The 72,089-nt window shown below is 42.4% G+C and overlaps 1 protein-coding gene across 1 annotated transcript; it reads right to left on the bottom strand.

The window, feature by feature from the left end:
• Positions 1-41,738: 41,738 nt before the first annotated feature.
• LOC126235172 (putative ankyrin repeat protein RF_0381) lies at positions 41,739-63,116 on the bottom strand. Its single transcript, XM_049943904.1, has 3 exons — positions 63,009-63,116; positions 51,863-52,065; positions 41,739-43,125 (listed from the first exon to the last, which is right to left on the bottom strand). The coding sequence occupies exons 1-3, from the start codon at positions 63,114-63,116 to the stop codon at positions 41,895-41,897; spliced, it is 1,542 nt and encodes a 513-aa protein (XP_049799861.1). The 3' UTR covers positions 41,739-41,894.
• Positions 63,117-72,089: the final 8,973 nt, after the last annotated feature.

The raw sequence follows: 72,089 nt of genomic DNA, 5'->3' as shown, positions 1-72,089 counted from the left end.
TTTTGTAAGTGTACCATGGAAAGTGGTGTGAAAACCGCTTACCACTTGGTGTTTTTATTTTGGATCACTTTACAGATATTTGTGAGAAATTTTGAACTTTCAATGCATTTTCGCAGTACTTAAAGCTGGCACTGAAAAATGATCACAACTCTGTTAAGTAGAAGCTTCACTGTCTCTATGGAAATAATAATTTCTAGGGATATAATACCAATTGCAGTGTTCCAGTTTTGGGTTAATAGAGCACTTCGCCACACAGCGTTCTCACTTAACAGAAATCAGTAATATCAATAGACTGAGGAATATCAAAGCATGCGGGAGGACGTTCTATAAATAACACAGTAGTTGATGGATGACACCAATGGCACGCTCAGACGCGATTACATTCTAGCATGTCTTGTTAAAATCACAAAGAGGCATAACAGTTGAAAATGGACTGGAGAGTACAAGACAGATACTCTGCATGTGGTACAACTGCTAGTAATGGTTGACTGAATGTATTTTCAAACATGTAGATGAATTTTTTATGCACTGTGCAGTCACATTGATGTAACCACCTGTTAGAAGCCTGAATAACCACCTTTGGCACGGCGGACACCAGCGAGACGTGCAGGAAGGGAGCCAATGAAGACTGAAAGGTACAGACATTGCCAAGGCCACCTGTGCTTGCTTTCTCGGGTGGGGTGGTCCGACAGATTCTCGACTGGGTTTTGAATCCGAGGTGTTTTGTGGTCAGAGGAGTGCAGAAAACTCATCCTGGTGCCCTTCGAACCACTCACGTACACTGCGAGCTGAGTGACACTTTTCATTATGCTGCTGGTAGATGCCATCGTGCCGAGGAGAAACTAACAGCATGTAGAGGCTAATGTGTTCCCCAAGGATAGATGCGTACTTGCGTTGATCTGTTGTGCTTTCCAGAATGACGAGATCACCTAGGGATTGCTACGAAAACATTCCCCAGACCGTAACGCTCCTTCATGGTTGCAGGGTGTTAGCTCTCAGATGTTTCACGCCGTACACACCAAGGGCCTTCGGTGGGTTGGAGCATAATACGTGATTCATTTGAAAACGCCATCTGTCAGCACACAGTGTATGTCCAGTTGCAGTAATGACGTTCAAATTCTAGCCTACGTCGCCGATAAACAGCAGTCAGCGTTAGTGCATAAATAGGGCGCCTGCTGCATTAGCCCAAACGCAACAACTTTCGCTGAACGGTCGCAGGTTCGAATCCTGCCTCGGGCATGGGTGTGTGTGCTGTCCTTAGGTTAGTTAGGTTTAAGTTGTTCTAAGTTCTAGGGGACAGATGACCACAGTTGTTACGTCCCACAGTGCTTAGAGCCATTTGAACCATTTTTTTTAGACATGGGAGTTCTGGAAATGCCCTCGGCCCGGAAGCCAATGATCATGCCCTCTCTTTTTAAGTTTCCTTTAATTTACGTCTATGGTCACAAACTTTTTGTTAGCAGATTACCGGTTTCGGTCTGTAATGACCGTCATCAGGTCTGTTTTACAAAAACAAAGTCCTAATGTACTGCAGGACTGCAGGACTTTGTTTTTGTAAAAGAGGTCTGATGATGGTCATTATAGACCGAAACCGGTAATCTGTTAACAAAAAGTTTGCGACCATAGGTGTAAATTAAAGTTATTGTATATAAGAGTCACTGTTTTATTCGCGACAATGCTTGTGCCCTCTCTTTTTGATGTCATATAAATCGCTCCATTCCCGCATTACGATTAGGACTGCACTGTCTTCTGTGTCCCCCTGACACACTTTATATACCTTCCAATGCTCGAGCTGCCACCTGCCGTCAGTGAGTGGTAATCGCACGTAGACGTCAAACATAGGCGTTGGTCGCACTGGCTTGACTGGATCATGTATAAGATTATAAGGAGACAGAATGCACGGCTACCACTCGTTTTCAGGAGACGAAGCTGTCAATACCGTCAACAGACACAACAGTCCAAAAAAGCATCCTAGCATGTGGAAACCTCACTCACATAGTAATCGAAGAAGATAATAAATCTACCTTCCAGTGAAATACTGTACCCTCCCCAAATTCTATAAGTCCCTCCAGATCCTTGAGCGTGATCCACTGCGCCTCGCCTTCCATATACGCCTCCCGTCCGCCGCGCGTATCCTCTATAACCTCATTCCTTTCCCCCCATCTGTTCCTGTTCCTCGAACATATCCACATACTCTACATCTCCCGCCGCCTTGATCCCCCTCAACCCCTGGTTGCTCCTCTCCTCTCCCATAACCGCCCCCTGCCACGTCTTCACTGTTGTGTCTCCCCTACCCTCCATCTCTACACCCTTCATCTCCTTTCCCAAGGTGGCTGCCATCAACTCCCCCTCCCGAATGATTCCCTCTCTCCCTCCATTTATCCCTCCTATCAATTCTGATCCTCACCGCCCTCCTTTCCTCTGTCCTTTTCCTGGGCTCCCTCTCCCCCCCCCCTTCCATCCTTTTTTTCCCCACCTACCCTCTCTCTTTCCCCCCTTCTCTCCCCCGAGTCCTTTTGCATTTTCCTCCTCTGCCTTTTCCCATTCCCTCTCGTGTCTGCCCAGCCCTCCCCCCTTATGAGTCCTCTCCCTTCTTTGGTTCCCCCCTTTCGTTTTTCCTCTCCTCCCTCCTTGTTTTCCCCCCCATCTGCCCAGGTCCGCCCCCACCCCCCCATCTGCCCTCGGCTATAGTGTGTTATCTTTGTGCTGACACTTTAGTACAGTGTTTACTGTGAGTGTTCAGTGTTGTGTGTGTTGTCCAAAGTGTTGCGAACGGACATCATACTGTCGCTGGATGTGATTTTGCGAACAGAAACCAGACTGTCGCCATGTTTTTTAATTGTTTATCTACTATGTTCCCTGTCTGCTTCCTGTGTTTTTTTATTAGCTTTACCAACCCTTTGCTTTATGTTTTAACTTTCCACAATTTTCTGCCGTTTTACAATTTCAGTCACCGTTTTATCGCCTGCTTTTATTGTTTCTTATCTTCTTTCTTGCGTTTTAAAAAGTCTGTAGGCTGCAGAGCAGCGTAACAAACTGCAGGGGAATCGAAATACAATAAAGGAAAAAAAATAAAATAAAAGTACTGTACAGCTATACCGTTGTCTCTAGACATAATGTCACAGACATTGGAAAGTAATATTCTCAGTATCATAAACACTGTAACCGAGGAAAATAATAAAACCAAATTTTACTTACTGTTGCGCACAGACTTAAGAGGAGCAATACGTGATTTATTTTTTGAATAGTTCAGGGGAGTACAGGGAGCAAACATCAATGCACAGAGCTAACACTTACGGCAGCAACGACGGCTCAGACCCGGTAGGGAACTGAGTCGAACTGAGATTGAATGGCATATAAATGTACGTCATTCTATGGTGCTTCCATTCTTTGCCAGGTTACCTCAACCGTATTGACTGGCGGAAGGTGTGCCAGTCTCTCGACAACCAACAACCAGATGTTCTCAATAGGTGAGAGATCTGGGGCAAATGATGGCCAAGATAACAATCGAACACACTGTCAGCTCGGTATGGGTAACGTATAGTTTTGCGTTATCTTGTTGAAACATGGCAACACAAAGCACTCGAAGATAGCCGCTGGCCTTAACATTCAGCCATTTCTGCTCGTTATATGTTTTACATCTTCGCCTACTGGTGCAGTCCGTTTCTGTCTAGTCGCCGAGTGGCGCTTCGATCACCTGTTAGTTGAGTCTTTGTTTGTGATTTCTTGGATTGGCTTGTTGGCCACATGAGCAGGTAATCGGTCGCAGTCAGGGAGGCAGAAATAAGAGGTACATGTGACGTACAGTGAGCTGTTCACCTAGCCTACGGACGCACGATTGTCCAAGCGGCCGGTGGTTGGTAGAGCTGTGTTGGTCGGTAATACTTGAGCACAATGTCTACGCAGCAGGTCTACTCTGTATTAAGGAGGCATAGTCGCTGCTGTCTGTGCTGGAGTTTTGTTCATTTTCTGGTGCCGTGTGTTCTGCCCTTTAGGCGTAACGTACTCGTTACTTCACTGACACATGTGCTCCCGTGCTGAAGTTGCTCCCGCTATGCTGGATTGCTTGTGGTTCTCTGTCCAAAGTGATAAATTTACACTTTTGTGCCTCTCTTTGAAATTATCTGAGGGCCGTATTTATGTGTTTTAAAATTTGTTTTAACTACAACTTGTTCAATATCTGCTTATCTTGTCATTCGGTCCTGAAATTGTGTCATACGCTCTACGCTGCCACGTGTGTTCGTGACCTCTGAGGTCGAAATGGAGTCTCATGTGGATTGGAAGTTGTTGCTTCCGTGACTCATGTAGCGAGTATTAAATTGCCTACGGCCTTAGTAAGCAGGCGCTAGCGAAGCAATGGGTCAAATGGCTCTGAGCACTATGGGACTTAACATCTGTGGTCATCAGTCCCCTAGAACTTAGAACTACTTAAACCTAACTAACCTAAGGACAGCACACAACACCCAGCCATCACGAGGCAGAGAAAATCCCTGACCCCGCCGGGAATCGAACCCGGGAACCCGGGCGTGGGAAGCGAGAACGCTACCGCACGACCACGAGATGCGGGCAGCGAAGCAATGAATCTCGGCTCATTTGGGTAATTAAGTCCCATAACTCTGGTGAGACTTTGCCCCTTTAAAAAAAATTAATATTCAGTGTTTTAAGTTTAATTACTATTGTATTTGTTTGAGCGTTAGCTCTCAATATTTGCTGTATCTTGTAAGTCTCTTAGGCCGCGCAGGGTAGCCGCGCATTCTAAGGCGTCTTGTCGCGCTCCGCGAGGCTCCCCCCGTGGGAAGTTCGAGTTCTCCGTCGGGCATGGGTATGTGTGTCGTTCTTAGCGTAAGTTTAAGTTAGATTAGATAGTTTGTAGGCTTAGGAACCGATGACCTTAGCAGTTTGGTCCTAGAAGACCTTACCACATATTTCCAATATTTTTAAGTCACTTAAGTTAATGTGCTCGTGTACACTGTGATGTCTTCGTTATTATGTTAACTTGTTGCTATGTTTCATTGTAAGATTAACCGGTTAATCCTCTTTAGTAATTCTTATTGTAATATTCTTGTTGTAATACGTAAGGTTTGGTTGTACTTGGGGCTACGCTCACATTGAGTTTCTGGTCTTGGTCTGAGCATTTTCATACATTCTATGATTATTATGCATGACCCATATGTTTGGTTGTTTGATCTCGGCCTTCCGAGCTGTTCGTAGCGTTTGGAGGCACTGCCCCGGTGTGTTAACTGTTACCCACCGATTCATCGGGAGTAGCCTGTCCGCGTAGGCTGTGCAAAGGCGCGTGGGAGGCCGCCGCTTCCCGTCTCACCGTAGCCTCTGAGACGCTGCGGTCTCCTGGTTTGCTATGGCATCCCTCGTAGCAACCGGACGTTAATTTAACCAGTAATTCTCGTTATTCTAAACAATCTTATTCATACCTGGTTTGCCGTACCTGCCCCTTCCATGTTTTCCATGTTTGAAGTTTGGTTATAACGTAATAGTTTCAATATTTGTTGTGTAATGCTCAATTTGATAAATAGTGTTCTATTGATTCTTCACGTCAGTGTCTTGATTATGCCCAAGGGGCCTGTCTGATTGCCGGCCAGGGTGGCCGAGCGGTTCTAGGCGCTACAGTCTGGAACCGCGCTACCGCTACGGTCGCAGGTACGAATTCTGCCTCGGGCATGGATGTGTGTGATGTCCTTAGGTTAGTTAGGTTTAAGTAGGTCTAAGTTCTAGGGGACTGATGACCTCAGAAGTTAAGTCCCATAGTGCTCAGACCCATTTCAACCATCTGAACCTATCTGATTAATCAAATATTGGATACTAGTGTTGATAGCAGACTTGGGTAATTTTATGTTACTACACTTGTTGTAAGTTATATTCATTAATGTCTAGCACCGCCTTTGGACCATCAGATGTTGGAATTGCAATCTTTAGCATCATTGCTGTTATCGTTTGCCCAGCGCTAAGTGCGTGCCTGAGTCATATTTAATTGTCCTACTTGCTTGTCAGTTCTCCATAAATTGGTGCATTTTATTCGTTTAAATTAACTAATTAATAATCAATTGGTTCAATTACAGAAATTTTGCAATTTTGTATTTTGTTAGTGTTTTTGATCTCTCGCAATAATAGACTGTTGGACTTTTATGAAGTAACAAATTACTTCTAATACATGGTCGGCACCTTTCCCATGGCCTTTTTTTCCTGACACTGCGGCGTCCCTTGATATTTCAGTGGTAGCCCCAGAGCGTGGTCGTTGTTCTCTGACAAATTTAACTTAAATATTGTGCCTAATACATTGCATAGTAATTGTCCCAGATTTGAGTTGGCGTGTTGGAGCGCACGACTTATATTGCAACATCTTCGGCGCGAGCAACTTCAATACGAACTACGTCTAAGGAAACTGGATGATGGCGGCGGTAGGGGTGGGGATGGGGGAAGGGAGGACGGGGAAGCGTTGAGAAGGAAGGGGGGAGCGGTGTCCCAGAACTTGTGGCTCGTTTGCACGCAGGTTATCAAGATTTAAGTGAGTTAGAATGTGGTGTTATCGTCGGCGAACGAGCGATTGGACACAGCGTCTCCGAGCTAGCAATGAAGTGGGGGTTTTCCCGTACCATTTTATGAGTGTACCGTGATTATCAGGAATCCGGTAATACATCAAATCTCCGACATCGCTATGGCTGGAAAAATATCTTGCAAGAACGGGACCAACGATGACTGAAGAGAATCGTTCAACGTGGCAGAAATGCAACCATTCTGCAAATTACTGCAGATTTCCATTTTGGGCCATCAACAAGTGTCAGCGTGTGAACCATTAAACGAAACATCATCGACATGTAATTTCGGCGCCGAAGGCCCACAAAGGTTTATGCCTCGCTTCGCCTCGCCTCACCTCGCCTCACATCGCCTCGGCCTGTCAACACCGACACTGAACAGTTGATGACTGAAAACATGTTGCCTTTTCGGACGACTCTCGTTTTAAATTGTATCGAGTGCATGGACGTATACGGTTATGGAGACATCCTAATGAATCAATGGACCGTGCATGTCAGCGGCGGACTATTCAAGCTGGTGGAGCCTCTGTAATGGTGTGGGAATTGTGCAATTGGAGGGATATGGGACCCCTGATACGACTAGATACGACTCTGACTGGTGACACGTACTTAAGCATCCTGTCTGATGGTCGGCATTCATTCTCGTGCATTGTGCGTTCCGGCGGTCTTGGGCAATTCCAACAGGACAATGCGACACCCCATACGTCCAGAATGGACCGAATCGACCGAGTGGCTCTAGGAAACCTATTCTGAGCTTAAACGCTTGCACTGGCCACCAGACTCCGACACGCGAACATTATTGAGCTTATCTGGAATGCCTTGCAACGTGCTGTTCAGAAGAGATCTCCACCTTCTCGTACTCTTAGGTATTTATGGACAGTCCTGCAGGATTCATGGTGTCAATTCCCTCCAGCACTATTTCAGATATTAGTTGAGTCCGTGCCACGTCGTGTTGCGGCACTTCGACGTGTTAGTTGGGGCCATACTCGATATTAGGCAGGTGTACCAGTTTCTTTGGCTCTCCAGTGTACAAGGAAATGCCCTTGCCATTACCCGGCGTACTCCAACGGTAGTATTCTCCCTAGATCAGCAGATGACGGAACACTGTGCTCGAGACTGTGGAAGCGGCATGAGTGTTGCGTGCCGGGCGCCAGTCTTTCGGGAAATTTGGTGTCCTTCTGCCTAAAGGCTCTTTTTGATGGCTTACGTTTCTTACAAAAAGACCTGAAACCTGGAAATCCCTGATTTTGTCGTTAAAATTATATAGCTTAAACATCTGACGTCATTATTCTTAAAGTTTATGGGATGACAGAAAAGGTAGTGGGAAATCTATGAAGATTATAACATGTTCTGAATATGCACCGCACTCATGCCTAATTAACTGTTTAAGGTCATGCACTTAATCACACTGACGAAAGAAAATCACGACACCAAGAAGGAGGCGTGCGACATAGACGAATGTTGGTAGGCGCGTTTGTTCATCTGAAAGATGATGTCTATTCAGATGTCTCACCAGTAGCATAAGAGTGGCGCTAGTAGTGCCACTATGATGATACAAATCAGGTTTGCTTTAAATACCCGCTGTAACGATCGTGAGCGTTAATTATCTTTGAGACTAGAGGTGGTGAGTTGATGTTAGTCAAGAATGTCTTAAGGCTTCAAGAACAGCTCGGAGCCAGACGTCCTGCAGCTAGCATTCCATTAGCTCCAAACCACCGACATTTCAGGCTTCAGTAGTTTCAAGCAGGAGTTCATTAGAAGTCACATGGGAGTTCTGTTGTGTTTTCTTATGAAAGCCAGTTCTGACTCTGTGCCAGTGATGGCTGCGTGTTAATTAGGAAGACTGCCAGTTGAAGGCCTGCAACCAGCCTGTCTGCTTGCTAAACACACTTGACCTACACCTGGAGCTACGGTGTGGGGTGCGATTTAGTATGACAGCATGCACCCTGACTACAAAATTGTACGTCAGTCTGGTGATTCGAGTTGCTATGCTGGTGATTCATGAACAGCATTCCAGCAGGTGCTTCCCAACATGATAGCACTCGCCCCCATACAGCTGTTGTAACCCAGCATGCTCTACAGAGTGTCGACATGTTGCCTTGACCTACTCGATCATCAGACCTGTCTCCAGTCCAACACATAAAGGGAATTGCCGGATTACAGCTCCAGCGTCGGTCACAGTGAGAATTAACCATCCCCGTATTCACGGAGGAAGTGCAACTGGTAAGGAACTTCATTTCTTCAAATTGGCATCAGGCATCTGTACAACATGATGCATGCACATTTGCATGTTTGCGTTACACCATCTGTCGGTTACACCGGTTATTAACGTACCAGCATTTCGTATTTGCAATGGCTTATCTCGTGCTTACATTAACCTGTGATGTTGGAATGTTAATTACTTAAATAGGTTACCTAGACAAATATATTCCCGAAATTCCGTTTGAGCCTCATGTCTCGGTCTCCCTCTAAAATTGTAGCCACTCACATTTTCCCTATAATTCTAAAGTGATGATTCCTTGATGTCTCAGAATGTGTCCTATCCACTGATTCCTTCCTTTAGTCAAGTTAAGCCACAAATTTCTTTCGTTCCCAATGCCATTCTTTAGCCCCGCATTAGTTAAGCTTTCTACCCATCTAATTTTCAAACTTCTTCGGTAGCACTGCAGTTTATAATCTTATATTATCTTCTTGTCTGAACTGTTTATCGTCCACGTTTCACTTCCGCATAAGGTTACATTCCAGTCAAATGCCTTCAGGAAAGATTCCCTAATTCGCAGACTTACATTCGATGTTAACAAGCTTCTCTTCTACAGAAATACTTTTCTTGGCAGTGCCAGTCTACATTTTGTATCCTCTCTACTTCGGCCATTGTCAGTTATTTTACTACCCAAATAGCAAAACTCATCTAGCACCTTTGGTGTCTTATTTACCAATCCAAATCCCCCAGCATCGCCTGATTTAATTCGGTTACTCTCCATTACCTTTATTTTTCTTTTTGTAGCATCCATCTGTCTCTCTCCTCCTTTCAAAACACTGTCTGACTCTATCGCCGTCTATGACTGAATTACATAGTCATCGGAAAACCGCAAAGTTTTTATTTCTCCTTCGTGAACTTCGGTTCCTTCTCCAATTTTTTCTTTGGCATCGTTTACTGCTTGTTCAATGCACAGGTTCAGTAACATCGGGTATAAGCTACAATCCTGTCTCACTTCCTTCTCAACCACTGCTTCCCGCTCATGCCCTTCGATTCTTATAACTGCTGTCTGGTTTCTGTACAGGTTATATATGTGTAAAAGTTGCATAAGTTGTAAGTCGTATAAACTGAGTTTATTCACATTAAAGGATACAGCATTCAACATTCATTCATTCTTCCTCGTCGTCTTAGAGTCGTAGTTTGCATACTGTCGTGATAAAAATCGTTCAAATGGCTCTGAGCATTATGGGACTTAACTTCTGAGGTCATCAGTACCTTAGAACTTAGAACTACTTAAACCTAACTAACCTAAGGACATCACACACATCCATGCCCGAGGCAGGATTCGAACCTACGACCGTAGCGGTCGCGCGGTTCCATACTGTAGCGCATAGAACCTCTCCGCCACCACGACCGGCGACTCTTCCGAGCAGGCAACATGTTTCCAATCGTCAATAGTCCAATGTCGATATTGACGGGCCCAGGCTCCCGAAAGCCCCTATCGACGATGTTACGTTGATTCGTTCGCTCGCTGAAACTTGTTGACGGCCCAGCACTGAATCTGCAGCAATTGGCGAAGTGGTCACCCCGGCCGGCTAGTGTGGTGATAGCACATAAAAAGTAGGAGGGTATCTACAGTATCTCAACGCACATCTCGGACGTTCTTCGCAGACTTTACTTTATGAACTTCCTCCCTCTGGATTGGTAGTGAATGCATAAAGGTAATGCCCCACATTTTATCTGTTGTGTTTACGGTATGTAGCTAACCTGATGTTCACGAGGTTAATTCCTGTTTGTTTAAGTGCGTGCATACCTTGTCTTAGAGTTCCACTGCCTTTCTTAGATATATTAGTTCGTAATTTCAGATGCTGATTTGTGTGCTGAGGAATCACGGAAGAGTGTTCTGGCTGCCGAGAACTGCCTCGCCCTGCGTCCTGTACACGTTCTGCTTCCGACGCCAAACGTGACGACGACAACAGGCAGGATGAAGCGCACCCGTTATTGTTGCGGTTACAGCATCGGCAGTTCCTGCAGACGACGGGGCGTCAGCTGACTGACGTGTCCAGCGGGTTGTTATCCGTACAGTCCGGTGACATCTAGTTACAGTTCACTGCTAACGCAAAAGCACCGGAAACACTGCTGTACCTGGAGCTTATGGTAAATCTGATTGGCCACGTAAACTTTCGTACGCGCTTTGCTTTGTCTTCGTTAAAGATAAAATTTAACATACAACAGATAGAGTGAAATTGGATGTGTCTGACTGCTGTGTGGTCCTAAAACCGAAAGGCACAATAAGGTGTCATTGATAGGCACGTTTATAACAGAGAATACAGTTAAATGCTGCGATTCATGTTATGACTTACGAGAATGCGGTTGGTCGCCTTCGGATGTACATAGCAATTGTGCTTAATTCATTTTAGTTTCCACTCATTACAGACGAAACCAGCTGAGACGAATAAACGTCGTTGGAAGTGTACAGCATAGATGAGGTGTGGAAACTGAGGAGGGCAAAATTTCATTCTGCTTCACTATAGCTGGGAATAGTTACGATAGTACCAGGCAATACTGAGTCAACAGGATTGAGAATGAAGTGAAGAATGACTAATGTTTTACGAAGACAGTAGAAAGGTAAGGAAGAATTGTAGAATCAGTAGTGCAGTCGAATACTAGTTTCGCTTAAGCCTATGCTTAACGATTTCACTTAAAGCATATGCCAAGAAACATGTGGTTGTAATGTTCTTTTAAACCACCCCCATAAAAATCACTGTTACTCTTTCACTGTTTTACAGTGTACGATGATTTGCACAAAAAATATTAACGTCTATTTGCAAAGAAGTACGTCATGCACACTGTTCTGAACAACGAAGTAACGACGATGTGGTAGAAGTATGTCCTACAGTTCTCGCTTTCTGAATCTTCAGCTCTTCTTTGCGAGACGTCCTGGGAATAACATCCATAATTAGAAAGACAATTACTTTCGCTTGAACGCTTCAAGCATCGCGACCACTGACCGAACTTGTGCGGCTTGTAATGTTATGTGAGCCTCACCGCGCCCTTTTTTTAACTAATTTGTGTCTGATTTTGTTCTGAGAAGCTCAGTAATGTATGTAAATACCCTAAATGTAAATTTGATTCAAAAAGTACTTGAAGTGAAGAGCAGCTGGACAGCAACAAATTCTTTACCGCGCATTCCCCCCAACGATAGTAGTTGTGAATCTTTGAGTATGCACTCTGGAAAAAAAAGACAATTGATTTATTAAAAAAAGGGGAACTCTTAATCTGTATCTTGTGGAAAGAGGACGAGTTGCTAGGCCGTCGCTCAGAACGTATTGTTACATTTAATGAAAATTGATATTTTAGTGATAAAACCGAGTAAAGTATGTGTAAGATTTTCCAAACATTTATGTACACAAAATTTCTGGAAGTGAAGAATAGAAATATCTTGTTTTTGGAAAAGGAGTTGAACATCATTGTCGTCGCCGTCTATCAATCGACAGAATTTAATTGGATTATGTTCTTGAACAATAGTATGGTGCTGAACTCCACTGACCAATTTTGATGTAGCAGGACGTGTAGTTTGAAGGAAGTTTGTGTGCTAAGCAATCTCCTTTTCTAACGTAAAACAGATTGCTGTTTGATCTTATTTACTTACAACAGTGGTCCTTTAGGTATGAAAAGCTACGAAAACTTCGTCTCAAAATTATCCACAATACGGCCAAGTAACTAACAGAGTCGTATTTTAAACCTTAAAGAACAATAACTTCCTCCAAATTGTAATACGTCACCAACTGGCGCAGAAGCTGATCATTCAAGGGGGCTCTCGCACAGTCCACCGAAATGCGGCTGAATATTGCAGCAATCCCGTGAAGGTGTGCTAAGGCACAATATAGAATGGCGTGCGAAACTTAAGGACTAAAGTAATTTTTGCATGATGCGTGTCTGCCTAGTGATATAGCTCGATGAAACTTGGACCATACGTATGAAGAACTTCTACACGGTAGGACAGAAGTACGCAATGAGACGAACAAAATGTCACTTTTATGCAAGTATCCGCGCTTCGAAACGGTTCCCCGGATATTGCAAACGACGGGACATGGTGCTTAATAGTGTGTGCGATTACCAGGGACAGCAGTCTGCAACATGCTCCCATGCTGGTCACTAGGAAAAGCAGTTCTTGTCGTGTGGCGTCCCATTCCTTCACTGATGCCCTTGACAACTGCTGGGCGCTCGTTGGTGCATGTGGACGTGTTGTATTAGGTCTCCACAAGGCTTTGCACACGAACCCGATGGGATTTATGGCGGGGAAACGGGCAGGGCAGTCCTTTCGGCAAATACCCTCTCGTTCCAAGAGCTCCCCCGCCTGAGCTGTCCGATGCGGTCGCGCACTGTCAACCATAAAAATGAACTCTGGGCCAAATACACTCGTGAAAAGACGCACATAGAGAAGAAGTACAGTGTCACAATAACACTGATCGTCGAGCGCACCGTGTTCAAAGGCCTGAATGTCACTACGCCCACGAAGGATTACACTTCCCTACAGCATAACACATGGACCACCAAATCGATCATATTCTATAATGCTGGACGTACACTTTTTTGGTGAGGGATAGGAAGTCCACTCGGTAACACTGTCTGACACGATCATTTTGTGGTCCAGGTGTTGCGGTGTGGTGAGGAATAATGGTGTTGAAGTGCAAAACTTGGAACACGGTGCTCTCACCGGTCATCGTTATTGTGACGCAGTAATCCTTCCAAATATCAATCTTCTCAGCGACTTCATTTTTTATCGATGACAACGCGCGACAGCATCGACAGCTCAGGTGATGCAGCTCTTGGGACGAGAGCATGTTCAGCGAATAGACTCGCCTGCCTGTTCACCCAAGCGAAATCCTATAGAGAACGTGCATTCTGCGTTGGGGAGACACTTTTAATAAAAATTCAGAGGCAGTCTTCATCGCATATTGACATTTATTTAAAAACGGTGATCGCTTCCAATCTGTTTTACATTATTATCGACAAGAGTATAGTTAAAGACTTAGAGGGGTGTCTAGACAATAACTGTAACTTAAATCTAAAAGTAAAAACAGTAATTCATTACAAATGTACTTAAAAGTGGCAGGTGGAGGCGGTGATACAGGGCAGGAATCGTTTGTGCGAGAATGTCAATAGTTGGTTAGCATAAGGGAGCGATGGGCTGATTAGAGGAGGCTCTGCCTTCCCTCCCCTTCTACCGCCTGACTTCAATTACAGCCAGTGAAGTACAGTGTACAGAGAAGCATGACAAAATTACTGTACCTTCGTGGTTATAACACACAATATGAATACCAACAGTATGATTTTTATATAATGACAACAGAATTTACTTTTGTACAAAGCAGTTTACCAGAACTCTATAATTAATATCAACAGTGAACCAATGACAACAGGTTTTACGAACAATAGCTGCCCTCATTGGGGACTTGATGTTATTACGCGAATCGGACGACCAGAGAGGATAATGTAGTTGACGCCATTGGTATCAAAGGCGACGCCGACGTCTGTAAAATTTGGTTGCCATGAGCGGTGAATCGTGAGAAAATGTTGAAATGGCCTTACAAGCCGCGCCGTGACTGCATCGAAACGAAAGATCAGCCAAAGATCGTCGGACACCATGGAAGCACAAAGCTGGAAGCTTAAAACGTTGGAACAACCGAATGGGATAGGAATTAGCATAAAATGGTTGAACGTAATCAACTGTAGTCCATAAACATATAAAACGGTAATGAACAAGTAAAGCAATGGATAATACGCATTCAAAATTGGATAAAGGTGACCTACGCCAAAGCTGATTTAGCACATAATTGTGTGTGGTTGTGAAGTATATCGTGAAATTTAAAAATTATCCGACACCATAGCTTAGAGGAAAATACCTTCAAATTGTTACATTGACGGTCAGAAGATAACCAGCATTAAGAAGTAACATAAAACAATTACGTACAGTAAACTGTAATACTACAAAAAAAAGTCAGTGACAAAATCCAGATATAAGAATAGTGTAATACTGATTATCTGGCAGTTAACTTGCACCTTAGCATAAAGAAATCTATGAACGAACGTAGTAGTCGAAAGAATAAGAATGGCTGCTTACCAAGCATTTTGGTAGAATTTGTGAATAATGTACTTGTGAACTGAGTCACATAAGCGTTAAGAAGATAGCAAAGCAGCAGGTGAGTTCAGAATAATTCATCAAATAAGTAAAAAATCCAACTGTTTCTTCAGTAAAACCAAAGGCATGTTTTTACGTTGTACGAAAATTTCTGTGTCTTCTAAAGTATTCAACAGAAATCCTTTGGAGGTATTGTGAAAATGATTATCAATGATCTCAGGAGAATGATTACTTTGCATTATGTCCTGGCCAAATAATGATTTGCTACAGGTTTCCTTTTCAATTCTCATCCGACTCAAGAGGAAGTTTTCGATTTCTATGAATCACAGATTGGAAAACGCTTTTGTGCATCTGCAAGAATGACAAGAGTTGTCTCTAGCCTTTGGACTCCTATAAATTGCGAAGCGATGTTTCCAGTGACAGTTGGAATCCTAAGGTACAAAAAGTTGATGCTTCTATGATTTTCGTGTTCCACAGTGACTACAAGCTTGTGATGCACGTTATTTAAAGCTCTTGATAATGAGTCAATCGCATCTTTGGAACCATTATAAATCAGCACGATGTCGTTAACACACATTTTGTAATAAAAAGACTTATTTGGAATTTCCGGATTATGTTCAAAAAAATTTTTATTTCGACATTTATTATTGATTATTTTAAAAGGCAGCATTTTCCGTTGATCTGAGACGTAACATGTGGAACACATACTCTGGCTTTATGTTAAATCAACAATAACACAACTACTCAATTACAGAACGTAACGATTTAGAATAAAATACTGTACTCATACAATCGGGTTTGAAAGAAAAATGCAACATAATGTTTTCCACTTTAAGATGATTCTCTCACATATTAGACTAGTATGTTTCTCCTAAATTTTACGTTTGTATTTATCACTACACAGTGTAACCCCCCAAACAAACGTTGCAAAGAACATAAACTTGCAGTACATTTGCTATGTGAGGGGTGCTATTATGCAGTTCACCACACTCTCTAGGATTTTCAGTATTACACTTAACTTACAGCTTATAGCGAAAAATAAGCAAATAGATCACAACGATTGAGGCTAAAAACTCTCACGATCCATAGCACCACCTGAACAAACATGCCACAGCAGCCATTATTTTCAATTACTCTTCTGGATATTTTTGTAAACAAATGTAATTAGATTTCATAGCTATTCCTGCATTCTTTTACAATGTGTTCTGAACACACGACCCCAAAAAAAAAGTTGTTTCGCTAGTAAGTGAGGTAGCCAGAACAAGATTGACGCAGACCCATGAATTACATTAGTGACACAGCGCGCAAATAGTTTAATAATAAAAGAAAGCAACTTAATTTGAGGTACATGCAAGTGCTAGAAATCATATTAATTATTAATTTTATGTTTGGCTTTATCGTATGGTAAGACGAGAAGTCTGCCGGAGAGCGGAACGGTAGTAAAAAACATTCAGATACTTAGGAAATGTTGGCTGACCGCCAGAGAAGGTACAGTTGATCATCAGCTGCACAGACGACTAACGGTTCGCGTCGGCAATTCTGTAAAGATAATTATTTAAACTATATTGAACGATCATTTTGTAATTATTGTGAAAATACTGGAAAAAGAAAACAAGGAGTTGCGTTTACATCAAGTTTTTTTTTAAATTTTATTTTAGGCTTGTCATGTGCTAACCACAATGCAGAACACTTTGTTTATAGATTTAGAGTAAAATAAGACATTAGCAATTCATATGTAAATCTGAAGTATGAATACTTGACTTAAAGAACCTCTGAATTTTCGAGGGAAGTATGATTTTTGATGCCACCTAAATAAAGGTCGAATCAGAAAAGTGAACTACACTGACGGAAACAAAGTCGCAACACAAAAAATTATTTTAGATTAACGAAATTTCGGGAATACATTTTTCTAGGTAGCATAATTAAGTGATTAACATTGCGGCATAACAGATTAATGTAATCGCGAGATAATACATCGCAAATGTTAAATGCTGGTATATTAATAACTGTTGTAGCCGCCAGAATGTTGAATGCAAGCTTGCGACGTGCCTGCATTGTGTTGTACCGGTGGCGGATGTCATTTTGCGAAATTGTGTTTCATGCCTGTTGCACTTGGTCGGTCACTAGAGAGACGGTTGATGCTGTTGTGGATGACGCTAGAGTTGTCGACCAATGATGTCCCATATGTGCTCGATTGGAGACATATGTGGTGATCGAATAGGTCAAAGCAACTTATTGACACTCTGTAGAGCATGCTGGGTTACAGCAGCGGCATGTGGGTGTTAGTCTGTTGGAAAACACCCTCAGGAATTCTGTTCATGAATGACAACACACCAGGTAGGTTCACCAGATTGACATACAATTCTGCACTCAGGGAGCTTGGGAAATTTACGACACTGCACCTGCTGACATATGAAATCGCACGCCAGACCATAACTTCAGATGTAGGTCCAGTGTGTTTGGCAGCAGTCGGGTTGGTTGCAGGTCCTTAACTGCCCTCCTTCAGACCAACACATGGCCGTCGCTGGCACCGAGGCAGAACCACCTCTCATCAGAAAAACACAACAGACCTCTACACTGCCTTCCAATGCGCTCCCGCTTGACATAAAATGGGGGTCAGTGGAATGCACGCTACAGGGCGTCTGCTCAGAGTTTTCCTTCAATTAACCGGTTTGTAATAGTTCGTTGTGTCACTGAGGTGCCAACTGCTGCTCGAAGTGCTGCTGCAGATGCAGTGCAATGCGCCGGAGTACGCTGAACACGATGACCTTCCTCTCTGTAATGCCACGTGGCCGTCTGGAGCCCGGTCTTTTTGTGAACGTGCATTCTAGTGACCACCGCTGCCAGCAGTCACGTACAGTGCCTCCATTCCTGCCAAGTCTTTCTGTAATATTGCAGAAGGAATATCCAACTTCTCGTAGCCTCTTTAGAGAAGGTGAGGTATTGATAACCACAACACTCACGACAGTTACAGGGTTTACTTAGAGCTTACCTGTTTTGCATCCTCATAGTCACCCTACTAACGCCACTCTCATGCGAATGGCATGAAATCTGAACAGACATCACCTTTCACAAACACGGATACCAACTTTCGTTTATGTCGCGCAGCTCCATCTTGGTTCAAGATGGTTCAAATGGCTCTGAGCACTATGGGACTTAACATCTGACGTCATCAGTCCCCTAGAACTTAGAACTACTTAAAGCTAACTAACCTAAGGACATCACACACATCCATGCCCGAGGCAGGATTCGAACCTGCGACCGTAGGGGTCGCGTGGTTCCAGACTGAAGCGCCTAGAACCGCTCGGCCACACAGGCCGGCTCCATCTTGGTGTTGCGACTTTTTCCCGTCAGTGTATGATGGTTTTCAGTCCAAATTAAATTACGTGGTACATTGCATGGGAGTAGATATCAAGGGATACGTTTCTTTGTAGAGAATAATCAATGATCGATTCTATATCCTCCTCTGCCTAGATAAAACACCGAGTGACGTGAGACTGAGTGGACGTACAGACTCCTCCCGTGGTCAGTAATGGCAGGGTTCACGAAATAAACAGTTAGCCAGAAGAAAAGTCCACAGCTTAGGGAGAATTGTCGTAACTGTGCGCGAAACAGTTCAGGAAGCGACCTAGATCATAAAGTATAGACAATGTCAGCCAGTGTACTATTAAGTGGTGGAAGCCATATGCTTCAGACAATTGTGAGAACTGCTGTATGAGACCGAGGTCACGGTACTTTCACTTCAGTAGACGGGCTCGCGTGAGTTGCCCACAGCAGCGCCGTCCCTTATGGTAGTAAGTTGTGGCCGAACTATTGGCGGGGAGTTGAGTAAGGATGAACAGTATTGCTGGAATTCTCGCCAAAGGCCCGCACGGCATTTCCTCGTCGTGATCGTCCGGAGGTCTCTGTGGGATTTCCGTAGATCGACGGTTCCTGGGCCGGTCCAAAGTCCTGCCTGCAAGGGAGTGAGTGCTGGCTATGTTTCAGGTGGAGACAATGGTTCGCATCCATGAACTGCTCAGGCTGGAACTGCTCATTCTCCAGTGATTGTTTGGTGGGGGCTTATGGAACGGAAGCAGTTTCACCCACATTGGACATTGTCGGTCTCTTCCTGGAATCTGCAATGAGGGCGGCGTTTATAGCGGTGGCAGACAGGCAGTTAGGCAGGATTGTCCCCGGTGTGGTTGCTGGTCGCTCAGTCGGCTTCTGTGGACGATCAGTGGGGGGGATGGGGGGCGGAGCTGCACGTTGTTGCGGCTGGACCTGAGTGTCAGAGCACTCACCAACCATGGGACTCATTGAATACCACCACAATCAACCATATTATCAGGTCGAAAGCCCGGTACGCACATGTTGTAACTGCATCTGTTAAGATGTGTAACCACACTTACCTGGGTTGATGAAAGCCTGGAATTTTAACGGTAGGGTTGCCAATAAATTTCTGGTTCCCAGCTTCCATGACTTGCTACTCATTTTTCCATTCAGCTTCCCAGCTGAACCCAGTTGAGAGCATTTGGACTCCTGCTTCATACGCTGGTGTTCTGGGTTTGAGGCATATCCTAGCAAGCGAGAGTAATTCTTCACGAAGAGGGATTGATTCATTTTTAGAAACTCGCTAGTAAATTTTGTAGAGGGCCGCCATTCTAGTAAGATGACAGATGTTCGAAAGTAATGGTAGCCAGAATGCAGGTGTATAACTGTGCCATTAATTGCTGCCATATGTGCATTAAGCCGGCGTCGTAATAAAAGAAACGTGTGTGTCATGTCGAGTCTGCGCTATCAGCCATGTGCTCCGGTTAACATTAGAAAACACCCCGCGGGGTAGCTGATCACCTGTTTATGTTGCTCCTTCACACGCCTTATTTGAGAATTTGTCGAGGGTGTGTCGCTGATTAGCGTCTAAGGCGAAACGCAATGCTTCATACTTCTCAGACTTCTTATCTGGGCTGCACAGTAAGTAAGAATGTGCTTCCACATTTAAGTGCGGCATAGCGAGCCTATAATGGATCTCGTAGTTTCAGTCACAAAGGAACAGCGGCCACCACTGCAGCCCCTGCGCTGTCTTATCGGGAAGTTTAGAGTGGGGACAGAATAACAACATAAGGGGCTTATGATTGATGGTACTATAGAGATATCCATGAAACATCTTAACGCCATACATGATGACGAATGCCAGGGAGGCTCCATCAAGAACGAAACATGAGTTTTTACGCTTGCTTAAATTGGTTCGTACTCCGTCTTTTGTGATCTCTACGTCCTTCTCTACATCTAAATCTACATCTACATTTATACTCCGCAAGCCACCCAACGGTGTGTGGCGGAGGGCACTTTACGTGCCACTGTCATTACCTCCCTTTCCTGTTCCACTCGCGTATGGTTCGCGGGAAGAACGACTGTCTGAAAGCCTCCGTGCACGCTCTAATCTCTCTAATTTTACATTCGTGATCTCCTCGGGAGGTATAAGTAGGGGGAAACAATATATTCGATACCTCATCCAGACGCGCACCCTCTCGAAACCTGGCGAGCAAGCTACACCGCGATGCAGAGCGCCTCTCTTGCAGAGTCTGCCACTTGAGTTTATTAAACATCTCCGTAACGCTATCACGGTTACCAAATAACCCTGTGATGAAACGCGCCGCTCTTCTTTGGATCTTCTCTATCTCCTCCGTCAACCCGATCTGGTACGGATCCCACACTGATGAGCAACACTCAAGTATAGGTCGAACGAGTGTTTTGTAAGCCACCTCCTATGTTGATGGACTACATTTTCTAAGCACTCTCCCAATGAATCTCAACCTGGTACCCGCCTTACCAACAATTAATTTTATATGATCATTCCACTTCAAATCGTTCCGCACGCATACTCCCAGATATTTTACAGAAGTAACTGCTACCAGTGTTTGTTCCGCTATCATATAATCATACAATAAAGGATCCTTCTTTCTATGTATTCGCAATACATTACATTTGTCTATGTTAAGGGACAGTTGCCACTCCCTGCACCAAGTGCCCATCCGCTGCAGATCTTCCTGCATTTCGCTACAATTTTCTAATGCTGCAACTTCTCTGTATACTACAGCATCATCCGCGAAAAGCCGCATGGAACTTCCGACACTATCTACTAGGTCATTTATATATATATTGTGAAAAGCAATGGTCCCATAACACTCCCCTGTGGCACGCCAGATGTTACTTTAACGTCTGTAGACGTCTCTCCATTGATAACAACATGCTGTGTTCTGTTTGCTAAAAACTCTTCAATCCAGCCACACAGCTGGTCTGATATTCCGTAGGCTCTTGCTTTGTTTATCAGGCGACAGTGCGGAACTGTATCGAACGCCTTCCGGAAGTCAAGAAAAATAGCATCTACCTGGGCGCCTGTATCTAATATTTTCTGGGTCTCATGAACAAATAAAGCGAGTTGGGTCTCACACGATCGCTGTTTCCGGAATCCATGTTGATTCCTACATAGTAGATTCTGGGTTTCCAAAAACGACATGATACTCGAGCAAAAAACATGTTCTAAAATTCTACAACAGATCGATGTCAGAGATATAGGTCTGTAGTTTTGCGCATCTGCTCGACGACCCTTCTTGAAGACTGGGACTACCTGTGCTCTTTTCCAATCATTTGGAATCCTCCGTTCCTGTAGAGACTTGCGGTACACGGCTATTAGAAGGGGGGCAAGTTCTTTCGCGTACTCTGTGTAGAATCGAATTGGTATCCCGTCAGGTCCAGTGGACTTTCCTCTGTTGAGTGATTCCAGTTGCTTTTCTATTCCTTGGACACTTATTTCGATGTCAGCCATTTTTTCGTTTGTGCGAGGATTTAGACAAGGAACTGCAGTGCGGTCTTCCTCTGTGAAACAGCTTTGGAAAAAGGTGTTTAGTATTTCAGCTTTACGCGTGTCATCCTCTGTTTCAATGCCATCATCATCCCGGAGTGTCTGGATATGCTGTTTCGAGCCACTTACTGATTTAACGTAAGACCAGAACTTCCTAGGATTTTCTGTCAAGTCGGTACATAGAATTTTACTTTCCACAATGATAGGCACAAAAGGTATGTGTTACGAACGCTATGTAGCTAGCGATAAATACATAATGTTGAGGAAGATATCTTGAAACATACGAGCTACACACTCACCTGGTTTTATCTCTTTCCGTATTATAGGTATGCATTAGCAAAAGAAAGCTAGCGGCAACACAGGAATTAAATGGTATACTGAAACATATTTAACTAATGAAGGGTAACTGTAGAATTCCGTATAAGTTACAGGTTGTCGTTATGGATTTATCTACACAAACGGAAATGGGCATTGTTAGATCATGAAATATCGATCCTATATTTATCAACCTTTGAGGATATATTAATGTCGTAACAGATATTAAATGATTTTATGCCATATGGAAGAGATGTCTATCAGTACAAGGGGTAAATACACACGCCAACAAAATGATAAGTTCATGACGATTGCTGGCTGCAGGCCGGTATGAAAGTATCTGTCTACTCATCGCACCCCAAACTATTCTTGTCACCGCACAGGCCAGTCAGTTATTTGAAAGTACCTCAAGGCGTTTGGGATGTGCAGTGCTGAGCGGCGTATTACTTTAGTTTGCTGAAACATTAAATTTTGTACCGTCACAACAGTGTTTAGCATTCTTGTCACATACTGGCGAGCATTTAGCCTCTATTCAACAATTGCCACATCAGTCCTTTTGTCACATGAAACAGTTACCCACACCACGACTCAACGAATTGAACAGGAAAGTGTCTCGTGAGCAGGCCCTTCCTGTGGCCTCCATTAGGTTCGTTTCCATAGCGGAGATCGCTAAAGCATGCCTTTGCAGTGGCGTTCGACGCGAAGGTAAGCTGATTCGAATCATGATGCTGGATGAAGGTTTCACTGTCAATATTTGTCCGTCAAAGCGGTGGACAGGTGGTGACTTAAAGCTCCTGATCGTCAGCCCTTGCGCCATTGTCCTGTATTAAACTCCAAACCTCTCCGCAGCGACTGAAGACATGAAGGAAAGCGACACCGTTATGGTGATCCACTCGTCGGATGGGGACGTTAGGCTCAGAGATCCCGTTGGTGTTACTGTAAGTAGGCTGTTTAAGTTTTTAAGTTGGTAACGCCACGTAGCGCTCTATATGAAAATCACTGACTGTGCTGTGTGAAGGCTGTGGTTGGTTTGCATTGTTGGAGTATATGCTATTGTAGTGTTGGGCAGTTGGCTGTTAACAGCGCGTAGCGTTGCGCAGTTGGAGGTGAGCCGCCAGCAGTGGTGCATGTGGGGAGAGAAATGGCGGAGTTTTGAGAGCGTATGATCTGGACGTGTGTCCATCAGAGACAGTAAATTTGTAAGACTGGATGTCACGAACTGCTCTATATATTATGACTTTTGAACACTATTAAGGCAAATACACTGTTTGTTCTCTATCAAAATCTTTCATTTGCTAACTATGCCTATCAGTAGTTATTGCCTTCAGTAGTTTGAATCTTTTATTTAGCTGGCAGTAGTGGCGCTCGCTGCATTGCAGTAGTTCGAGTAACGATTTTTGTGAGGTAAGTGATTTGTGAAAGGTATAGGTTAATGTTAGTCAGGGCCATTCCTTTGTAGGGATTGTTGAAAGTCAGATTGCGTTGCACTAAAAATATTGTGTGTCAGTTTAGTGTTGATCAGAATAGGTAAAGAGCGAAATGTCTGAGTACGTTCAGTTCTGCTCAGCTGCTGGAAAATCAAATAATGTAAGAGGTTTATCAGCACAGTAATTCGTTAAATTTTCTAAGGGGACGTTTCATTACTAGTGAGAAATTGCCTTTGTGCTGGTCCAGGTTTTCATCCTATCCCTTCTCTCACAAGCATCACACAACGCAAACATATTGCTACGATATACAAGCATCCACTACACTCGCTCTCACTCCAAAAACACACAGATGACACAACTCTTACAAACCCGCAAGGAAAGGGGTCACTGTGTGCGGAGGCAGAACATTCTTTCCGACAGACAGCTGAAGCCTCCCCGTGGGGTTTCCCATCCAACATTTACATTTACATTTCTTACCAGGCCGTCTGCGCCCACAGTGGTGTCTACCTCATCCCACAAAACAGACCAAGACTCACCGGTTAATAACACAAAATTCGTCTCAGTGTCCCCGTTGATTCTGTTTTTACACTACGCAAGTCTCCGTTGTGGTAATTTGTCGCCGGTAAACGACGCATGGCAACTTGAGATCTCAACCCAGCTGCCGGTAATGTATTCCCGATAGTTCATTGTCATTCTGTTGGTAACCTGTGCCCGGATTTCAGCTGTTGCCAAACGAACACTACTAAGTCCTTGCAGTGATGTAATCCTTCTGGATGAACGCGGTCCTACTCGCCTTGCTACACTACGTTCTTGAATCCATGTCGTTTTACCAATCGCCCTGCAGCCATCGCACGACATCCAACCATCCGTGCCATCTGTCGGTTTGATGCTCTCATGTCCCTCATACCAATGTTTCGACTTCTTTCAAAGTCCGAAAAATGGTGACAAGTAGGAAGAGCACTTTCTCTGGGCATATTGGGGTGTCATCCCCACAAGAAACCTACTAGTAATATTAAACTCACCCAATAGCCCTCACGTAGTCACACCAATTTTATCTAGAAGAATGGCTTTCTTCTCTACTGAAAATAAGCTTGCATAATGATGAATATTAATCAACTCGTCCCACAGGTATAGAAGCATCACCTTGGTAGCATTCGGTCATGGTGTTCATCGTGTAACACCCTCCATGTCCGTCAGTGTATAGTTTGCGATGAAATGTAAAACCTGAGTTGTAATATATTCTGGAGCCATGCCAGATATCTTATTTGGCCTTGTATTATCTAATAGCGCTTAGGAACCAGTTACGGCATACTTGGAGCCAGTGGGCATAATGTTACCATATCAGCCTGACAACTATCATAACCTGCTGTCTTATCGCAGCTCTCCTTTACGGCAAGAACCCAGCTATAAAATATGTTTCGTTTTAACACCACTTACTGGTGAACGATACGGCTGTAAAGACGTAAGTATGCTACAATACTTGTTGGGCCGTGCAGAGAGAGATGTGAGAATATGTACAAACATTCTACGTAGTATGTTTTAGGTGTAAGTGCTTCTTCGTATGTATGTTACTGCAGTGTGCTGTGAACCTATATTTATACGAGATGGTGCTGGAAAGAAATGCCTCCGGATTTTTTGTGTGAAAACTGTTGAAGTTGTTTAAATAAAACATGCGTTATTTTTTTCATTTTGCATATTTATTCTTCATGTCTACATATTTATTTCTCAATGTAGTCACCTTGGCGACGAAAACATCATTCCCAACGTGAGACTAGTTTGTTGACGTCACTGTAGAATGTTTGACATTGTTAGCGGAGCCACAACCTCACCTCTGCTTGTTCCGCTTTACCACTATCAAAGTCCTCGAACATCTTTTCTAAGAATGAAATTTTCACTCTACAGCGGAGTGTGCGCTGATGTGAAAGTACCTGGCAGATTAAAACTGTGCCGGACCGAGACTCGAACTCGGGACCTCTGCCTTTCGCGGGCAAGTGCTCTACCAACTGAGGTACCCAAGCACGACTCACGCCCCGTCCTAACAGCTTTACTTCTGCCAGTACCTCCTCTCCTACTTTCCAAACTTTACGGAAGCTCTCCCGCGAAAGGCAAAGGTCCTGAGTTCGAGTCTCGGTCCGCCACACAGTTTTAATCTGCCAGGAAGTTTCATCTTTTCTAAGTTTTGAAAACAGACAAAAATCGGATGGGGGCAAGTTGGGACGGATGACCGATGAGAATGAAACCAAGGCGTCGGATTGTTGCAGATGACGCAGTGCTCGTGTGTGGTCTGACATTGGCATGCTGGAGGAGACGGTGTTCCATGTGTGGATGAATTCTTCGAATTCGAGACTCACTTGCTGCACGCTATTTCTCGGGCACTGACAGTAACGTTACACACTGGCAGGTTACACGCTAGAATTCTGAACCCTTCAGAGGCAGAGGGCTTTAAATATGTAGACATAAGGAATAAAGATGGAGAATGTTAATAACGTTAATTTTATTTAAAAATCTTTAAGAGTTTTCACATAAAAAATTCGGAGGCATTAATTTGCAGCGCGCTCTCGTATAATGCATGATGTCTGTTATTAATGGTATAGCTAATGTCGTACTTTAAGATAGCAGTCAATGGAGGAATACATTATCTTTGTTTTTCCTGGACTTCACGTAGTCGGCGTGTTAGTTATTGGATTTTCCAACATTAGTGGTAGAGGGTCGCTGGATTGTATTCCTGTCGTTGCCCCTTCCCCACCCCCTTCCTCTTCCCCACCCCTCCCCGCTGGAACCGGAATTTGGGTACCCCATCTGTCTGTTTCCACTATTAACCGATGTGAAAATGTGCGTTCGTTTTCTAAATGTTTGTGAATCGTGTAAATGAGATGAGATGTGGGTACCAGCCCGGTATTCGCCTAGTCGGACGTGGGAAATCGGCCAAAAACCATGTCCAGGTTGGTCTCCTTACGATGAGACTTGCGTGGTAGCTGCTGTAGACATAGGCGCACCGACAGTGGTACGTCCAAAGACAGCAGACAGGAGAATGGCATCGCGCAATTTTTTCAGGCGAGTCCAGGTTCTGCGAACAGCGTCATGATGGATGCATTCGTGTGGGGCAGCTCCGAGGAGAACTAACGTTGCTGTCGTCATCGTCATAGGCGTCCAGCTCGCGGTGTGATGGTATGGAGCCCCGCTGGATGCACAACATGGTCACTTGTCATTCTCACGGTTTGTAGTCTGGATGGCACTCATTATAATTATCTGACGTGTTAAAGCCGGTGTTTGCGTGCTTCATTAAAGGTTTCCATTATGTTGACATTCAACAAGATACCGCTACAGGCTGTGTCTCGTGCATGATATCTCGATACAGAGTGTGCTGGAAGGTTTCCCAGGGAGGCAAAATATTCAGATCTCTCATTCAATGAAAATATCTGGACTGCCGCGAGACTTGCACGCCACAACACTGCAGCCACTATAATTGACGAAAGCTGGCACAGAGTTGAAGCTACATAGAATGATGTTCCCAACATCACCTCTACTCAATGCCCAGCCGAATTAGAGCCATCGTAGCTGTGGTATATGGTGGCTCTGTCTGCCAAATTTCGCATCCTGTATACTTACGAATCAACTACACAAATGTCATATTGCACTTTTCGTACTACACTGTATGCACAAAATACGTAAAATGTTAATAAAAGCTATCCTGCTGGTGTTGAAATTCCAGTAGCCAGCAGTACATTCGCTCTTTTGATATTACGAAAATTACTAACAGGTGCTTATTTACTGTGACAGTTCAGTTGTAGAACAATGAGTCTTTTCATTACAGTATCAAGAGCGAACCGCAAAGAGACCAGCGAATAGTAAATGTGCAACTTATCACTCTTCGTAACATGCCAACGCCAAACCTCGTTGCTGAATATCTGCAATACATTTGAAAAGGATGTGCTTCTTATTCCTATAATGGCTGAATCTGTCTCGGAAAAAGATATCCAAAACGGACTCCCGCAAATCGTCGGTGTCGATACGAACTCTAAAGACATCGTCCCCACAAAGCCAGTAATTTGAACAGTAGCCGTTTACTTCTGACATCCTCCAGATCTCCGTGAAGTTATGTTTCAGTGATATAATGCAAGACCGCATGGTGCAGCACACTGGACTCGCATTCGGAAGGAAAACGGTTCAAACCCGCGTCCAGCCATCCTGATATACGTTTTCCGCCATTTCCCTAAACTGCTTCCGGTAAATTCCGGGATAGTTCATTTGAAAGGACACGGCCGACTTCCTTCCCCATCCGTGCCTCATCCGATGCGATCGATAACCCCGCTATTTGGTCCCCTCCCCCGAACTATCCAACCAACTGCATGGTGCTTGCCGGCCGCGGTGGTCTAGCGGTTCTAGGCGCTCAGTCCGGAACCGCGCGACTGGTACGGTCGCAGGTTCGAATCCTGCCTCGGGCATGGATGTGTGTGATGTCCTTAGGTTAGTTAGGTTTAAGTAGTTCTAAGTTCTAGGGGACTGATGACCACAGATGTTAAGTCCCATAGTGCTCAGAGCCATTTTTTTTTTTTTTTTTTTTTTTTTTGCATGGTGCTTGCGTTATCATGACCTACCTCCATACCGAGGGTGTTCGATGGTTGCCATGGCCACCATTCCCCCAGATCTCTCAGCGACTGAAAACATGTGGTCATGAAGTACTGAGAGTTAGGCACATTACCACTTACCAGCAACTTTGACTGTTAAACTCTATCATCGAGTTGAAGCACTATGGAGTGTCGTACCAGTAACTGTCATCCAACCACAGTATAATTTATTATTTGCTATATTTCCTGGTGTAGCAAATTCACTGGACAAAAATGAAGACAGGATGTTGTACCTAAAAAGCTTACAAAAGATCATATTTAACAGTATTCCCTGTGACTCAGGAGCTGTGTGGTCAGCGTAGATACCATTCAGAGGACCCGTGTTCGATTCCCAGTAGCGCCAAGGATTCTCCCTTGGTGGAGGGCAACTATGTGGTGCACGCACCTTCATGACGTCAACTGAGGAGCTACTTGACTGATTAATAATGGCTCCACGGTGTGGAAAGTCTGCAAAATCGCCGGGAGATCGGTGCGCTGGCCACATGCCCCTCCATATCGCATCGGCATGATGTAAGGTAGAGGAAGAAACGGTGGCCGGTAAACATCTCTCGACGCTTCACCGCCTCGACGAGGGGCTCGTTGATATGACCCAGAAGGCAAATAAAGAGCTGCTAGCCATTATATTGCCGCTACATTTAGTGTTCTTCAGGTCTGTCTCTAATGAAGTATATCCATCTCTTTTTCAGTTTCTTTGTTTAATGGCCATGGATGTCAGTAATTTTTACAGTATTAGCTATATGACATGAATCTCCAGGTAGGGTGTGAAAGAGAGTACTTTAAATTCTAGTACACTTTTTCTCGATTGAAGTCATACCAACTGGCTCGTGACTGAAAGAGATTACAGCTCCTTTCCTCTGTTTCCAACATGATATGCAGGATATAATGATTTGGATTTTTTTTAGTTTTGACTAGTATTGTCCCCGTAATATTCTGTTAGACGGATTTTATACACCCCACATATACTATTTAGGTATGCTTTCGTCGGTATAAGTAATATGTGTATGCGCCAAGAATAATTCTTGGAACTTGACAGCCTCCTTGATTTGGTGTCCACAGGCAGTATGCAGATTGTGATGGTGGATAGCATGTCGCAAATTTTCAGTGGACCCACGATTATGTAGTGGCTGCTGACAGTTTTACATTCTCCGCCAGTATACACTTAATGAGAGATATACTGTGGCATCAAGTTGCAAACGAAGTCACCATTGAAAACATTCATACTGTTAGGCCATGAAAGAAACCTATAACAATTTCTCTCTTCGATAAGCTTTCGTATATTATATATCAATAAGATAGTTCTGTGTATTGTCTTGTTCAACAACAAAATCGGTCCCTGCATCAAAATTTCTCTCAAAACCGACACGTGTGCCTCAGTAAATGAATCTGAGGAAAATAATGTATTTAAGTGAATACCTTCGGCAGATCATCTCTCTTTCTTCTTTGTCAGAGTGTAACAAAGTTCTGCCTGGTGTCCGCCTGCTTAGCTGGGTAGTAACGTGCTTGCCTTCCATGAAAGCGGGAACCGGTTCGATTCCCGGCCGGGTTGGAGATTTTCTCCGTTCGTGAACTGGTTGTTGTGTTGTCTTCATTTCACCCTCATCACCGGCGCGCAAGTCGCCCAATGTGGCGTCGAATCAAATAAGACTTGCACTTGGCGTCCGAACTTCCCCGGATGGGGCCTCTCGGCCAACGATGCCATACGCTCATTTCCGTTTCTCCCTGGTGTACATTTTATTGAGAATGGCCGGTTTCCTACTTCTACGTAGTTCTGTCAACGAAACGTTTATTGCAAGCACCTTTAAACACGTTCTCTCTATTGTAGAGAAAAGTTGTTACGAAATTCCTTGTGATGCGCCTAGCTGCAGTACAACATTTAAGGGTGACTTTTTCCCGTTCTGAAGCAATAGCTCGCTACACTATTCTTGTTATTTTGTGGAGAACACTAGATCCTATAGCAATTAAGTTTTATCAGTTTTTCTGAAGTGAGAAAGGACTCTAAGTAAGCACTGTAGCCAGCAAATGAGACGGGATAATTTGTTTTGTGGATCAGTTCCCCTTAACAGTTTGTAGCTCGCTTCTCCAGTCCTGGGCAACCTTTCACTCAGGCATAGGCCGAGTAGAAACTCACTTAGCAATATAACCGTCTTTATCTCTCTTTGGGGACATCCCAGTCCACCGTGCTTACCAATTGCAAGCGATGACCAGTGTCACAGGGAATAATAATACAACATATGGCTATAGTCGTATATAGCACTAGCCCATTCACTGACTCTTTTGTTATTCACTGTGTATGTCGTTATCCGTTGCCGGTATTGGAGGAACACTACAAAATACTCAGCCCAATGAGCCTTTAATAAATTTTCACAACTGGAGTCACAATTTATGCCATAGGTGCCTATCTAATTGGCGTCAGCAGGCATTGTAAACCTCACTCCATTCTTCCTATCGAGGAAACGTGTAATAAGATGTATTGACTGCTGATACAATGATGCGGGGCACATTTCTTACAAGTGCAGTAAGAAGCAGCAGTGGGATAATTCGGAATGTATTTCTCAAGGAGTATTCAAATATCACCAATAGGATGAAATACTATTTGGAACCACATAATGTTTGAAGGAGAATTAATGCTCGATGTATTGAAAAGACTGCATGCCAAATATAATGATTGTGTACGTAATACAGTATTAATGCACGAAGAGTAACAGTAAGACAGCTGCAAGATAAATGTTGCCCTTGAGTTTTATTCTCCCTTTTTCTCTGCCTCTCTCTCTCTCTTCTTTTCTTTCAATAAATGATGTTGAACTTTATCTTCCTTCATTTTGCGGACTCATGTTATTTAGGAAAGAGAATAAAATGTCTGCATAAAAGACTCTTGACATTAAATGGTGCTGTTATGCAGCGGAAACTCTAACGCACAATAAAGAAGAGTGGTGTTGTGTGTAGCAACAGCTTTATTGACCCAAGTGGTAACCATCAAGTTATTAAAAATCGGTAGAAGCGTTCTTTTCCTTTTTAATGTCAAGTGTCTTTGCTGTAAAGGGTTACGGCGTACCCTGCGAAGAAGCTGAGTCGCTGAAAGACTTGTTATTAGACGCCACACGTAAGGGTACTGGCAATATTGTAATCTCCCTCGTCCTAAATCATGATCAGTGATAGAAGAGGGGTGTGAGAGTGGAACTGCTGGCATCTGCAATATATAAGGCCATAACAGAAAACTGAAATGACTGATGTACATTTCTGCGTTACTACGACTATGTCTTACAGGCTGTGGCAACTGCTGGGAATAGCGCCAAATTTCAGCCTCAATGACAAATATGTACGATGTCTCAAGACAGGTTTTTCCAAGTATCTGACTATTTCGTCAGCGTGGCTGATCCTCACCGTAGCGATAAGTATTTTGGATTTTTACATTGTATTTCAGAACGTTTACCCTAACATTCCCAAAATTACAGTGTTTACAGACGTACTGATTAAACAAATGTTCAGTCTCAGACTGATTACTGGCCTCTTTACATCTTCGCTCAATAAGTTAAAATACTACACAGCCTTCTTGGACTCCCTGGACTATATTGACGACATGATCACTCCAAACAGCAGTCGCGACTCCAGGAAATTTGCTACCATGATGTTGATAGTAGATACATTTATTGTGATGACCCTTATCTTCAACTCAGTTATCACCTTCAGAAACAGATTCGGTCTATTGGCCATGGCTCAAGTGCTCGTAGGCACATATCCGCTGTTCTGTGACTTCGTCCTGAAACAACAGTTCCTACTCTCTGTGCTGGAACTGTGGACTCGATTCGGGACGCTGAATGGTGCGCTAGTGGAGTCGCTGTCTTCTCTAGGAGACCCCAGACTGTCTCAGCTGCTGCTGGGCTGGCGGCAGAAACCTCCGCACGTGGAGCTCAGTAGTAGACTACGCAGGCTGCAGCAGGCCCACCTGGTGTTGCAACGCTCGGCTGAGCTGCTGCAGTTGCACGTGTCTCCCACCCTCACCTTCTACGTGATGTACAGCATGCTGGGCTGCATCTACAGCAGCTACGAGCTGCTCGTCATGCTGGTGGCGCCTAACGAAGCCGATAACCTACTGGTCGTAACATCTGTAAGTTACTCCGCATGCTGGCTCCTGAAACATGTGTTTGACCTGACGGCTCTGACGATGGCGTGCTCTGCGCTGCAACGCGAGGTTGAAGAGACGCCGGAGCTGTTGAACAGGGCTGCTGGACTCGCAGACACCCCACCTGAGGTCGAAGTCTTCCTGAGGCAAGCGGAGCGTGCGCACCGACAACGTTTCACAGCATCTGGACTGCTTCCCATCGACAGGAGATTGCTGGTGTCTGCCGTATCCGCGACAGCAACGTACCTCGTCGTACTGGGCCAGATTGGTCTCCAGTCATCGATTCTTAGGTACGGTATTTAGGTTTCATTGAACGACTTTTTCACTCACTGGTGCGTAAATGTTTATTCCAGTTTTCTCTACTTTATATGATGAAATTACTTAGCTTTACGTATCCAGGTATTTTCTGGCAATTTATTGATTGCATAGTTTGATTCTTAGCACTATTAGCCAAATAGTTAACTTCCGTATTCCATCTTCCATCAGTTCCTATTGTTATTAATGTCCAATCCATTTCCATATTAGGATCCTAAGAATCACTGTAACTTCTCATTCCCACCTATTCCCTTCGTGTTTATTATTTCGTCTCGCCATTCCTACCTAATTAGCCCTTTTTGTTCGTTCCACTAAGCAACTAAATATTTGCTTGGATTCTTCATTTAAAACTAGCCTTCACTCTCCCACGTCAGAGCTGGCAGGTAAGTTTTACTTGTTACATTATGCAAAAATGTATTTTTCGTGAAATGTGAGAAGTTGTGTGGAGGTTCGATGATCAGTGCAACGCCTGAACGTAAAAAAGTATGACGTATTACGCTCAAGTAGCTGATGAAATCGATTACTAGTTGATTAGGCTGTTAGCGATAAAGCACTGCAAACAATAACAGCCACCAAATGCCTCTGAGTAACTGTCCAGATATACCTAAAGTGGAACAGCCACATACAACAAACTGTAGTGAGAGCAGACGCAGGGTTGTCATTCATTCGAAGAATCTTAAGTAAGTGTAAGCCTGCCTCGAAAGAAGTCGCTTACAGAACTGGTGTAGAACCGATTTTTGAGCACTGATCATCAGCATGTTGGATGAATAGGTAAAAAAGATCCAATGAAGAGCTGCACGTTTAGTAAGGGCGTGAGCGTTACAGAAATGATCAACAAACTCTAACGGCGGAACGCTGAACGATAGGCGTTGTGCTTCAAGGAATAGAAGCATACAACGCTTCTTGAAATACCAGGAACTTCGGGTATATTTTTTACTGCTCTGCGACTAAAATGGATCTGAAGATGTTTAGAATATGAACGATACCGGAAATCATTGTAAACACAAATGCAAAAATAGACTGTAATAAAAAATAGTAAAATTAATAAGTTTTCGAGGACTTATATCCAGTTAACATTCTCTCAACCTAGCGTATTTCCAATAGCCTGTCATATTTCATTAATTTAATACTTTATTTGTTTTATGTCTACGTAATTGTTTAAGCTAATAGGTAAATAGAACAGAGATGCAGACGAATCTGTTGTGCAGCTTTCTGGTTTAAATAAATCGATGCAAGATCTCATTCTTATGAACTTTCCGTACCAGTGAATTCGACAGAAAAGATATTTCTATTAGACAGATCTCATTCTTATGAACTTTCCGTACCAGTGAATTCGACACAAAAGACATTTCTATTAGACATAAATGCACTGAAACCGCTTCCAGGCTTGTATGAGTACTCGTATTGTCCATAACAGAATGGAGGTTCTACATCCAGTCAGTCCGTTTTATTCTAATATCTACATGTTTGATATAGGTACAATTTAGTGTGATTTTCATCCTTAAGCCATGTTATGATGCTTCCCGTAATTGAAGAGAGTTTCTCGTAATAGCTTGGTCTTGGTGAACCACTGTGCATGATTAAGTGGCCACATATACATTGCACATTATAATGACAATCTGTAGCTTGAATACACACGTGCATCGTGTACATGACTACTCGATATGTGGTTTAGTTGTAGTAGTAGTAGTAGTAAATAAGAAAGAAAAAATTAACAGGCAGTTTTCCATCTCAGAGCTTGTATCGAAGTGTTAGTATTTGTACTGTAGTGCTTATCACGATAAACGATAAGTGTTAGTTCTTGAATATGTGTTAGTCTAGTGTATCTTGGTGCTGTGTCTTGTGACAGCATTTTCTGCACAGGACCGCAAATGCGGTGTCCCCACGGACGCCTGAAACGCAGCAGAGGACAACGTCCCCCAGTGTTCAGAATCTGGCACCGCGTGAGTTACCTTGGAAAGGAAGCTAAGGGTACAGAGAGACAGTGAGAGGGAGAGAAATGTTTGGAAGATATTTATTTGATAGCAGTTTACATCAAATAAAAGCACACAAAGAACTCATACACGCATTCTAGGTCCAACAGAATGTTTCCAGAGATTTTCAAAGGAAAGTCAGTACGAATATGTCACTAATTAGAGATGTTTGTAAAGCGAAATAAATGAAGCAGAAACATTTTAAGCCTATGAGGAAATCATATTCACGAATACAAAAGTAAACTGCTTTTGACATGGCACATACAGTTATCGGCATATACGTTTCTAATCTTTGATAGCGTTGGCATTCTTTCTCCGCTGACTTTCATCTCTATAAATGAGCAGGGAGACGTTTCCTACTTCTAATATTCACATAATCGCTGCAATAACTTTACATCGATGACTTGTAAACATTGCATTTCGCAGAGCAACTTCAGCCACTTAAATCATGATATAGTTTCTTTTTTGCACTCGCAGAATACAACATTTCTAGCACTGCCATTCTTTTAGAAATGGGAACCACACGTGAAACAGCTATCGAGGAATTATGTCAAGGAGAAGCTTATTCACTTTCTGGACGGTCATTTAGCAAAGTGTGCCCAGACCATGAACGCTGAAACCTACGAAACATGATATTCTTCCGCTTATCACGAAATTTATAATACCTGGATGGTGGAACTTTATTACCCCTTACTATCAACAGATATGTATTTCCTCAAACTATTTTTAGGGTATCCAAAACACTAGATAAGTAGTTACAGAAACAGACTTTATCCAAATAGAATCGTTGTTTTCTTTTGTGCTGATGTGCCATGTTGTACTGATAAATTCAAATTCATCTAATTTTTCATATATCAAGTTTCAGGTAGTTCATCTCCTGTTACAGATAAATGAGCAACAATGCCATACATATTTCCGATACTATTTAAAATCACTGCAGTGGTTAATAACTCCACAGCATTCCATAATAGTAACGAAAAATAATAGATATTGTGTGGTTCCTTGAAGCGAAAGTCTTCCACAAACTAAAATTCGCTTACCTGTACAGATTCACAAATCTAGACTCTGATGTATCAACCAATGACATTCTGATAACCTGATGAAAGAGACATACGCCTGGTGATGTATGTTGTCAAAAGTCCTGTTAAATGTATGAAAGAATTCTCAACTATTCATGATACTTGGGTGAAAGTTTTCCAGTAAAGGAATGAGTGTGAAATCTGGGGACAGGGATTGAATTTTATTGACAAAGAAATAATTAAGCATTAAGTTAAGACTCCATTTGTATTTCAGTTTGTTTCAGCAACATATTTAGACATGAAGTTTTGCACAAAACAAAGGCTTCACTAACATGTCCAGAAGCCTAAATGGAACCAAGCGTAAATTGTTAAATAACCTAAAATTCAGTTTTTTATGAAACCACTAATCAAACATACACCCTAGAAAAGAATGCAACACTTAAATGGCGTTCAAAGGCTCTGCACACTAATTACAACTTTTCCTAATAATAAATTTTTATCATGTACAATAAACAGTACCTTTCTATTGGACTAGATCAGCAGGCCACCCACAAGGTCACTTCAGTGAGAATGCCCCATATACATATTAATTCAATGGATAAATTCAGATCCATAATTAAATCTGTCACTGTTACTTATATATTAAAATCATATAATCCAACATAAAACTACTAATGATATTTTAGCTAATTTTGCATTTCTAGGTAGGAATCACTATCTGTATTACTGGTATACAACACGAGAAACATATATGTAAGGAACTGTGCAATACCACAATCAATTTACAACACAAGAAACAGCACATACTATGAAAATATATTTCTTACAGATTCGGTATTAATGCAGACCTATAAGATTTCAATTGTAACACTCAATCCCAAGTTAAAATTAATATTTTTGTATATTTTTTTAAAAAATAATTTGTTTATTCTATTAATCAGATATTCTGATGAGTAAGATGTTTGATCAAAAATGTGAATCAGACATGCCACACTAGTTTGGAAGTTTGGTTTTAAATGTTACCAGAATACGTACCTTGATGGTGATACTGTTACAGTTACATTAAGATGATTGAAATGTTTTGCACTTATGAACAAAGCGTTCAGAATATTGAAGAATAAAAATGTTTCAGATGGTTTCAAAGCTTTCTTGTATATTCACTAACTACAGCAATATTTAAATTCAACATTTACTCTATCTACGTATGTTACACACTCATGTCAAATTACATTATATTTGCTCATAATCCAAAAATTAGTGCATATAAATAAGGCAATCATTCAAATTGCTGAACATAATTGGGCAATCTAGATAACATGAACTTGGATATTCAACTCATGGAAAAAAGTACATTTAGAACTTATTATTTCCTAACATTTTCTTTCAGAATTATTATTATTTACAGAGGTTGCCTCACAGATAATTCTGTAAGGTATCTTGAAAGTGCTGATGCAATTTTTAATTGACTGTCATAAACTGTCACTTTCTCTTCTTGTTGTAAATGTTGTATTTCTAATAATCTGTCTATCCAAATTTGCGTTTGAAGACTGGCATAAGGATATTTGGTGATTTCAGATGGAATTAGTTGCATGAAACTATATTGTTGAACACAGTGTTCCATTACCAATCCCTGTGACTAATAAAATGCTGTTTCAGCAGAAGGCTGAAATGAAATTGCAATCCTCTAATCATTAAACATCTCAGATTTTAATTTTTATATATGATATATAATGGAAGTTATTTGAAAATGTATTGAGCAGTACAGAAGTGTTAGAGATTCATAAGCAAATTAAATCAAAAGGAACTTTTTCTTGCAGTTTGAACAAAATTCTACAAACTTCTGGAATCTTCAACAGATGGAATTTTCCTGCACATATAGTCACACACTGTAATGCCTTTATTTCTGTTGTTTCCAGTTTGGTTTCAGCGTCCAGCAGAGCATTAATAAATGGCATATTGGTTCGCTTAATCCCTTGAATTATATTACACCACAATTATTCCTGTTTACAATATTTCAGTCGACAATACTGGGCTTTTATTTTCCATATTTTTTGAAACGATTTACTCTTTTTGAAGATAGTGACATAATGAGCAGTATGTTATATGGAGATACCTTAACAGCTAAATGACTCCCCAACCTATTAAGTCATTTTTACATTGTTACATAATATTACACTGTGACATGTTCTCATCTTATATAAAGTACTAAGAACTGTGAAACAGAGATCACTTATAAGGCAATTATATTCATATGGCAATCACCTAACCATTCCAATAACAATAATAAAAGCCTGAGTTGTTTGTTTCAGGTAAACTTATTTAATTAATGTATCTCAGTATTTTTTTAATGTTGATATTTCAAGATAATACTCATTGATATACAACATTGTTAAAGAATTTTATGTGTGTTCAATCCTTGATTTGCAATGAAAAGTGAAATGTTACTAGATAATCAAGTAAGAAGTATTTATTATTGAATTAACATACAGCAACATAGTTCCACTTATATTTAGAAGCCCACTTGCTTTCACATTTGTAAATGATGTCTAGATGTACATGGTAATGTACAGCATATCCTTTATATCTCTTCAGGCTCTTAAAATACTTATTTAAGGATGTAACAGAATTACAGTATCATAATATCACTTTAAGAGTAAACTATGTGTGTATGTTAGAAGTTGACAAGCGTCACTGAATTAGTTGCAGAGTAACATATTGTTTAATAGAACCATTTTGATACTGTAAAATTGTCTTAACATACAAATTCTCAAAGCTGAGGAGACAGTTTAATGAAGAGTTTAAGAGCACTATGGCATCAAATTTAATTTTTCATATTCATCCACTTCAGTTTTTGTTTCAAAATAAATTTTCAAGTTCAATCTTAACATTGCAGGTAAAAAGTATATCTTAAAAGATAATTCCTGTGTACACATTTCATTGAAGCACATTTATCACACTACTCACAAAACAAAAAATGTTTTTCCAATATAATAATCAGAGTGATGAATTTTATGTGTGTCCAGTTACAATTGACTCAGACATTACCTGTTAATGAATATGTTCGGTAAAATGACATCTAATGGCGAGTGTAAAAAAAAAGGTAGTGCAGATATTCCTCTCTTCAAGATTATTACATCAACAGCAACAAAGTTGAAAGAACATTTTGACATGTATGTTTTTTTATTATTAACTTTATATCAACTGAATGAATGCTGGTGAACCCATTAACATTTCAGGTTAAATGAGCATTTAGAATTTTTGGAGTTTCCACATTCTTTATTGTCAGCCAGAAAGAATATTTGAAGACACCTTCCTTAGTGATGTAAGTACTTTCATGTTCAAAATGTTCAAAATCATGTGAGATGCTTCATGCATTGTTTTACTTATTATGAGTGAACGAATGAAATCTCTGCTTGTACTAGATTTATATAAAAGTGATGAATAAATGAATATTAGCAAGATGAAGCTACTTAAAGACCATTAAATATCTAGCATTTACAAATTGATTGATCTGTACAAAACACATCTGTATATGAGTCTGACACATCTTCCATAGAATATAAAGTTTTTCTGATGCAAAACTGCTTCTCGAAAGCTGTTTGGTAGAAAAAACTTGAAGTTATTTTTGTGATACTAATGGAACACTCGAATAATGGTCATGAAACTAATTCCAGGTTATTTATGGGATATGTTCAAAGGCTACTTTCTAATCATGCGTGCAGCTGATGAATAAATGGGGAAACAAATGAATAAATATTGCTACAAAGCTGAAGAACTAGTCCCATCTACCTCAAAATAAAATCTTAAAACAGTGATTTGATTAGATCTTATTTCTTTCTTTCAAGTACCAGATGCCTATCACAATATAAATATAGTTTACTTTTGAATACATTATGGGAGTGATGGTGATCAATGTGTTACAAATATTTACTATTAAAAACAGTCTTGATCACGATTTATTTATTAAGGTGACCGGTTTCGAACACTACTGTGGTCATCTTCAGACCATTGAGGAGGTACCTCTTTCTGCTGGAGAATCTCTAGCAGGAAGAGGTTCCTTCTCAATGGTCTGAAGATGACTACAGTAGTGGTTGTAACCAGTCACCTTAATAAATAAATCGTGATCAAGACTGTTTTTAATTTTAAATAAATATTGTTGCTTTTTCAATTAAAAGAGAAATGGATAAGGAACTCATATCTCTTTGTAGAGGACTGTACTAATTCTGGTGTTTTAAATAACCAACAGTAGCATTACTTACACAGTAAGAATTACAGATGCCAGTAATACATATGATGTAAAAAAGTGTCTCCTACAAGTCGCAACAAAGTCATCTGCAAGTACAAAGCACAGTAGCTTATTGAAAATACTTCCTTTTGTGAATCATGAAATACACCAATTTCATTTTCAGGTTTTGTCAGTGTTTAGCTGTATGTGCAATGGTGACATCTTTTAAGACTGCTGGGTTCATATGGTCAGAGGTAAGGCATCAGTTTATAGACAGTAAAGGAATAAAGCAGGTACCAGAGTCAAAGTGAAAATTGGTTTAACAATTTGAACACTAATTGCGGAATGTTCTCAACTGTGTATTTTGAGATGAGGAATCAACCATCGGAAATGAATATTTCACACACTTTTTACATGTATATAAATTAAACAGGAAGAGAAAGAGATCCTTGTGCGTCTTGTGTCACCAGGAATATCAGTACAGAAGGTGTAAAAGGACATTCTTGAGTCACTAGGCATGGAATCAATGTTAGGAATTGTTTTCTTCAACTGTTGCTTCTGCAGAACAAGTGATTCAGCTGCTCTCTGATTCCACATTCATAAAGCTGTAGCTAAAAACCACATACGCGAAGTAGATGCTGCCTGAAACATATGTGAAAAACTCAACTATGTTATAGTTAGATCACCAAAACGTCGTTTTATTTTGTAGTCAATTTCGGTGTCATTTTGCGCCAGTTTCTTTGTCGTTTTTAACTAATTTTGATGCAATTTTCTGTCACATGTTGTATTACTTTTTGCCGGTTTTACAACTATGTTTTGGCTACTTCGCCATGCTGTCTTGGTTTCGTTTTATTCCAGTACGTTTTGCACCAGTACATCTTTACCTGGCATTTATTGTCCTGATTTTCTTTCAGTGTGTCAATCATCCTACACACTTAGGGACATTTATTTTCCTGGCGAGTGTTGATTTGGAATCTGACAGAATGATGTTATTGTTGTTTACGGTATATACAATACAGAAAAGAACTTGCAGGATTTCTTGTTATCTTTTACGAGTTTAATTTTTTTTACTATCTTTCCGTGTATCATCCCAATATACACCTCAGCCCCATCCTCATTCTTGAGCTCTTTCTGTATATATAAATGTAAGAAAGCAGAGAGAACATGCTGAGAAATATTGGTCAAAATAGAAGTAGGTTGTAAATTTTAATTTGCCAAATTGTATTCTATAATTACATCTATCTCATGTAGAATCTAGGCGGCGTATATCTTCTTATTACTTACATCGAATTTTTAACTACATTGTGTGTAACTCAGAATATGTTTTTTCTGTATCTCTTTCGTTCTTTAAATCTTTTAACTCACCTAACGTGTGACAACATAATGTCTGATTTTGAGCTTTCTCTCTAACTCATACCACTCTGTGCTGTTAACCAAACGATGTCGTATCAGACCCTCTTAAATCAATTAATAAATCTGCTAAGGATTTTTATGAGTTAAACAGGCCATTGAAGATCAAAAATTGTATGTAGATGGCTATACGATAAAATCTTAAAGGCCACTAAAGAAGAAAAAATGCATCTTGGTATTCTTCTTAACAGTTTTAGGGAGTACAATAAAAGGCGGAGGGTACTGTACGATGAGAATACACTGAGTCATACTGTAGTAAGAATAGCAATCCTTAATCCACGGTACCGTTTAATGTGAGATAATTTGTCTGCAAGCACTTAGAGCCGTCTAGTGTCAAATAATCTAAAATTGATGCTAACAGACAAAGAAACTGCAGCAATTGTAGAAAGGCAAACGTTGCAATGTGTTGCAAGAGAGGCAAATTAAATGACTGTGGATGATTAGGAAGAAATGTTCTGAGCTGTCAGTTAGTCATTTGAACAGTATGTGATTGACTCAATGGTAGGTGTAAGCAATTATAAAAGAAAGCGAAATTCCATGGCAGACATCATTTCATATTGTACAAGACTGCCTAAAATTGACTTCTCATTCCTCTGGAAAACAGCAGTCGGACGTGTTCACGATATCCCAGTCCTCCTGTCTAAGTGTCAGACATCACCTACGATTTTCCTTCCTGCTAACTGAAAATTCTCTGTTACCATCAATGATAATGGCTTATCATCTTTTTAATCACGGGGTGGACTACAGTATCTGCAACAAGCTGGGGTGCCCAAGCAGCTGTGGGGCGCCACCCGGGGTTTCTTCACGAGTGCCTGTTCCCTACCTGAGGGCATAAGACGAAGCAGTCTCAGCAAGTCAGTGTAGCCGTACCTCCGCGCGAGATCGTAGGGCGTCTCTCCCTGAGCGTCTTTGGCATCCGTTCTGGCTCCAGCCTCCAGCAGCGCGCTTACAGTTTCCAACGAGCCTCTGGAGACCGCGCGATGCAGTGGGCTGTCTCCGCCGTTGTCCCTCACGTCGTGCCGAGCGCCAGACTCCAGCAGCAGACGGACAGTGGGGATGTTCCCCGTGCGCACCGCGTAGTGCAGCGCCGTGGAGCCGGTGGAGTCAGCGGCGTCGATGTCGGCGCCGGCAGCGATGAGGGCGGCGCTGAAGGCTGGTGGACGCCTGGCGGCTGCGATGTGCAGCGGAGTGTTCCCATGCCTGTCGCTCACGTTCGGGTCCATCCCCGCAGCCAAGAACGCGTTCAATAGAGTTGCGGTGCCCCTTATAGTCCCCCAGTGGAGATGCGTCCACTCCCCGGGGCCTGCGTGAGTGCTCAATGGCAAAAGCTCCCGCACAGTCTTCACATCTCCTGCCTGACCTGCCCTAACCAAGTCACGCATAATCTTGTTCACATTTCCTCCGTGGATTTCCATCGACTTAGCAATGTGCAAATGACCATTTTCCGTTGCTAGCTGCATGGCAGTCTTCCCATCTCGATCTGTCTCCTTCAAGTAGGCTCCATATTTTAACAAGATGTGCACAGTGTCTGCAGCACCCACCGATGCTGCGACGTGCAGTGGTGTCCGACCGTTGCCGGTTTTGCAGTCGATATCTGCGCCTGCATCGACGAGTACACGCACCACTGCGACTCGTCTGTGGGCGGCGGCCACGTGCAGCGGCGTCGTACCTTCTGTGTCCAGTCTTACCTTTGCTAAAGAGGGATCAACAGAGAGGACGTACTGCAGAAGATGTAACAGACCTGTGACACACGCTGTCCTCACTACATCTGTTGCCGAGTCCACATTCTGGAGCTTCCTCCTTGTTGCTTCCAAATATCTCAGAGGGGCGCCTCTCTGCAGAAACTTCTCGACCCACGTCCAAGCGCATGTTTCCTCAGCAAAGCGTAGGGGCGTCCATTGTCTCACTTCTTCTATAGACAGCTGATCCTCTGATATCTCCATCTCCCTTGTGAATCTGAAAAATAGAATGCAAAATAATGACATCTTTTAGCATTTGCTTGTCCCTATTCACATTATTATATCATCTTTATGGCTATGTTGAAGTCAGTAGGTATTTTCTTTCATTTAGTAAAGTCACTTTATTGTGTGGACCTTAAAATGCAGTAAGTTTGCGTAAGCTGAGAAGTTATGGAATTAGCGAAAAGTCTTCACTTTGAAAACAGGAAAAGAAATTGTTTTCCTCCAGTGTCAATAAACAGAGCACAGACCATTCAAAGTGAAGCTTGTGGAAGAGTTTTGTTACAGGATCGATGGTTTTTCTTGATGTACATCACTGACCTCCATCAAACGTGTCATTTTCTCTTTGGAAATGACAAAAGTGTTAAGTATAATATAATGCAAATGATGAAACTAATGAGGTAGTAGATAACGTCAGCACGTGCCACACCGTGGCCAGATTAGTGCTTAACGACAACAAAAGGCAGTGAATAGCCTTTCTAACATGGAAATGCGAAAGCTGGTCAATAAGCGAAAGCGGCCACTCTAAATTCTTAATAGTGAGAGTAGACGAAAAGCTTTTTGTGCAGATATTTAAAGCTGATATCCTCGCTACATGGATCATCTCCATTCTCTCTGATACCGAAATGTGGAGTCTAGTTATCTTTGCTTACATTGCCCTATTACGTCCTTAACATAATATTTTGGGGTAACTCCATGCTCTCAAAAATGTCTCAGTCCAGAAAAGGATGGTCAAATAGATCTGCAGCGTCAGTTCTTGTAGGCAATGACCCAGGTATGTCGCAATTCTAACTGTTGTGTCCCTGTACCTATACAACATTGACTGATTTAATTAAACTGCAAAATTCGTTTAGTGAACACTGGGATGAAAAACGATTTCCACTTCCTTCCGCCATGTATACAAAGGTCTGCACTATTTCGTCGGTTTCATTACCAACAAAAAATGGTTCAAATGGCTCTGAGCACTATGGGACTTAACTGCTGAGGTCATCAGTCCCATAGAACTTAGAACTACTTAAACCTAACTAACCTAAGGACATCACACACATCCACGCCCGAGGCAGGATTCGAACCTGCGACCGTAGCGGTCGCGCGGCTCCGGAATGTAGCGCCTAGAACAGCTCGGCCACTCTGGTCGACCATTACCAACAGGCTTCTAGAAAAGCTGAAAAAAATTCAGTGTTGAACATCTAGTTCTCAAACCGAAGTTGGAACTTTTCTTTGTACTACACACCTACTCTGCAAAAGACACACTCTAAGAGGAAAAAAGACGTACGACGAAGAACTGTCTGAAGGGGACGGAAATCCGTAGGTGTGAGGTACACGCAGAGACAAGCAAATGAATACAATTTCAGAACATTTGTATGATTTGTTCAAGAGAAAGAGCTCCATAAACTGAGCAACTCAGCAACACATTGGTGCACCTCGGGTCTTTATCTAGGCAGTTATTCATCTTCGTATCGATTGATAGAGTTGTGGGATGTCCTCCTGAGGGATACCGCACCACATTCTGTCCAATTGGCGCGTTACATCGTCAAGATCCCGAGATTGTTGGAGGGAACCGCTTGTAATACCTCAAACATTCACAACTGGGGAGAGATCTGGTGACCTCGCTGGTCATCAGGATTCTGTTCGAAGCAGTACTCATTAATGAAGAAAGTTCTACTTCAATCAGTGGGATTCCAGGCCAAAGACGTATCTGGAGACGCCCTGAACAGCAGTGGGACAGCAACCTGTCTGTCGATCGCCATACGGTCTGACAACAAGGAATGGGGTGCCAATTCTTTTCATAGCAGAAACCCTTTGGTTGTCATTCGTGGCACCATTACAAGCATAGTTTGGTTGCCCTTCATGGCAAGCTATCCTAGGTTTACATTTCAGCAATACAACGCCCGCCGACAAAGTTCGCTTTTACCGCTTGTCCTCGTGCATGCCAAATCCTATTCTGGCCACCAAGGTAGCCAGATCTCATCTCAACTGCGAATTTTTGGAGCATTAAGGGCTAGGCACGTCAGGCATCTTCGGATTTTGACGATCTAACACTCCAGTTGGACATAATGTGGCACGCTAACCCTCACCAGGACATCCAAGATTCTGTCAATCAATGCCAAGTCGAATTATTGTTTTCATAAGGGCAAGAAGCGGATTAACGGTTTATTAACTTGCTCAATTTATGAAACTCTTTCTCTTGAATAAATGACGCAATTTTTCTCAAATTTTAATCATGTGTTTCTCTGCATATGTACACCACAATCTGCAGATTTCCGTTCCATTCGGATAATTCCTCCGTGGTGCGTCACTTTTTTTCCCCTCTTGGAGTGTATATCGCTACCTGCCTCTATTACAAGTTGAAAGGTGCTACATTAATTCCTTCCCTTTCACAGCTAGTGAACATGACTCCACTCATCATTCATTATTGTGACATCAGTAAGATTTGCTTTCGTTCAATTTAAAGTCAGTTTTACAAGTGATGAACTCCTGAATTCACTCACGATACAGAGTGTAACAACTTAGCACGTAATTATATATTTTCCACCATACAACATCAACCACGGCTTTCCATTCCACACTGAACCCTATCACTTTCTCTAACAGACTCGTACTGTATTGTACTGCAAGACGCTACTACTCCCTGGATAGCCGCTCACAACGTTGTCGACTCTCACTCTGTAACCTCCCCCTCCCTTATCGACCTTAATGACAGTGAAAAATTAAACCGCGTGTACCTAATGGAAATTTGGGAATAGCAATCGTCACCGAAGTTAATCTGTCGGTAAAGAGGGAGGAAAGGGTTACATCTAAATGAAAGGAAAAATGCAAATGAAACTGGTGGAAATTAATTTTGAAAAGGGGTAAAGTTAATAAAGAAAGTAAATGTGCGGCCGTTACGTTAACAATTAACTAGCGGTAATTAGATATTTGAGATTTGGGGGAAATCACAGTCGCCAGTCCTAAGGACAATTACTATAGTAACTGAAAAAGAAAGGTTATTACACATATAATTAGGACTAGAAGCGTGGCAACTGAAGGTTGACACGTGTAGTGTGAAAACTGAAAGTTTGTCAGAAGTAATAAATTTCGCTACACTCTGACTTAATTTAGCAAAAGAATCAATAAAACCGGAAAATCGAAAGTTAATTTAGTGACTGAAGTTAATAGTGAGCTTTCTTTCTGAAGCACATCGAAATCCAGTAAAATACGGTTAGTCTTGGGCTACCTCAACAATCATTTCAAAAGCAACTTGACTCTACGCAATTTAGAAACAAGAGATTTAACTTTGAACTTGAATTAAATGATTCTGAACAATTAACAGTAGTAAAATTTAGTACATACCAAGCTGAGCTGCAGTCACAGGTAAGCTAAAATTTGCTAACAAAACTCGGACTCTTAATTTGTGCTCGTGTAATCTAAATATTGTAGCCTGCTATGAATACTTTAACTGAACTTTGAAATTAAAGCAGTGAAATCTAATTATATTATTTTAATGCTGGCGTTTGAATTTCAACGACACTCGGGTTCATTTCGGAAAAGGAAGGGACCCTGCTTGGCAATGCAATTGGGACAATGAGCAACAAAGGTTCATGCTAAGTTGCTGTAATTTTGCGAGGCAAATGGAACAATTTGAAAAGCTGAGGTCTGCCATACAGTTCTGAAACTTTACGTGCTTTTAGTCTTCCTTGTTGGCTGATTGAAGGTTTGAGGCCGTCGATCGAGGAGGTGGCGACAGTCACTCATTGTCGGCCGTCGCTGTTGCAGAAGCTGGATGTTGGCGCACCTTCTTCTCAACACGGTCACCAGACGAAACGGGCTCTTGATGTGCGCCAGCTAATGCTTCCCGTCCGCGACACCATGTCAGAAACTATCATCGCAAGTCGAGCGCAATTACATGCTGCCAAACCCCGAAAGCGTGGCAACTCGCGGGAGCTACATACAACACACCTGCTCCACTCGCTACTCCAGCCAGACTCCCCCTCTGCCCGCGCTCCACGCGGCAGAGTTCACACTACCAAAGATCCTACACACTTTGATTCTTCACACGACCTATCGATGTAATCGTTCGATAGCAGTTTTCCCTAGGCAAGACCCAGCGTAAAAATACAAATAATATTTACGAAACAAATACATCGACATAAATGCATAAATATATACATATAGTAAAACAATTACAATATATAAAGGCACAGAAATGTCATATATTCAGGTAACAAAATAAGGAAAAAATTTACAGTACAATAGATGGAAATAGGAGGATATGCATTTCCGGCGTTACACGTGCCCCACATTGTCTGAGGATGTTCGTGTAACCTAAACAGACTCAGAAAATGTCCCAAAAAAGAAACAGCGGAAATGCATATGCTCAAAACATCATCAAAATTTAGCATTCGTCTAATTAAGCATAAATAAATTTTTTAGACCATAAAATTTGAGTGGAGACAGTCCTAATCTTATTCCACTCTGTCATCTTGCACAAAATAAAACAGGTTGACAACATATTAAAATTCATAGAAAGCATAGAAAATGGTTTAGCTACTTCAAAATCATTAAAATGCGTAACACTATCAAGAAATGGAATACTATTTACAAAATCAATCAGAGTACTTGGTCATAAAAACAGGTAGATCAAAATACGCAAATTAATTATTAATTACATAGAATACACATTTTATATAACCTTTTCATAATTATTATCTCGTCATGAGATTCCACTTAACGCTAAACAAGAAAATAATATTCAGTAGATCGAAAAAAACATAAATATTGACAGCAGAATTCTTTCACATCAGCTGTCCGGGAAGAAAAACTATTCCGCCTTTCGTACCCGCAAGTACAAACAATGCCGAGAGCGACACGGAGAGCCTACGGTGGCACAAGAGCCGACAGCGGCTCCGCCTCGTCAGTATTGTTGCGCCCGCCTGTGCGGCACGCTTGATCTCACTCGCCTGTCTAACGGCATTTCCAGAACGTCCGCTTCACTGAATTCTTTGGGAAAAACTCACTCCCGAGTAATCTCAAGGAGTCCATTAACACTATCACAGTGGATAACTCAACACTGTCCATCATCACACGCATGTACTAGCCTGAAACTTAAAACAGCGTCTAAGTACATCGGCAACGACTAGTAAAACACATATTCATTAAATCTTACAGCTAGTTACAAAATCATATTTACATTACTTAATCTACTGTGACTCAGCTGAAAACTTAAAGTAGCAGCTTGGATTTTTCAATTGATAAATAATCACTCTGTTAAATCATTTAGTACAAGTTAATTACTTATTAATTACAACTTCTTTAATGTCCTCTTGGTCAGGCAAAAGCATGACAATCTAGCAAATCGTTTAAATCTTACACTCTATATTCACATACTGTACAAATTACCCATTCTGTGGTATTAATCAATTCTAGGTTGGTACAATTTCAAGTCTACAATATTCCGTATACCTAATCGTTTTCCAGAGCTTGGATACTCTAAGCAATAAGCATTTGTGTGAGGTATACCAATGACTTTATATGGTCCATTATAAACAAACTTAAATTTCGAGATTTCATTGTCTATCTCGCTCGATTTCTCATGAGCTTTTACAAGTACTAAGTCTCCGATAGCAAACTTAGCAAAACGCGCTTTAGCGTCATGACGACGTATGCCAGCATCGACTTTTAGCCTCATTACTTCTCGCAAACGATCTTTCTTCACACCAATACTAATGTCAATCCGTGGGGGGAATTCGATTATCTCTTCCAATTCACTTTCTACACTTCTGTCAATGCCGAGATTCCTCACGTTACAGCAGTTCAAATTCATTCCTGCGTCAATGTCATCCGGCCAGTTAACAATGTGTATAGGCTGGTATTGCCTATGCACACCGTCTCCTGCCCCGTCAAAACTAACTACTACTGTTTTATCTTGTGACGTACATGTCAAAGTTTTGCTCTCGCAATTAATCACTGCACGGTACTTTAATAGCCAATCCAACACGATAATTACTTCCGTAGTTAAGTCTGGCACGACGACAAACTCTTGTTCAAATCGTGCCCTACATATCTCGAAGTTGACAAAAATCTGTTTTGTGACCGGTTTACTGGCCTTCCCAGTAGCACCGATAATTTTCACTCCTGTTACTGGCATAACTACGATGCCAGGTCTGTCTTTCAGTAACTCAAATATTTTCCCAGATACAGCACTCAATTCTGCACCGGTATCAATCAACACGTTTAGTTGTAGGTCGTGCATATTAACAGACACTACTATCTGTCTACACTTGTCCTCGACTGTTTCTTTATTTTCCCACAGTAAATCCTCGTCTATATCCAGGTCATTCCAGAAAAAACCATCCGGCTTTGATCCTAAATCCGGTTTATCTGGCGGCTTTTTCAGCCTCTGTTCACATACAGTTTTAATTTCAACACGTTTGTCCCGAGGCTTAGTCTGTAGCTTCGCCTCCAATACCGAAACCTTTTCCTGTAACTCGTCAACTAGTGAGTGTTGCTTTGCTATCACTTCACTAATTGTCACCTTCGGTGATTCCTCTTTGGCCAGATTGATCTCATCTGCCAATCTACCTGGAGGAATGTGCCCAGTAGTCTCTGCAATTACTTCCTCTGGATCTGCGCAACCCATACTGCCATCGTCTGACCGTATAATGTCAGCTCTAACCTCATACACGCTGTAATCCACATGCTTTTCTACCAATCGTGTCCGGCTATCACTAAAATTCTCGTAATCTTTCTCCTCAATACTTTCGCAATGTTTAAACTGGAGTTTTGCGTCGGATGGGTCGGCTACTTCTACCACTATAACTTTCGGTAAAGTCTGCCGGTTAGGGCCAGAACTTTCCGTTACTACTTCAACATCCAACTCCTGCGGCACGAAACACGACGAATCTTGCTCGTGCTCCCCATTAACATCAACTATTTCTAGTAAAGTCTGCCGGTTAGGGCCAGAACTTTCTATCACTTCACAAACACTATCTTCCTGTGGGACGAAACGCAGCAAATCCTGCCCGCGCTCCCCATAAACACTTCTCCCATACAGGCCCCTATAATCTCTTAGTTCGTTGTATAAGCGACCGAACTGCCTTAACCAGACCTCATCCCTCTCTGCATCCCCTCGCTCGATGACGGACGTTTTATCCGACATCTGATCTTCTCTCAACACTTGCGAATCATTCTTAAACTCAATCTCCAGTTCCGCTGTGGGTATTACTGCTGCCACTTTATAATCGATTTCCGGAACACAAATTGTTCTCACTGATAGTGAATGTATTTTCTACTGCCGTGTCTACAGCTGATCTACTACTAGTGGGCGCACTCCTTTCTCCTAACACTGGCACACTCTCCCGCCGTTGATTATTCCATACGGAATTCTCATAACGACTACACCTCGGTTTTCTACTGTTATTGGGCCGCCAAAATTTCTCCACGCCCGGTCGGCCCCTCACCGGCGCGGCTAATGGTTTCCCTGTCTCGTCCCAGCAGATACGCTCCCCGGATGTTGCTGAGGCGGCTGATCACACACTCTGGCGTTATTACTATTCTGCGAAGCCCGTATCACGCTAGTATGATACTGGTTTCCGTCATTCCTGTTATTATTTGCATTGTATCGATTGTCATTACGGCCCGAACCACTATTGTTATTGCTGCCAAGATTGCGGTATGCATTATTCCCATAGTTATGATTGTTGTGGTTGCTGTGGTACCCATTGTTGTTACCACGGCCTCTACCAGTATCGCGATTATTGCGCCAATTGTCCTCGTCCTCAACTCTTTCCAGGAAATCATTGATTGTCCTGTAATTGCTTCCTACGTAGCGTTTTGTATCATCTGGAAGCTTCTTGTAGAGTTCCCAAACTATTTCGGTTTCCGTGCGGCGATCACGCAAATATTCCAACTTGCGGATCCAGCCCTCACAAAACTCCTTCATCGAGCCGCGCGAATTCGCATCGAAAGGCCTCGATACGACAAATTCGCGCCAGACACTTTGCTGTTTTTGCTCTGACCAGTATTCAGCCAGAAACAAATTTTTGAACTCGTCAAAAGTCAGGTTCGTAATGTTGAGGTTTAAGCCCCAACGCTTGGCATCACCAGCCAACACATCAATAACCGCATTAATTTTTCTCTCATTAGTCCATGATCTGGGTAAAACTCTTTCACAATTTTTAATGAAGTCCGTCGCGTGTATACCGCCTTTTTTCAAGGGGTCGAACCGCTCCTCTTTCGTCAACAATTCCGAACTATGTGCACAGATTGGCACATAGCACTGTTTTTCTTCAAGTTTCTTTTCTAATTCCGACACTCTCGTAATCACTTGGCAAGTGGTTGTCACAAGCGTTTCCACTTCCCTCTTTTTCTCTTCGCAGGTATTAGCCTGCTTCCTCACTTTGGTATCTACTTCGGATACTAAAGCCTTTAAAGTTTCCACCTTCTGTTGATCCTCTTTTCTCACTAATTGAATTTGTTCCGTCACCTTATTCTCGATGATCGGAGCAACTGCGTCTCCTACACTTTTCTCGATTCTGCTAATTTCGGAATCAAAACGAGTATTTATGCTCGCAATTTCCGCCTGAACGCCTATCATTTCCTGTTTAAGATTACCGATTTCGGTATTAATCACGACAATATCGTCTTTGATTTTATCAACTTTAGTGTTAACAACTTCAACATTGTTGTTAACAACATTAATAGCTTTGTTCTGATTGTCTAGCATTCGTTCAAATTTTTTAGACTGAGCTTCTTGCTTGGCAGCCTGAGCTTCTTCCTTGGCAGCCTCAGCTTCTTGCTTGGCAGCCTGAGCTTCTTGTTTGGCAGCCTGAGCTTCTTGTTTTGCAGCCTGAGCTTCTTGCTTGGCAGCCTGAGCTTCTTGTTTTGCAGCCTGAGCTTCTTGCTTGGCAGCCTGATCGTCTTGCTTGGCAGACAGAGCTTTAATTTCTGCCGATTGACTCTTGATTTCATTAATCAAAACATTCAATAAATCAGTTAAATTCCCGGAAACTACCGGTTTTACTTCCGTATCGGCTTCCACTTTAATTGTTCTCCCGTATTCGTCATCAAGGGATTCCGATTTGATTTTCACTTCCGATTCCGAAACATTTTCTAAAGTTTGCAATTCCATTTCTGCTCTTTGTTGCGTTTCGGCGGTCGCGTCTTTCATGCTAGCCGCCTGCCCCTGAACAATGGGTACCGCGGTGCGCGTTTCACACTGTTCGACCGATTGTTCCGTATCCAAGTCTACCAAATTTTGGTAATTGTTGCCTTCACTCATTTTAATCATTTTCAATATAAATGCCAAATCTCAAAATCTAATTAGGATTCCTCACACTAATATTCTCGTTGACGTATCGACCATTTCGTAAACAGTACTTTGTTACGAGATTTGCACAATGCAAAATTCGTGTCCAGAACAACCTCAAATCTGATGATTGTCCTGCCACCAAGTCGCCACGTGTAACCTCCCTCTCCCTTATCGACCTTAATGACAGTGAAAAATTAAACCGCGTGTACCTAATGGAAATTTGGGAATAGCAATCGTCACCGAAGTTAATCTGTCGGTAAAGAGGGAGGAAAGGGTTACATCTAAATGAAAGGAAAAATGCAAATGAAACTGGTGGAAATTAATTTTGAAAAGGGGTAAAGTTAATAAAGAAAGTAAATGTGCGGCCGTTACGTTAACAATTAACTAGCGGTAATTAGATATTTGAGATTTGGGGGAAATCACGGTCGGCAGTCCTAAGGACAATTACTATAGTAACTGAAAAAGAAAGGTTATTACGCATATAATTAGCACTAGAAGCGTGGCAACTGAAGGTTGACACGTGTAGTGTGAAAACTGAAAGTTTGTCAGAAGTAATAAATTTCGCTACACACTGACTTAATTTAGCAAAAGAATTAATAAAACCGGAAAATCGAAAGTTAATTTAGTGACTGAAGTTAGTAGTGAGCTTTCTTTCTGAAGCACATCGAAATCCAGTAAAATACGGTTAGTCATGGGCTACCTCAACAATCATTTCAAAAGCAACTTGACTCTACGCAATTTAGAAACAAGAGATTTAACTTTGAACTTGAATTAAATGATTCTGAACAATTAACAGTAGTAAAATTTAGTACGTACCAAGCTGAGCTGCAGTCACAGGTAAGCTAAAATATGCTAACAAAACTCGCACTCTTAATTTGCGCTCGTGTAATCTAAATATTGTAGCCAGCTATGAATACTTTAACTGAACTTTGAAATTAAAGCAGTGAAATCTAATTATATTATTTTAATGCTGGCGTTTGAATTTCAACGACACTCGGGTTCATTTCGGAAAAGGAAGGGACCCTGCTTGGCAATGCAATTGGGACAATGAGCAACAAAGGTTCATGCTAAGTTGCTGTAATTTTGTGAGGCAAATGGAACAATTTGAAAAGCTGAGGTCTGCCATACAGTTCTGAAACTTTACGTGCTTTTAGTCTTCCTTGCTGGTTGATTGAAGGTTTGAAGCCGTCGATCGAGGAGGTGGCGACAGTCACTCATTGTCGGCCGTCGCTGTTGAAGAAGCTGGATGTTGGCGCACCTTCTTCTCAACACGGTCACCAGACGAAACGGGCTCTTGATGTGCGCCAGCTAATGCTTCCCGTCCGCGACACTATGTCAGGAACTATCATCGCAAGTCGAGCGCAATTACATGCTGCCAAACCCCGAAAGCGTGGCAACTCGCGGGAGCTACACACAACACACCTGCTCCACTCGCTACTCCAGCCAGACTCCCCCTCTGCCCGCGCTCCACGCGGCAGAGTTCACACTACCAAAGATCCTACACACTTTGATTCTCCACACGACCTATCGATGTAATCGTTCGATAGCAGTTTTCCCTAGGCAAGACCCAGCATAAAAATACAAATAATATTTACGAAACAAATACATCGTCATAAATGCATAAATATATATATACAAATAGTAAAACAATTACAATACATAAAGGCACAGAAATGTCATATCTTCAGGTAACTAAATAAGGAAAAAATTTACAGTACAATAGATGGAAATAGGAGGATATGCATTTCCGGCGTTACAACTCCATTACTGTTAAACCAACAACACATGGCAGGTATGGCACAGCACTCACCAGCGATGCAAATAAATAAAAACGTAAAATAAATTATATCAAAACTACCCTAACTCAACGTTTGAGGATACTGAAATCTCACAAAGAGTTCCACGCACTAGTTGAGAACTTTCTACATCTACATCTGCATACATACTCGGCAAGCCACCGTACGGTGCGTGGTGGAGAGTACTCTGTACCACTACCACTCATTTCCTATTCTGTTTCACTCGCAGATAGAGCGAGCGGAAACGACTGTCCTTGTGCCTGCGCATGAGCCCTAATTTCTCGTATTCTATTCTCGTATCTTATCTTTGTGGTCATTGCCCGAAATGTAGAATCGTTCTGCAGTCAGCTTCAAATATCCGTTCACTAAATTTTCTCAATAGTGTTTCTCAAAACGAATGTCGCCTTCCTCCATCGGATTTCCATTTGAGTTCCCAAAACATATCCTTGACACTTGTGTATTATTCGAATCTACTGGTAACAAATCTAGCAGCCGCCTCTGGATTGCTTCCATGTCTTCTTTAATCCGACCTGGTACAGATAAGAAACATTAGTGCACAACTCAAGAATAGGGCGGACTAGCGTCATAAGTGCTGTCTCCCTGGCGGATGAACAACTCTTTCCCAAAATTGTCCCAATGAACTGACGTCGACCATTCCCCTTCTCTACCACAGTCCTCACATGTTCTTTCCGTTTCACATCGCTTTTCAACGTTACGCCCAGATATTTGAACGACGTGACGTGTCTAGCAGAACACTGCTAATGCTGTATTTGAACATTACGGGTTTGTTTTTCCTACTCATCCACAATAACGTACATTTTTCTACATTTAGAACTAGCTGCGATTCATTGCACCAATTAGACACATTGTCTAAGTCATATTGTTTCCTGCCGGCCAGTGTGGCCGAGCGGTTCTACGCGCTTCAGTCTGGAATCGCGCGACCGCTACGCTCGCAGGTTCGAATCCTGCCTCGGGCATGGATGTGTGTGATGTTCTTAGGTTAGTTAGGTTTAAGTAGTTCTAAGTTCTAGGGAATTGATGACCTCAGATGTTAAGTTCCATAGTGCTCATAGCCATTTGAACTATTTTGAACCATCTTGTTTTCTCCTACAGCAATTCAGCTTCGACACATTACCGTACACTACAACATCATCACCAAATAACCGCAGATTACTGCTCACCCTGTCCGCCAGATTATTTATGTATATAGAAAATAGTAGCGTCCTACACACTTGCCTGGCACACTCCTAATGATATCCTTGTCTGTGATGAACACTCGCCGTCGGGAACAACATACTGATTCTATTACTTAATTAGTCTTGGAAACACTAACATATCTGAGAACCTATTCCGAATGCTCGTACCTCGGTTAAACGTCTCCACTGGGGAACAGTATCAAATTACTTCCAGAAATCTAGAAATATTGAATCTGCCAGTCTTCCTTTATCCAGAGTTTGCAGTATATCATGTGAGAAAAGAGCATGCCGACTTTCGGGCGAGCGGTGCTTTCTAAAGCCGTTCTGCTCCATGCCCGTAAGTTTCTCGGTCTCAATAAAACTTACTGTATTCGAACTGAGAATGTGTTCAAGGATTCTGCAGCTAATCGATGTAAGGGATATTGGTATGTAATTTTGTGGGACCGTTCTTTTCTGTTCTTAAATAAGGGAGTAACCTGCGCTTTTAACCAGTCACTTGTTGGGTGAGAGATCCGGGATAAATGCAAGCTAGGTAAGGAGCCAATTCCTTAGAGTACTCATTGTAATACCGAATCGGAATTCCATCCGGACTAGACGACGTATTTGTTTTCAACATTCTCTGTTGTTTCTCTGTGCCAGGGATGCTTATTACTATGTCATCCGTATAGGAGTCTGTCTGATAGACAAATAGCGGTAAGTTTGTACGATTGTTTGTACGATTCTTCTGTGTGAACGATTTCTTAAACCCGAAATTTAAAACTTCAGATTTCACTTTGTTATCTTCAACTGCCAAACCAAACTGGTTAACGACCCACTGGACGGAAGCCTTAGACACTCTTAGCGATTTTACATAGAACCAAAAACCTTCTCGGTGACAGTTGTATGTATCGCGCGTAGACTGTTCCACAGATGCACTTATCTCTAGTAAACTTTGCCTGTCGTTATTTGAGCATTTTACGAATTTCGTTGTTAATCCATTTCGGGTCTTTTCAGTCCATAATCCACATAATAGGCACATTGTTCTCCAGACCACTATTTATAATCTTTTTTAAACTTCGCCCATAATTGCTCTACGTCCATCGTACTGGTACTAAACGCCGTCAGTTCACAAAGTGAAATGCTCTTTCTAGAACTTTGTTAACCGTAGTTGCTACAATGACTTCATGATCACTAATCCCCGTCTCTATACTGACGCTGTCGATAATGTGTAGCATGCTTGTAGTTATTTTCGCTGAGCATGGGCTGCCGAACTAGCTTCTCAAGACAGTTCTCAGAAAACGTGTTCACAAGTAATTCGCAAGACTGTCAGTCTGTAACCCACGCACTGCAACCATTGACGCCCCAGTCTATACTCGTTAGGTTAAAGTCGCCTCCTACCAGCATTGCATGATCTGGGTATTTAGGCGCTACTGACAGTAGACTTTCTTTGAATAACTCTAGAATTGTTACAGCGAAATCCAGTAACCAGTGAAAACGTCTAACAATTAACTTGGTTTCGCCTAGTCCCGTTATAAGCGACCAGATAACTTCACTGTCACAATTTCGACCAAAATGGAGACAATATTTTTGTCAACTGCGAGGAACAGTCCACCTTCTATGGCCTCTAATCTGTCCTTCCGATATACGTTCAATGACTAGTTAAATACCTGAGAGCTTTCTACCTTGGGTTTCAGCTATCTCTCGGTCGCAAGAATAATGTGAGCCCGAGCACTTTCCTGGAGGGCATTAAATTCAGGAACTTTGTTACGAATATTTCGACAAATAACTGACAAAATTTTGACAGTCGCAGTGTCTTTATTTTGTACAAGGTCTGACTTTTCTTCCTGCACATCGACTGGCAAGTGTTCAGAACCTCAAAACTACCGCCTAGCCTAAACAATATCCATGTGTACTGCACAACCACTCTTCTACTGGAGTAGTTGTGTAGTGCACCCATAATCTATGAAGGAAAGTACTACAAATGCCCACTCGATAACGCATGAGTATAAATCTGCAGCCAGACTGTCAGAGAGTCGACGATGTCTTTGGCTGACACCCTCTGCTCGACTCCAAACCAAAGGACCCTGATCTACATTGGAAACAATGCTGCAAATTGCGAGCGTTTCTCGCAACCCCCGCGCGAGGCCATTAGCCTTCACGACTTACGCCAGCCGCCTGTATGAACTAAGGGAAAGCCCACTTGAAAGGCGTCGTTAATACCGACATGAGCCACAACTCGTAGACGACTACACCCCGCACGCTCGATAGCTGCAAGCGCTTAACGTTGGAGCTCCCGAAAACTCGCAAAACTCCGCCCGCGTGTGCCTGCTCGGACCATGCTGAAGGAACGGCCGCCTGTTCACTCACAGGGCGGATATGCGAGGCCAGACGGCCAGCCTTCACACTGTACCTCCGCCTCGAGCGACGCAAATGCGTTACCACCAGCCACTCACCCTGCTGCGAGAATGGATTCACCGTGTGGAGTACATTTAAGTGGAGGCTCGGCAGCAGAGCCCGCGGGCGAAGCGAGCGGCATTTGGGACACAGAATAGAGAGGATACAGAATAGAATCTCGACTGCAATTCATGTACCAAACTTCATTGCACATGCGCTAAGTCTACCATACTGAAAAGAGTAAACCGGCCGAAGTGGCCGAGAAAAAAGCGGTTCTAGGCACTACAGTCTGGAACCGCGCAGCCGCTACGGTCGTAGGTTCGAATCCTGCCTCGGGCATGGATCTGTGTGATGTCCTTAGGTTAGTTAGGTTTAAGTAGTTCTAAGTTCTAGGGGAATGATGACCTTAGAAGTTAAGTCCGATAGTGCTCAGAGCCATTTGAACCATTTTTTTAAGAAAGAGTAAACAGCTTTGTTAGAAGCCAAAGGTGGACGACAAATACGTTTCGTTTATTTTAGCTCCTGGGCTTACCTACGAATTAACGATTGTCTGAGGTACTGTTAGAGTCAGAAATATATAATGAGGAGTAGTAAGAGGAAAGACGACGCAGGTAAGTAACTAGCGGATCCACAAAGCGGCTGAAAGCAGTGCACGAAAAATTTGAGTTTTCCGATAATCTTGCTGTAAACAACAAAAGCTAATTAAACTGTAAATAATATTGTATGTAAAACAAACAAAAAGACATCAACTCCAGAAGTTAGTTTTTCGGTAGAGGTTCTCCCTTTCCTTTAAATAATTGGAAACTACTGATTTCGCATCTACGCAGTTTCTTCACTTTTCTGTGTAATGCTTCTCATTCTATTCTGAGGTAACTAATTGTCGCACAAAACTGATTTCTTCCATATCTTAGTTTCATATCATAGCTCGATGATGAAGTTTCTATTTTTTCGATACTGGTCACAGTTAATGATTAACTTAATCACCTATTACTCTGCAGCATAACATTTCAAGAGTTTTCATTGAAAAATGTAGCTGCTGGCTACTTTACATTTGATTAATTTTAGGTGGTACTTTGCATGAAACTATCGAAGTTGTTTTTGAAGTTGGAAGGAAAGCCACATCTCGTCACAGCGCAAGTAGACCGCAGCTCTGTAGTGAACAATAGTAGATACACGTTTTTTTCCAATTATGGATCGCGACTTATTGTTGTACTTATTGCTGGTAGAATATGATGATCAAGAAGAAGACATTCTACACCAAGAGTTACATGATGGCAGATCTGAAACTTGCCTGCCATTTAGCAGAAAGCCTTAGCAAAGATTTTTGCGACACTTATCAATCGTCAGTTACTAAAAGAAATGATGCATATTACATAATACGTTACAGTAAACTTACAGGGTCGGGCCAGTTCGAGACATTTGTATACGTTAAACTTAACGCAGCCTATTGTCTTCATGTAAAGTACACTGACGTGACATAAGTCATCGTATAGCAATATGCACATACACAGACAATGCACACAAAGCACAAGAAGGCTAGTAAATTGGTGTAGCTGTCATTTGCACTCAGGTGATTCATCTTAAAATGTTTCTGACGTGATTATGGCCGGAAGCCTGGAATTACCGGACTTCTAATGTGGAATAGTAGCTGGAGCTACACACATGGGATATTCCATTGTGGAAATCGTTACGGAATCTAATCTTCCGAAATCCACAGTGTCAAGATTGTGCCGAGAATACAACATTTCAGACGTTACCTCTCATCACGAACAATTAAGTGGCTGATGGTCTTTACTTATCAACAGAGAGCAGCGGCATTTGCACAGAGTTGTCAGTGCGGACAGACCAGCAACACTGCCTGAAATAATCGCAGAAATCAATGGGAGACGTGTGACGAATGTATCCATTGGGACACTGCGGCGAAATTTGGGTTAATGAACTATGACAGCACTGTCTTTGTTAACACCGCCACATCCACTGGGCTCGTGACATTTCGATTGGATCCTAGATGGCTGAAAAAACAGTGGCCTTGTCAGATGTGTCCCGATTTCGTTGGGTAAGGGCTGATGATAGGGTTCGAGTGTGGCGCAGGTGCCACGAAATCATGGAACCAAGTTGTCAGTAAGGCACTGTGCAAGCTGATGGTGGATCCATAACTGTGTGGGCTATATTTACATGGAATGGGCCGTGTTCTGGGCCAACTGAACCGATCATTGACTGGAAATGGTTATATTCGGCTACTTGGAGACCATCTGCAGACATTCGTGAACTTCATGTTCCCAAAAAACTACGGAATTTTTGGGGATGACAATGCGCCATGTCACCGGGCCACAATTGTTCGCGATTGGTTTGAAGAACATTCTGGACAATTAGAGCGAATGATTTGTTCACCCACATCGCCCGAAATGAATCCCATCGAACATTTATGGGGCATAATCTAGGGGTCAGTTTGTGCACAAAATCCTACACTGGCAGTACTTTAGCAATTATGGACCGCTACAGAGGCAGCATGACTCAATATTTCCGCAGCGGACTTCCAACGACTTGTTGGATCCGTGCCCCTTCGAAATTCTACATTACTCAAGGCAGGAGGACGTCAGACACGGTATTAGGTGACATTAGTCACCTCATTGTAATACTTTCGTTAATTCTAAATAAATTCACTAACTGGGAATATCTTGGCATCAGCTATGTTACGCATAGACGTGCTACCTATTACTGACATATGGAAATTTGTGCTGGATTGGGACTCGAACCAGAATTTTCCGCTTCGCGAGAAGTCGCCTTATTCACTTCGGCTATCCATGCATGTCAACGTATTTCGAATTAATTCCGGATGGCTGTCAATCGTTGTCAATGACTGTTCATCCAGACACGCAAGTAAATAATACCTCAGGCTGAAATCGTGAAAGAAAATTGCAGCACAAAAACTCCTACAGAGTGCCACATAACAGCTGTTTCTGTTGGAAGTGAAGGGGTTTAACAGCTCAAAATCTCAGAACATAAAAATTAAGAAGTGAAATAAAATTGCTGCAAGGAAAAACCGATATATACAAAACAAAGTAGCTTCATTGTCATCTAAAGCTAACAGCAATGGCAGTTCACAGCTTGCACATCTGAACGGTAATGAATTTAAAAGAATATGTGATAAATTTTTAATTAAAAACTTTCACAACTTGTTTCATTGGCATGTACTTTAGTAAAAGTTTTCATTTAGTCGGTTGGATTAGTTCCGTTTCGAAAGAATGACCATTTCGAACCGTAGTTGTAAGCAGCTTTTGTTTCGCATTGGCGGTCTCAATATGGCGTCGAGTGCAACGCTTCACTTCTGTAGCGGCCACATTCTGGTACCAGACAACACTTCATACAAAGCAAAGGAGCCGCCCTCTGCTTGCCGTTCTGTACACTCTCCATTTTGTGCCTGGGGTGTCCCATTCGACGCGCCAGATTCTCCCCACCGCTATATCCCGAAGCAGCAGCCTGAAAGCGGATGACCTCGTCCAATAGCTCGTTCAGGTGTTTGCGAGCTGTGGCCGGCTCCCCCTGCGTCCGCTCAGAGCATGCACACATCTTACCGGTACTAGCAGACCAGCTGAAGAACTAAACCTAAAGTATAGAAGGACGGGGTGGCCGAGCGGTTCTAGGCGCTACAGCCTGGAACCGCGCAACCGCTACGGTTGCAGGTTCGAATCCTGCCTCGGGCATGGACGTGTGTGACGTCCTTAGATTAGTTAGGTTTAAGTAGTTCTAGCGGACTGATGATCTGAGAAGTCCCATAGTGCTCAGAGCCATCTGAAGTTTTAACTAAAGTACAAAAGCACACAGAGGTCTTGGTAAACCCAGGTACGCAACTTGCTACCCTCCTGATACGCCACAAATGGACGCTGATGCCTTAATGAGCTGTGTAGCTGGCTGTTCAGAAGAAATGAAAACTAAGCTACAGACTACCTGAATTTACACTTACAAAGCGTGAGATTAAACCTCTTAAACAGAAAAACACGCATGAATTTTAAGAAATATACTATTAGTAAAACACAGGAAAAGCTAAGCACTTAACTTGATGCTCTGGAGATATGAACAGCGGGGAGCTGACTGACTGGCTTACTACACGAACTGGCGCTTGTATTAAAAAACAAGAGAGCAACTACTGTGCTACGCGAAAGGCAAAGATCCCGAGTTCGAGTCTCTGTGTGGCACACAGTTTTAATATGCCAGGAAGTTTCATATCAGCGCACACTCCGCTGCAGAGTGAAAATCTCATTCTGGAAACATCCCCCAGGCTGTGGCTAAGCCATGTTTCCACAATATCCTTTCTTTCAGGAGTTCTAGTTCTGCAAGGTTCGCAGGAGAGATTCTGTTAAGTTTGGAAGGTAGGAGACGAGGTACTGGCAGAAGTGAAGTTGTGATGACGGGGCGTGAGTCGTGCTTGGGTAGCTCAGTTGGTAGAGCACCTGCCCGCGAAAGGCAAAAGTCCCGAGTTCGAGTCTCGGTCCGGCACACAGTTTTAATCTGCCAGGCAGTTTCACTATACGACTGGCTTGATGAATTCACACGTACAAAATGCAAGATTAAATCTCTAATACAGAAAAAAGAGACTTAAGAAATATGCTACTAATAAATCACAGGAGGCCGGCCGGTGTGGCCGTGCGGTTCTAGGCGCTTCAGTTTGGAACCGCGTGAGCGCTACGGTCGCAGGTTCGAATCCTGCCTCGGGCATGGATGTGTGTGGTGTCTTAGGTTAGTTAGGTTTAAGTAGTTCTAAGTTCTAGGGGACTGATGACCACAGATGTTAAGTCCCATAGTGCTCAGAGCCAAATCACAGGAAATGTGAAAGTACATGTCTTGGCATTCTGTAGTACTCGTATGTTATTCATTCATTCACTCCGTCACAATTATTTTGTTTTACTAATTTTTTAGTTTTCTCTGTTCACAGATTGTTAATCATCATTCTGTAAACTAAGTACTATATTGTCCTATGAAATAGTACTTATGGTTCATATGGACGTACGCAACGTGATAAGTACATAAATAAAAATAAATAAATTACTCTTTGTGAAAATGTGTAACATTTAGCATAGTTCTCTGAGCAAGGTTTTAACTGTTATTTCATATTTATGGATAAACGTAGTTAGACAAGGTGTCATGCAACATCCTATTTATGTTCTTGCGCACAATTAATGAAAATAAAAGGAAATTGTAAAGGTTAATGCAGCTTCTTCAAACATACAGTGTACTTTCCTGGAGAGACGCTGAAGTAAGCATCCTTAACATCTTTATCAGCTGAACACATTATTATGAACTGCCGTATCATGCAGCCGACAATATTGGCGGGCATCCTTATGAACGGTATACCACTGCTACACACTTCTTTTTATTGACAGCGAATTTTTGTTTACAAATGCTACTTCCATTAGTACACTACTGGCCATTAAAATTGCTACACCACGAAGCTGACGTGCTACAGACGCGAAATTTAGCCGACAGGAAGAAGATGCTGTGATATGCAAATGATTAGCTTTTCACACCGCTCACATAAGGTTGGCACCGGTGGCGACACCTACAACGTCTTGACATGAGGAAAGTTTCCAACGGATTTCTCATACACAAACAGCAGTTGACCGGCGTTGCCTGGTGTAACGTTGTTGTGATGCCTCGTGTAAGGAGGAGAATCGCGTACCATCACGTTTCCGACTTTGATAAAGGTTGGATTGTAGCCTATCGCGACTGCGGTTTATCGTATCGCGACATTGCTGCTCGCGTTGGTCGATATCCAATGACTGTTGCCAGAATATGGAATCGGTGGGTTCAGGAGGGTAACACGGAACGCCGTGCTGGATCCCAACGGCCTCGTATCACTAGCAGTCGAGATGACAGGTATTTTATCCGCATGGCTGTAAATGATCGTGCAGCTACGTCTCGATCCCTGAGTCAACAGATGGGGACGTTTGCAAGACAACAACCATATGCACGAACAGTTCGACGACGTTTGCAGTTGCATGGACTATCAGCTCGGAGACCATGGCAGCTGTTACGCTTGACGCTACATCACAGACAGGAGCGCTTGCGATGGTGTACTCGACGACGAACCTGGGTGCACGAACGGCAATACGTCATTGTTTCGGATGAATCCAGGTTCTGTTTACAGCATCATGATGGTCGCATCCGTGTTTGGCGACATCGCGGTGAACGCACATTGGAAACGTGTATTCGTCATCGCCGTACTGGCGTATCACCCGGCGTGATGGTATGGTGTGTTACTGGTTACACGTCTCGGTTACCTCTTGTTCGCACTGACGACACTTTGAACAGTGGACGTTACATTTCAGATGTGTTACGACCCGTGGCTCTAGCCTTCATTCGATCCCTGCGAAACCCTACATTTCAGTGGTATAATGCACGACCGCATGTTTCATGTCTTGTACGGGCCTTTCTGGATACAGAAAATGTTCGACTGCTGCCCTGACCAGCACATTCTCCAGATCTCTCACCAATTGAAAAGTCTGGTCAATGGTGTCCGAGCAACTGGCTCGTCACATTAGGCCAGTCACTACTCTTGATGAACTGTGGTGTCGTGTTGAAGCTGCATTGGCAGCTGTACCTGTACACGCCATCCAAGCTCTGTTTGACTCAATACCCAGGCGTATCAAGGCCTTTATTACGGCCAGAGGTGGTTGTTCTGGGTACTGATTTCTCAGGATCTATTGGTGTAGCAATTTTAATGTCCAGTAGTGTAGTATTCTAATGAATTACGTCATGGACGAGTGAACCCAACATAACATAGAATGTGTAATAAAAGTATCTAGAAACCATTAAGTAATGTGGAATTAACCGTTAGATATCACAAGAGGTGCATCCGTCAGCATGAATGGAAGAGGGAGCATTGTGTTGTCGCTGAAGAAGCAGCAGCAGCAGAATGAGTTGGGAAGGAGCGATCATTGGCTTCGAATTTTGGCTAGCCGTTGGGTGTCACCTGGCTGACAGATCCATTAGTGACATTTCAAAATTTCTAATATCGCCCATTTCGACTACTGGTGATGCGACTGTGAAGAAGAAAATCGAAAGAAAATCACATTTAAACCAAGAACTATGGACCGTCGGGCAATGCAGTGGATGGTTGTATACAACAAACGGAACCAGTTGAAGGCATCATAGTCCAGTCAAATAGTAGATATACCTTGCAAAAGGTGGGGTAGAAGAGTTTATTTTTTCAACTCGTTCATATGGTTGGAAAGATTAGAAAACCGAGTTTTGCCAACAAAATTTCACTTGGGAAAACTTTCTGCAGTCAAAAAACTTCGAAAATGTCGGACTTTTTTCAGTTTCTTCAAAATATCTCAGTTTAATTTGCTCCTAGCGCTTTAACGTCTAGTTTCTTTTTTAAAGAGCACAAAATTCTCTACAAATTTGATTCTTGCCATTTTTTTCTACTCCCAATATCTAAGGCGCTACAGCGCCTCAATAAATACCAATTATTCAAATTTTGAGCATAGTGGCAAGATACCTTATTTTTGAACACTATTTTTTCAGTTTCTGTTTGTGTAGTATAAATACATTATACATCATGTTATAAGTTGGAATTTACCACCTCACTTTCAGGTATTCAATTTCTCTGCATGCAACATGAGGATTGCTGGGCACCCAACTATTGTGATTCTTACATCACTACCTGAAGTTCACTATGGGCGACCTCAGCCCTGGTATTTGTAGAACTATAAATATAAAAATACATCATTAAGAGACATAAACACACACACACACACACACACACACACACACACACACAAGCGCGCGCGCGCGCGCACGCACACACACAAATACATACGCACGCACACAAAATAATTTGTCTCAGGAAACTGAACTATTATTAGCCGCAATAGGCAACCTAATTAGATAGATAATTATTCTTGTGTATAAAAGCCACCCAGTTGACATTAAAAATAAGTAGCTTTATTACAATTAAAATGCATTGTCAGTTACAAAATAATGTTGACAGTTCTGGGTGTGTAATACTTGTAATATTGTACTTAAGCGCACTTGAGATAGATATGAGCATCATTTCCAACGTTTTGATGGGCCAGGTTCCTCAGTGTCACCAGAAATACCTTGAGTTACGGATTCAGGGTCTGTACATAGAGTTGATCCCAGATTGACCTCTTCTTTAAACAGCGAGTCAGCCTCAGCAAGTTCGTTGGTTTCGTCAGCGGTTTCCTCAACATCCTCCATAACATCTTCTTCACTGTCTTCATATAACAATTTTGGCACGTTTTCATAGTTGGCCCCAATACATTTCTTGCAGATTGAAGAACATTTCAAACCCACTTTTCTGCAGGAGCACGCTTCGCCACAGTTCAGCTTGCATGAGCATGAAACAATGTGAAGAAGTGCTTCAGCTGCTGGATCTTGGCTCATTATAATGGGTATTGGACCGTGGTCACTGTGATTCCAGCCCCATTTTTCAGGTGGTTCCCAGTTCCCCATCCAACTATGAACTTGTTGGTAAGTCCGCAACGAATGATGTTGTGCAGAATCTTGTGTAGGTGGCAACCGTACAAGATTCAGTTTGCTTTTTGTGGCAGACTTGGCGAATAGCTGGTACCGCAAATGGTCTAGTGCGTGGGAACTGCTGACACCTCCACTATACAATGCGATAGTAACCTGTTCTCCTGCAGTTATTATTTCTTCACGGGTAGCATGTGGTTTATTGAACGTGCAAAGCGCTGAGGTTAGGTGTTCATTTTTCGCAACAGTATTGCAGCACTTAATTTTTCCTTGACCAAAAAAAGCAGATGTTGTATCACATCCGCTAAAGGCGGGAGTGAACAGAATATATTCACTATCAAACTTGTAAGATGCAGTGGAAAACCACTTGTCTTCTGCATTTCCTCTTCCTGGCTTTAAGAAAAATAAGTTTTCATTGCCTTGCCCCAAACCAGTCATGAGCACAAGCAGGTCAACATCTTCTCCTACAATGACAACACTTACAAAATCTTCGGTTCTTGAAATGGCAGATGTTACAATTATAACGTCAGCATCTTCTTGTGCCTCGTGCACTTCAATGCTACACTCCAGAAATTCCGTTTTAAGAAGTGTGATCAAACGCAACTTGTTTCGTTCGTTGTACAAGAACTTGTCCTGAGGGACTTGGTTCACCATCTCTGATTCAACCACAACGTCAACCGAAGAATGTTGTTTGGACCTACGAATCCTCTCAGCACTCTTTGTGCTACATTTGTCTTCCTCACATTGATACCCATCAAATACAATAGCAAATTGAGAACCAAAATGACGTTGCAGGTAAGAAACATAGCTTTGGGCTATTGTCATGAAGCAAACATTTCGAGTCCAAGTCACTTTGTGGATAAGGTACCCTCCATCAATGACAAAAAATTTACTCGGTCCACCTGAGTTCTCATCTTCCACTGGAACGAAGGCATTGTAGAATGAAGATTTGGTTCCTTTTCGCATGCATTTTTCTGAGAATAGGGACACTGGGTAAGGAGCAAGTTCATATTTCAGAAAGGCTTTTAACTCTTCACTTTGTTTCATTAAACAAACCCTTTGGAAAAGAGTTAAAGGATCATCAGCAGTAATTTTAGTGTTCCCAGCTTTTACAGAATTGAACGCAGAAAGGAGAGTCACAACTTTATCTTTTCTACGGAAATTTACACCGTGGAAATTGTCACCAACTATTCTTTGCTCGAAATTTGAAAAATTGGTATTTTTTGACGCGCTGTAGCGCCTTAGATACTGGGAGTAGAAAAAAATGGTAAGAATCAAATTTGTAGAGAACTTTGTGCTCTTTAAAAAAGAAAATAGACGACAAGGCGATAGGAGCAAATGAAACTAAGATATTTTGAAAAAACTGAAGAAGTCAGAAATTTTCGAAGTTTTTTGGCTGCAGAAAGTTTTCCCAAGAGAAATTTTGTTGGCAAAACTTGGTTTTCTAACCTTTCCAACAATATGAACGAGTTAAATAAATAAAATCTTCTACCCCACCTTTTGCAAGGTACAGGCTTTTTTACTGACAGTTTCACTGGACTATCACTCGTTAGTTGCGAACAGTTCAGCTAGCACTATGCCTGTGCGAAGGTAGTTCAGAAGAATGGAGTACAACTGTCGAGCATCTCCTCGTAATCCACACATTTGTGTAGTGAATGCGCTGCAACGCTTCAGGTTGTGTAAAGAGCAACGCCACTGGACATTGGATGACTAGAAGCGAGTGGTATGATGTGATGAGCCACGCTATAACCTGCAGCAGTCCGATGGGAGTGTTTAGGTTTGGCGAATGCCTAGACTACGTCACTTGTCCTCATGCGTAATGCCAACAGTGAAGTAAGGAGCAGATAATTAGATCATGCTACACTATGGTGGTTTTTCTCGTGGTTATGATGTCGTCTCCTGACTGAGCTTTAGGAAACGTTGAATGCGGAAGTATATGGACATATACGCATATTACAGCTTTATGTACTGGGGAGGAGGGGGGGGGAGGGAGAAGGGGAGAGGAAAAACTCGGAGACGATAACTGTCTGTAAGACCACGATACAGCATGAAGCAGCATCTGCGAGGGAATGGTTTGTGGCCAATAACATTCCTGAAATGGACAGGCGTGTCCAGCATCCCAACCTGAAACCAACGCACCTCCTTTGGTATGAGAACTTTTCTCCAGAGCCCAGCGTCCGACGCCACTACCTTACTTTGGCTCTTGTGGAAAAATGGTCTGCCATTCCTCCACAGACATTCAGACACCTCATTGAAAGTGCCTTCAGCCGAGTTCAAGGCGTCATAATGCCGAAAGGTGGACACACCCCATGGTAATGTACGATAATTGATGTTCAGATAGTTTTGATCAGATAGTATATATTAGTGACTTGGGATACGCTGACAGTGATCCAGAGGGTAACCAATCACCTGAGAAGTCGATATCGCTAACGCACACAGGTGCAGTGGCACTCAACTCGGAGGTAGCTCGCTCGTGTCCCTATGGTACTTGCTTAATTTTGCTGGCAAGGGGAGGAAATGCGATTGCGTGAAGTTGCTGAAACAAGACTTGGCGCTCATGTCGTAATTTCAAACCTCTCCGCAGTGGAGTGAGGGCATATGACACTGTCAGATGGAATTCGGGGAGCATTTTGGTGCTAATCGAGAATATTGGTATACGTGGTGGCATCGCGTTTCACGATCTCTGTTCTCTCATCGTCTTGCAACACAAATGTCATGCCACACTATGCACCTCAGAGCACAGTATCCTGGTTCTAGCTCCTATACAGAATGATCCAGGAGGGTAGAAAATAGTCATGATGAATAAAAAAAATAGCAACTGGGTCTGAAAGACAAAAGATATATTAAAAATATTTTAAGTAACAATTCAGTTGCAGATTTCTCCCGCGAGGAATACGTCGGCTAAGATTCATACACACTGTCGGGTCACATCAGTGTGACCGCCTGTTATAAGCAAGCAACGCGGACAACTGTGAGACGTGCAGTAAGAGTGTGAGTGAGGTTCTGAAAGGTACCTGCAGGGATGTGGAGCCATGCCGACTCCAGTGCCGCGACCAGCTGGGCTAGATTCTCAGTTGAGGACCCATGGTGCAATCAGCCCAGTCGAGGTGGTCCCACAGATTTTCGATTGGGTTTAGATCCGGGAAGTCTGGTGATCAAGGGAGTACGGCAAACACATCCCTTAGCTCTTACAAGCAGGCACACATACTGTGAACTGTGTGACACGTTTCATTGTGGAGGAGGAGGAAATTATTGTTTAACGTCCCATCCACAACTAGTTCATTAGAAACGAAGTACACGCTCGGATTAGTGAAGGATGGAAAAGGAAAGCTGCAATGCTCTTTCGAAGGAATCATCCTGGCGTTTGCCTTAAGCGATTTAGGGAAATCACAGGAAACCTAAATCAGGTTAGCTTGATACATGTTTGAAATACCATCTTCCTGAATGCGAGTCCAGTGCCCTAACTACTGCATCATCCCACTCGGTACACGTTCAATTGTCTTGCTGAAAGATACCCTCATGTTGAGGATCAACAAGCCGCGTATAGGGTTGGACATGGTCCCGGATGACAGAGGCATACTTGTGTTCATCCGTTGTACCTATCAGAATGATGTCATCACCCGGCAAATGCCACAGGAACATTCTCTAAACCACCAGTAAAGCAGCAGCAACCGCCCAAGACAGAAGCAGCCACGGGGAAGTAACCGATTTTGTGACTTTTACGAATTTCTAACCAGGGAGGAATTGTATAATTTCATCTGTGTGCTTTGATAGTTTACTTTCTTGAGTTTCTGCGTGTTAACTTAATATCTAATAGACACAGTCCTCGTGTTTTCATTTGCTTCGGGATGTAAACCGATTTTGTGACATATTATAAGTCCGTAATCGTCACAGTTCTTGCGTTGTCGTCACGGTTTACAGTAGAGTTCCGCAGCACATGTCTGAGTAGGGTAGTTTTCCACGGTCATTAGTATAGATAGGGACTGTGATTGTAGTGTGTGGATGCGAGCAAGGTTGGTGACATTCCGCTATTAGCTCCAGGCTGTGATGGCTTTGGTTACACAGCTTGAAGCTACAATGTATGGGCATCACTGTTCTGGGCCAGCTCTGAGGCTCCAACAGACGTCCAGCACGTCCGAGTCCTCCGATAGGTCCTCACTGTTAACCATCCCAGTTGTAGCTCGCACTGAGGTTGACCTCTCACCCATGATCGAATGGGAGGTTTTTTTAGGTTAAGAGGGTCTTGGGATAACATAAAAAGGGCTTCAGTTCCAAATGGTGCAGGCCAAACACAGGAAGAACATAGATACACGAACCGTAGGTATGGTATAACAGTTATAAATTGCCGTAGCTACGTTGGAGAAATATCAGAGCTCCAAACGCTAATAGAAAGCACTGACGTTGAAATCGGTATATGCACTAAAACTGGCTAAAGAAAGAGATGAGTTCAGGTGAAATTTTTGTAGAGACCTAGCAGTATTCCGAAAGGATAGGCTAAACACAGATGGCGGTGGCGCGTTTGTTGCTGTTATAAGTAGTTTATCTTGTAGCGAAATTGAAGTGGATAGTTATTGTGAGTTATTTGGGCAATGGTTTATCTTGGGAACCGGAATAAAAAATAATTAGATCCTTTTATCGACCTTCCAATCCAGATGATACAATTGCTGAAAGGTTCAAAGGAAACCTGAGTGTAATTTCAAACACATACTCGACTCATACAATTATAGTTGGCAGTGACTTTAGTTTACCCTCGAGATGTTGATAAAAGTACTTGTTTAAATCCGGAGACAGGCATAAAACATCATCCGAAATTGTGCTAAACGCATTCTCTGAAAATTATTTCGAACAGTTAGCTCAGGAGCCCACGCAAATAGTAAATGGTTGTGAAAACACACTTGACCTCTTATCATCAAATAATGCTGAGTTAATAACGAGCATCAAAACGGATACAGGAATTAGTGAACACAGGTTTTTAGTAGCGAGACTGAATATTATAACTCCCTAATCCTCCAAAAATAAACTAAAAATGTACCTATTCAAAAAACCAGATAAAAATTCACTTCACACCTTCCTGAGAGACAATCTCTGCTCCTTCCAAATTAACAATGTAAATGTAGATCAAATTTGGCCTGAATTCAAGGAAATAGTATCGGCAGCAATTGAGGTTTCTATCAAATAAATTAACAAATGACGGTGCTGATCTCCATTGGTACCCAAAACGGGTCAGAACTCTGTCGCAGAAACAACTAGAATATCATGCCAAACTTAAACTCACGCAATATCTCAAAGATTGGCAATCTTTCACAGAAGCTCGAAATTTAGCTTGGATTTCAATGCGAGATGCTTATGATAGTTTCCACAAAGAAACTTTGTCTCGAAACCCGGCAGAAAATCCAAAGACATTCTTGTCGAATATGAAGTATGCTAGCGGCAAGACACGATCAATGCCTTTTTCTGCACGATAGCAGTGGAAGTACTATCGACGACAGTGCTGCCAAAGCAGAGTTACTAAACACAGCCTTCCGAAATTCCTTCACCATAGAAGACGAAGTAAACATTCCAGAATTAGAATCAAGAACAGTTGCCAACATGAATAACGTAGAAGTAGATATCTGCAGAGTAGTGAAGCGACTTAAAGAACTTAACAAAAGCAGGTCTGCCGCTCCAGACTGTATACCAGTTAGCCCGCCCGGTTAGCCGTGTAGTCTAACGCACGGTTTTCCGTATTGTGAAGGAGCGCCTGGTCCCCGGCACGAATCCGCCCGGCGGACTTGTGTCGAGGTGCAGTGGGCTGGCCAGTCTGTGGATG

Source organism: Schistocerca nitens, chromosome 2, assembly GCF_023898315.1.
Source record: "Schistocerca nitens isolate TAMUIC-IGC-003100 chromosome 2, iqSchNite1.1, whole genome shotgun sequence".
NCBI lineage: Eukaryota > Metazoa > Arthropoda > Insecta > Orthoptera > Acrididae > Schistocerca > Schistocerca nitens.
This window is presented reverse-complemented; position numbering and strand designations above follow the sequence as displayed.

Bases quoted from the DNA above. Each gene is read 5' to 3' on its own strand.
- LOC126235172 (XM_049943904.1), bottom strand. From the start codon at position 63,116: ATGCCCGCCAATATTGTCGGCTGCATGATACGGCAGTTCATAATAATG. The intron at 52,066-63,008 runs GTATGTTTGAAG...AATGAAATCAAG, and splicing joins TCTCTCCAGGAAAGTACACT to AGTCAATCGGCAGAAATTAA. The intron at 43,126-51,862 runs GCAAGAAGCTCA...TCTATTTTTCAG, and splicing joins GAAGAAGCTCAGGCTGCCAA to ATTCACAAGGGAGATGGAGA.